The sequence below is a fragment of the Chlorocebus sabaeus genome, chromosome X, assembly GCF_047675955.1.
Source record: "Chlorocebus sabaeus isolate Y175 chromosome X, mChlSab1.0.hap1, whole genome shotgun sequence".
Lineage (NCBI taxonomy): Eukaryota > Metazoa > Chordata > Mammalia > Primates > Cercopithecidae > Chlorocebus > Chlorocebus sabaeus.
Window position 1 is genome coordinate 14,075,593 of NC_132933.1, and position 72,089 is coordinate 14,147,681.

Below are 72,089 nucleotides of genomic sequence, written 5' to 3' on the forward strand. Positions count from 1 at the left end.
TACTTTTCTCACTATTGTATCTTGAAAGTAGATAACTTGTTTTGATTTTGCAGGCTTACAGATGAGTTTGGACTTTGTTTTTTTGGGTTTTTTTTGTTTGTTTGTTTTGACAGTCTTGCTCTGTCGCCAGGCTGGAGTGCAGTGGCTCAATCTCGACTCACTGCAACCTCTGCCTCCTGGGTTCAAGCGATTATCCTGCCTCAGCCTCACTAGAAGCTGGAACTACAGGTACTCGCCACCACACCCAGCTAATTTTTGTATTTTTAGTAGGACGGGGTTTCACCATGTTGGCAAGAATGGTCTCTATCACTTGACCTCATGATGCACCCGCTTTGGCCTCCCAAAGTGCCGGGATTACAGGGTGAGCCACTGCACCCAGGCAACTTTGTACTTTTTTTTTTTTTTTTATACTTTAAGTTCTAGGGTACATGTGCATAACGTGCAGGTTTGTTACATATGTATACATGTGCCATGTTGGTGTGCTGCACCCATCAACTCGTCAGCACCCATCAACTCGTCATTTACATCAGGTATAACTCCCAATGCAATCCCTCCCCCCTCCCCATGATAGGCCCCTGTGTGTGATGTTCCCCTTCCCGAGTCCAAGTGATCTCATTGTTCAGTTCCCAACTATGAGTGAGAACATGTGGTGCTTGGTTTTCTGTTCTTGTGGTAGTTTGCTAAGAATGATGGTTTCCAGCTGCATCCATGTCCCTACAAAGGACACAAACTCATCCTTTTTTATGGCGGCATAGTATTCCATGGTGTATATGTGCCACATTTTCTTAATCCAATCTGTCACTGATGGACATTTGGGTTGATTCCAAGTCTTTGCTATTGTGAATAGTGCTGCAATAAACATACGTGTGCATGTGTCTTTATAGCAGCATGATTTATAATCCTTTGGGTATATACCCAGTAATGGGATGGCTGGGTCATATGGTACATCTAGTTCTAGCTCCTTGAGGAATCGCCATACTGTTTTCCATAATGGTTGAACTAATTTACAATCCCACCAACAGTGTAAAAGTGTTCCTATTTCTCCACATCCTCTCCAGCACCTGTTGTTTCCTGACTTTTTAATGATTGCCATTCTAACTGGTGTGAGATGGTATCTCATTGTGGTTTTGATTTGCATTTCTCTGATGGCCAGTGATGATGAGCATTTTTTCATGTGTCTGTTGGCTGTATGAATGTCTTCTTTTGAGAAATGTCTGTTCATATCCTTTGCCCACTTTTTGATGGGGTTGTTTGTTTTTTTCTTGTAAATTTGTTTGAGTTCTTTGTAGGTTCTGGATATTAGCCCTTTGTCAGATGAGTAGATTGCAAAAATTTTCTCCCATTCTGTAGGTTGCCTATTCACTCTGATGGTAGTTTCTTTTGCTGTGCAGAAGCTCTTTAGTTTAATGAGATCCCATTTGTCAATTTTGGCTTTTGCTGCCGTTGCTTTTGGTGTTTTAGACATGAAGTCTTTGCCCATGCCTATGTCCTGAATGGTACTACCTAGGTTTTCCTCTAGGGTTTTTATGGTATTAGGTCTAACATTTAAGTCTCTAATCCATCTTGAATTAATTTTTGTATAAGGAGTAAGGAAAGGATCCAGTTTCATCTTTCTACTTTGGACTTTTAAATTTGTACTGGAACATGTTAAGACGTTGGGACTATGAGGATGGAATGAATGCATGTGTATGTGAGAAGGAAATGAATTTTGGAAGGTTAGGGGTAGAATGCCATGATTTGAATGTTTGTACCCTCTGAAACTCATATTGAAACTTAATCCTCAATGTATGAGTGTCAAGAGCTAGGGTCTCTAAGAGGTAGTTGGGTGAGGATGGATTTATTTATTCATGGATTAATGGACTGTCATGAAGCAGGTTAGTTATTATAAGAGTGCTCTGTAGTTATCCTTGAACAGGTCCTTCACATACCTTGTAAGTTGTACTCCTAGGTATTTTATTCTCTTTGTAGGAATTGTGGATAGGAGTTCATTCATGATTTGGCTCTCTACTTGTCTATTGTTGGTGTATAGGAATGCTTCTTCAATGGAGAAACCTAACAAACCCTACATTTATTCAGGTGGTCAAAGTTAATTTCAACTCTTGAAATCGTGTTATAAGAATGGCAATTAAATCCTCTAGTCTTGCTTCCCAAAACCAATAATTTCAGTCTAATCATAAAGCAATCAGACAAATTAAAATTGAGAGGCATTGTACAAAATACTCAGTGTACTTCTGAAAACTATCAAGTTCATAAACCAAAGTAAGTCTGAGAAATGGTCACAGACCAGTTAAAAATAAAGAGACATGAAAATTAAATGGACAATGTGATTCCGGATTAGATCCTTGAACAGAGAATCATATTAGACAAAAACTAAAAAACAATTGAATAAAATATGAAATTGACTTAATAGTAATGTGTCAATATTGGGTTGTTAATTATAAAAAAATGTGTCATACTAATAGAGGTGTTAACAACATGGGGAACTGGGTCCATGTATATGGAAACTCTGTATTATCTTTGTAAATTTTCTATAAATCTAAAACTATCCTAAAGCAAAAGCTTTAGATAAAAATAGTAAATAGAAGCAGGAGAATTAGGGAAGAAAACCTGAATTCAAACTAATATTTTGATAGGGTAGTTAGTTTCCTTTACTTCATTTTTCCTTCTCTGTCTTCTAGCCTGGACTTAAAGGCATATAAAATTGAAGAATTGCACATGATACAGAGACAGAAAGTATTTTAAGGCAATTTATGTTTTCATTTTTTCTAGAAAAACCTTTGTATTTGAAGAAATAGGATAGGAGATTCCTAAAAGACAAAGAGAACATGAGAAATTCCTTTCTTCTTCAAGGTCGGCCTCCAGGCAAGCCAGCCCCATTCCTGAAGGCGTAATCTTCCAATGAGAGTACGAGCACCAGCTGGTCAGGCATCTAAAACTCTGAGTGGGGAACATCCTTGCCTCTGACAGAAGACCTTTGTTCCAAAAAGTGTGGGAGAAAATTTCTCTGTTATTTTTCTCTTTATATCCTCTCACTATTTTGCCAGGGAGGCAGACCAATTCAAAGGAGGTGGATGGCATAGTAGAATGTACTAGAAGCCCAATTTCCAGTGAGAGTAGCAGAAAGAGAGTCAGAGAATGTAGAGGAGTGTGGTAGTCAGTTTGGGCTGCCATAATGAAAATGCCAAATGTGAATATTAGGTTTCAACCTATGTATTTTGATCGAGGAGGTGCACAAACCAAAAAGCCAAGGTGAGAATGAGATTGTATCAAATATAATTGACGTTATTGGATCAATCCAATCTTGTCATGCAGAATTTTTTTTTTTTTTTTGAGAAGGAGTCTTATGCTCACTACAACCTGCGCTTCCCGGGTTCAAGAGGTTCTTGTGCCTCAGCTTCCTGAGTAGCTGCAATTACAGGTGCGTGCCACCATGCCTGACTGATTTTTTTTTTTTTTTAATATTTTTGGTAGAGACGAGTTTCACCATGTTGAACAGGCTGGTCTTGAACTCCTGACCTCTGGTGATCCACCCACCTCAGCCTCGCAAAGTTCTGGGATTACAGGCATGAGCCACCGCACTCGGCCAGGAATCTTAACAGAAAAAGGACACCATAGCTTAGATAACTGAAATAAGAGTAATTTATAACCAAGGTATCAGATTAACTTCTTTCCCTTAGCAACATGCTTTCTATGTTCATCCCTGTCTTTCCGTGGCTGGTAGACCTTTTCTTTTTTTTTTGAGACGGAGTCTTGCTCTGTAGCCCGGACTGGAGTGCAGTGGCCGGATCTCGGCTCACTGCAAGCTCCGCCTCCCGGGTTCTCGCCATTCTCCTGCCTCAGCCTCCGGAGTAGCTGGGACTACAGGCGCCCGCCACCTCGCCCGGCTAGTTTTTTGTATTTTTAGTAGAGACGGGGTTTCACCGTGTTAGCCAGGATGGTCTCGATCTCCTGACCTCATGATCCGCCCGTCTCGGCCTCCCAAAGTGCTGGGATTACAGGCTTGAGCCACCGCGCCCGGCCTAGACCTTTTCTTTTTATGGCTACATAGTAATCCATTGTATAGGTGTATCACAGTTTGTTTATACTGTTGGTGGGAATGCACATCGGTAAAAAAGCGCTATGGAGAACAGCCTGGAGACTATTCCAAAAATGAAAACAAAACTACCATACTATCCAGTAACCCCACTCCTCAGTATTTACCCAAGATGAAGGAAATCAGTACACTGAAGAGATGCCTGCACAAGCATGTTTGCTGCAGCACGATTAACAACAGCCAAGATTAGGAAGCAACCAAACTGACCATCAGCAGATGAATGGATGAAGAAATTGTTTTACGTATACACAATGGAGTACTATTCAGCCACAAAAAAACATTGAGACCCTGTCTTTTGCATCAACATGGATGGCACTGGAGGTCATTATGATAAGTGAAATAAGTCAGGCACAGAAAGACAAACTTCACCTGTTCTTGCTTACTTGTGGAAGCTAAAAATCAAAACAATGGAATTCATGGAGACAGAGTGTAGAAGGATGGTTACCTGAGGCTGAGAAATGTAGAGGGGTGCTGGGGGAGAAGTGACGATGGCTAATGTTTACAAAAAACTGTTAGAGAGAATCAATAAGACCTAGTATTTGCTATCACAACAGGGTAACCATAGTCAAAATGATTTAATTGTACTTTTTGAAATAACTAAAAGAGTCTAATTGGATTGTTTGTAACACAAAGGATAAATGTCTATGCTTGTGGATAACTCATTTCCCTGATGTGATTATTACACATAGCAAGCCTACATCGAAATACTTCATGTAACCCATAAGCATATGCAAGTACTATGTAAATGATTATTTACTCAGAGAATAGTGTTGATATTTACCAGGATAAATATCACCTGACATTTATCCACCTTGATGTCCACTCGGATGATGTTCCTTTTGTTGGTGACCTGTTCCTCCTCTCTAGCTGCCTTTAGTATTTTTTCTTTCATCTTGACATTGGAGAATATGATGATTATGTGACTTGGGGATGGTTGTCTTGTATAGTATCTCACAGAGATTCTCTAGATTTCCTGAATTTGAATGCTGACCATCCAACACGGGTGGAGTAATTTTTGTGAATGATACCCTCAAATTTGTTTTCCAAGTTGCTTGTTCTTTCTCCCTGTCTTTTAGGGATGCCAATGTGTTGCAGGACTGGTCTCACTACATGATCTCAAATTTCTTGGAGGTTTGAGGCATTATTTTTTATTCTTTTTTCTATATATTTTTTTCTGACTGAATTGATTCGGAGAACTGGTTTCAAGCTCAGAGATTTTTCCTCTGCTGGGTCTATTATGTTGTAAATACTTTTACTTGCATTATGAAATTCCTTTAGTGAGTTTTTTGGCCTTATCTGTTCACTTGGTTCCTTCTTAAAATGGTGATTTCATCTTTCAGCTTTTCTATCATTTTATTGGATTCCTCAGATTCCTTGGATTTGATTTTGACTTTCTCCTGAATCTCGATGATCTGTGTCCCTATCCAGATTCTAAACTCTCTGTCTCTCGTTGCAGCCATTTCACCCTGCTTTAGAACCATTGCTGCAGAACTAGTGTGGTAGTGAGGAGGGAAGAAGAGGCTCTGGTTTCTGGAGTTGCTAGAGTTCTTGTGCTGGTTCTTTCTTATCTGTGTGGGCTGATGTTCCTTTGCTATTTGAAGTTACTATGCTTTGAATGGGTTTTTTATTCTTTTATACTCCTTGATGCCCTTGAGGGTTTCACAGTGGTGGGTTGTCAAGTGACTTCATTTATGGAAGATGTTAGGGGGCAAAAGCTCAGGGCCGCACTCATGGGCTGTGTGTTCCACCTTTGGGGACTGGTACCAGGCCCACATCATTGTTCTCTGTCCCTGTGATGTAAAGCAGCCGCTCTGCTAGAGACACCGAGGTGTTCCTTGTCCACCGACCACAACACTCTGCTGGGAGTTGCTGTCTAAAGTGCTTCACTGGGGCAGCAGCAGCAGAGTCTATGCTCAAATGCGCACACCACCAGCAAGAGCGGAATGGCCCAGCTTCTCAAGAGATGAAAATATATAAGTTTCCAAGGTATAAAATCAACATAGAAAAACTGAACTTTATTTTCTTGCAGCAACAATGCATATGAAAATAAAGAAAATATAACCTCTAACCTATTATTCCAAACATTAAGTACCTTAAGAAATTTAACCAAAAAAAAAAAAAAAATTACAGAAAAACCATTAATATGCTATTTAAAAATATTAATGAAGACCCACAGGAAACTAAAATAAAATAAATCCATGGCAATGAAGTTTCAATAATTTTCCTTAAAACCGAATTGATAGATTAATTGTAATCCCAAATCACAACAAACAAATGCCTTTGGACATGAAGGTATCTATGAATCACCTGATTCTAAAATATAAAGACGTGCAAACAGCCAAGCATAGTCAATACACTCTTGAAAAAGAGCAGTTCATCAAACAGATAGTAAGAATTACAAAGAAGCTATTATAATGAAGAGTTTGAGATTTGGATGCAGGGATTAGAAATAGACCAATGGAACTGAATGGAAATTCCTGAAAAACAAAACCAACAAAACACATATAAATGCAAGCTTAATTGATTTAAAAATGTTGCAGCTTTAGAGCTGGAGACTGTCTTGTTGAAATAAGTATCAGTGGAACAACTGAATATCCACATAAAAAACTCTAATGTAAGTGGAACACTTTTTCATATTATACAAAAAATGCAATTACAGGGAAATTCAAAACCTACTTTAAAAATGTTTATATAAAAACTTCAAAAACACAAAAATGCACAGAATAATAAATAAGTCTTTGTATAGATTATCTTTTAGTGAGATGACAGTATGAGTAAGTTAGAGCATCAGTAAGGCTGGAGGTGCAAGAAATGAAAGAGGCTGGGGTCAATGGTCACTTCAGTAACAAGAGGAGCGAGATGATATGAGTCAAAGAGGAACAGAGGAAATGGCACATCCTCACTCCCCTTTGTCTCAACCATAGAAGGCCTAGCTGCTTTCATAAGCCTTTGCTTTTTGAGAGTAGAAGTCAGATCTCAATAGTAGCTGGGGGAAGGCTACCTGAGATAATGATGGATTTATTCCCCCTCTTACTTGACTTATTCACCTGCTGCCCTCTGGAACTCTGGTGATTCAAGAAACATAACCTGAGCAGTTCTATTCCAGACAGTCATGATGGAGGCTGCTGTGCTGATGACAGACACCCTGACCAGGTCCACAAACACTTTACTAACTTAGTGGCAGTGCCAGGTTGCTCACAGGATAGGGGAATAGAGGCCTATCTGCCTCTCCACATGGATAACAGCTCCACATACTTCTTTTCAGCTGCTCTTACTCCTGACAGGACTCTCAGGAGGATTCATGAGCCCTGAGATTCCAAACAACGTGATTGTGGCTTTGCCGGAGATTACCCTGAGAAATGGGGTGCTCTGCACCCACTATGGTCAGGATCAACTCAGCTGTTCATGAGCTGACCTCCTTCCTTAGCTTCGTCTCCATGTCCCAGGGGCAGTGGGCCTCTGCTCATAGCCAGGATTGGTGGATCAAACTTCAGCGCTCAAGGTGGAAACCCACAGACAAGGAAGCTCTTCTCCCAGACTGGGAGGGACCTGGTGGGTAAATTCCAGCTCTGGCCCCCATGTCCTTGGAAATTATCTTCATGGAGCTTTTCTTCTGAGGTCCCAAGAAGGGAGCATTTCTTATGGACGGTAAAAAGAAAATGGCAGCCTATCCTTTTACCTCCTGGTATTGGAAATAATTCTCCTGTCCAGAAGAGAGAGGGACTAATGTTCTTGGAATTGAATCAGTGGGGAGTGTCAGAGGCCTTTTAAAGGAGTGAACACAACCCTTCTTCAAACATGCCCCAAATGACTCACCTTCAGTTCCTATTTCTCAGTTAGATTCAGCCTTCCGTGAAGATGCTGCCACTGCCAGTGGAGGTTTACCATAGGTGCCAAGAATGTAGAATTGTTGGACGCCAGGTTGGATGGGGGTGAGTCCCCAGATTTCAAGGAATAAGAAACATTTGTGCGTGTGTCAGAGTGATTACAAAATACACATGAAGGCTGTCAAAAAATGGAAAAACCAAAGTACGTCTTCATTTGATATTTGTTACCATCAAAGGTGGCACAATTTTTACTTTGGTGCTTGATATCTCCCTTTATCTTATCACAAATCTAATCCAACAACAACTTTTGTTCCTTCGACCTCTAAAATCCATTCCAAATTCTTCCACTTTTTCTATCTCCAGTACTACTGCTGTGTGTGATGTTAACATTATCTCCCACCCAGACTAGGTTAAAGACTTCTTTGTTGTTGCTACTTAAAAAAAAGAAACCCAATCCATGGCATGGTTGCAGCTAGAGACAATTATTCTTAGGAAACTAATGCAGTAACAGAAAACCAAATACTACATGTTCTCACTTATAAGTGGGACCTAGAGAGGAGAACACATGGACACACAGAGGGGAGCAACACACACTGGGGCCTTTCAGAGGGTGAAGAGTGGGAGGAGGGAGAGGATCAGGAAAAATAACAAATGGGTACTAGGCTTAATAGATGGGTGATGAAACAGTCTGTACAAGAAACTCCCATGACATAATTTACTTGTGTAACAAACCTGCACTTCTATCCCTGAATGTAAGACAAAAGTTAAAAAATTTCACAAATACACATCAAATGTAACTATTATGTGAAGTTATATGTATTTTGGCAAATGCATGGAGGCCCATATGTACCACCCGAGTATCATAATGACCAGTTTCATCAACCTGAAATTCTCCCGTGCATCCCATTTGAGGTCAGTCACTGCACTTCTGCAAAGGCCCTGGCAACTACGCTCTGCTTTCAGTTCCTACAGTTTTAGCTTTCACCATGTCATAGGAAGAGGTGCAGAAAATACTGATTTAACAGTGCACCTGTATCACTTTTCATCACAACCAGCAAGAAATGAGAATTCCTGTTGTTCCATATCCGCTCTTACATTTGATATTTTTAGATTGTTGGATTTTAGTAATTGTAATAAGTGGGTATTGGAATCTTCTCTGGTTTTTGTTTGCACTTCCCTAATGACAAATGACATTACATGCCTCTTTCCAATATGTATATCCTCTTTGATAAAGTGTTTGTTCAAATTATTTGCATGTTTTAAAAAGCTAATAGGTTTCATTTTTAGAGCATTGCTAATCCAAAAATACAGAGAGAAAACTTTATCAAAATTACAGAGTTCCCACAGACTACACCATCCTCCCTGCCCTGCCTCACGCACGCACACACACACACACAAACACACACACACAGTGTCTCCTATTATTTACAAATTGTATTATTATAGCATGTTTGCTACAACTGATGAATCTGTATTGACACCTATTTATTAAGTCAACTCCACAGTTTACATGAGGACTCCCTCAACATTGGGAATGCTATTGTTATTGTACAGAAATAAATTGGCATCCTCGGGAGAAGTCCCCGAAGTAAAGCAGATCTCTATGTGCTGTCATGGAAAGATGCTGGATACATTTTAATAAGTGAGTATCACGGCATGTCAGGGTTGCAATAGCAAAGTACCATAACCTGGATGACAAAACAACAGAAATTCATTGTCTCACAGTTTTGGGATCTGGTAGCCCAAGAGCAAAGTGTACACAAGATTGATTCCTTATGAGGGCTGTGATTGCGGGATGTTTTCCAGGCTTCTCTCCGTGCCTTGTACCTAGCTGTCTTCCCTCCGTGTCTACTCACATTGACATCTCTCTACTCATATCTCTACGCCGAAATATCCCCTTTCAATAGTGACTTCCATTAAGGCCAGCATTAATAACCTCAATTTAACTTGATTGCCTTTGAATTAATCCTATCTCGAAATCAATGCCACATGTGAATTTCAATGTAGCATTTTGTGGAAGAGGCAATTGAACCTATAATAGTGGCAAAGGTAAGTGGCAAAGCTATATGTATATCATTATATCATTACACACGTGTGTGTATGTACATATATGTGTATATATAAAATGGCACATGTATCTTTAGGAAAGCCAAAATCAAAAATCATATTTTAAAATTTGCACGGCCACATTGTTACTTGTGGAAACTTCTGAGTAGGAGGCTGAGCTCTGGAGGAAGTTTGTAAAGAAAACAATGCCATTTCTATGTATTTTTAGAATTTTTTGCAACAAAAATGCATGTACTATTTACTTTTAAGTAAAATATTGAAATAACCCTAAGAAAAGGAAGAGGAGCACTCCTGTAGTCACATTAACAGTAACCTGATGGAAGAGAAAAAAGTCCCTGAAAGTTAAATGGCTTAACACGAGTTTATTTTTGTGCAAATAAATTCTGATTGAAGTTGGCAGGGTGTTGTGGCTGAATTGTGTCCCTCTTTCCAAGTTCGTATACCCAAGTCTCAAGCTCCAGGACTGCAGAGTATCACTGTATGTGGAGATAGACCCTTTGAAGAGGCAACTAATGTAAACTGAGATCTTATGGTGAGGATCATATTCAATATGACTGGTATCCTCATAAGAGGAGCACATTAAGACACAGACACACAGACCAAGGAACAACCATGGAAGAAATCACTGAGACAGTGGCCATGAGCAAGCCACGGAGAGGCCAGGGAAGAAATCAAACTGGCCAACACCTTGATCTTAGATATTTAGCCTCCAGAAATGTGAGAAAATACAATTCTATTGTTAAAGTCACCCAGTTTGTGGTATTCTGTGATGGTATAATAAGCTAATCCACAGCAGGTCCTGGCTTTCACCTAAGCCAGGAATCCAAGCTGCTTTCACCTTGTAGCTCCACATCACAACAGATGTTAAGTACTGAACAGAAACGGAAGCATGGGAAAGATGCACTGGCTTCTGTCTAACTACAAATGAACCAGCCAGGAAGGCAAGCTAGATAAGACAGAGACGGGCACTTGTAGTCTCTTCCATACGTTATTACGGTGCTCAATGAAAAGCAATTATTATAATTGATGACAGTAAGTCTCTTCATTGCTTGGGATTGTTTCTGGGAATGTCTGCATAGCCTTGAAATCTTCCAGCTTTTTCTTGCACCTACGAGGTGACTGGTGGTTTCAAATACAGGATTACATGTAGTTTTAAAACAATTCTGTAAGTCTTCGCAGGGAGGGTCAACATTAATCCCTCAATATCACTTGGCACTGTCCTTTAATAACCTATACAATTTATTTAGGCTGAGAATTCTCTCATATTTTTGGTGTATGAAAAATAACCTACCCTTTGAGCCTCTGCTACCCTGCATATGACGGAACATTCCTGAACAGCTATACACGTGCCTGTGGTTCACTGCAAGCCAGGATTTTCCTGTGGAGCACGTACACACACAAGACACAGTGAAAGGATGCTTAACTATTGCTTATTTCTCATCAGAGCTGGCATGTCGCCCAAAGTACCCGCGTCACCTTCTAGGCAGTCTTCAAGATTTTGTTACGGTTTTATTTCTTTACCAATTCACCTTCTAGTAGATCATTTAGAAAGCAATGTCTATAGCCTTTCCTCATCCACAAAGTTTATGAAGGAAATATTGGAATGTGATCATTTACAAAAGCTTATTCATCTCTGTTTGTGTTCAGTGCCCTGTTTCAAATAATGCATCTCATTAAAATCATACTACAAGTATCAAATATTACGAAGATTTCAAATAGGTTATATCTGACCTTAGGATTACATCCCACAAACCCATATGTTATGTGGAAAATCAGATTTTACTCTGCAGCCTATTTGGAAATACACTGAGAGTGTGTTGAAGATGCCCAGCCTAGGTATGGAAATGTCACTATCCAAAGTGAATATTCACATCGAAGGGCCTTTATCATGGAGGAGCCACAGGGAGGGATGGATCACTCAGGGAACTTCTCCAGGGACAAACAGTGGTCTATGTCAGGGAAAGGGCAGATGTCTCTGGGCTCTTGCACTGAGGGCTGGGCACAGGTTTCAGAGTGCGAGACCACAGTGAGAAGTTAGTCAGCAGGCCAGCTTCCAGAGTTGCACAAGAGAGCGCACAGGGGAGACCAACTGGAGGGTGTTGTAATGTGGGAAAGGCCTGGGGCTGGACAAAAGCACTGGCACCCAGAGTCAGCTCTCAAGAAACTTAGGGCTCATAACAGGAAGAATTTAGCTAAAGAAAGCCCAAACGATCCCTGAATGGTATTGATTCCCATTGTCACCTTTCTTCTCTAGGCCCATCTAAATACTTTGTCACAGGTTTCTTCTTTATGTTACCTGGAAGACATTAGGAAGTATGAAGAGAAGTGACTTAACAGGAAGAAGAGTATGCTCAGGCTGAGAGGAGCAGGGACAGTGTGGGTCTAGATGATTTCAGAACTCAAGCCCCAGCCCAGTCACTTTCTAATCATGTGATCATCATGGGATCTTGGGGAATTTGTCATGAGCTATAACCTCAGCTTCCTCGTCTGTAAAACGGGTTTGATAATCCCTGTGCTGTAGAATTGCTAGAATGTATGTAATGTGAGTAAAACACCTGGCACACAGCTTGGCATGTCTTGGAATTTTAATAAATGGCAGTTGTCATCAATATGATTATAACCCCAAAGTCTACCACTGTCTTTTGAGAAAAATTCTTATTTATCCAAAACCTCAGAGAACATCTAGCTGAATATGTCATGGAATATGAACGGAAACAAAAGTTTTACTTCATAGACATAACTCAGGACATTTTCTTTCTAAAACGATATACTGTATCATTCAAGTAAGGAGAGGCTTACACAGTTGAATGCAACTCAATGACTATAGATTTTGAGTTAAGGACCAACTCCTTTTCGCCTTCCCCACTGATCATCCATCCAAATCACGAGTTTTATTTAAGCTCCACTAAAAATCTACACATTTCTTAGCCTTGTCCTCATTACTTTCAAAATAACTCCACTAAAACTCCTGTCAATGGAATGGGCTTGGGCTCTCCCAGGCCAGGCAGATGAGTGTCAGCCCGGAGGCTTCTGAGCACCACATCAAGGAATTCTCACCACATTTCTCAGGAAACCCTTGCAGATGATGGGGATCAACCACCTAGTCCTTGCACTGTGTTCAAGCTCCCCAGTGACACAGCCACAGGACACCTTCCATGACTTCCCCATGTGGAGACTCCTCTCTGCTTCATCCTCCACCCAGAGCCAACTGCTCAAGTAGTTTTCCATTCCAGGCTTTTCTCTCACCTTCTGAGAGTCTGGGCCCTGCCACCACCCGGCTTCAGAACAATCAGCTCCCACAGAAGCACCTGCAGTTTCCCAAAGCCCAAAACTGCCTTAGCTCAGGGCCTTTTTACTCAAAGCCTCCATCTGGAGTCTCACCTCCCCACTCGTTTTGAAACTTACTCTTTAGATTGTAGAGAAAATCTTACCACATTCCTGATATGGCGTCTGTAGCTACACTCTACTGTTTTAGGGGTAGGGATAAGTCTTGCTTTTAATAGTAACTTCACTACTAACGGTAACTTCTATAAGCAAATGCGGATATAATGGTCATCAAATAAACGAGTCACAGGCACTTTTATTTATTACAATTTACTTTCTGCTACTTTCTTACATAAGCCAAGCAAACCAGGTATGTATCTTTAGTTTCAAGAACAACAAACTAAAGGGCCTGAGTAAAGCAAATATTAACAAGCCTTTACTTTGTTCCACTATTTAAGTGCAGAGTTCCTTCACAGTTTCAAGACAATTCCTACAGCAATACCACATTCACCTGTGACACATCACAAAATGAGGCAGAAGGTTTTCCCAATGTGGTGTGTTTGTGTGTGTTTTTGTTTTTACAAAATATCAAACTGTTACTCTTAAACCAGATAAACAGCAATACACGTGTGACTAATATTCGTAAACTAAGATTCTGAAGCTATTTAAACCTGTAATTAATAGGAAAAGCATTTGAAAAATACGCAAAAGGAAAACAGGTAAATCCCTTAACCACCCATATGGAACAGAAGTGCAAACAGCACTGTGTTCTCCCCAGCTTCAGCCAGGCCCTCCACCACTTAGAAACTCGACTGCCCTCTTCAAACTCAGAGGGAAGAATCCACCTGACTTCACTCAGAAGAGAAGCTGGGGGACACGACACTGGAGCTTGCACTGTCTGTGGCAGTGGAGTCATCTGTGGTGTCAATTAGGGCCTGGGCTCTCTCTTCCACATCTTTCAAAGCATCCTTGTACGAGGGTGGGAAGGAAATAGGGACGGTATTGTTGAGCATGGCCAAAAACTCTACTACTTTCCTCTTACTGGTTTCTGAATGAGCTCTTGGACCCCACAGGAATTCGTAACGTGGAGGAGCAGTGTTGGGCACCTCCCGGTACTCTAGGTAATGTTCCTGCACCCAAACTTTAGTGAGGAGCTCCCTGGGCTCCCCAAAGATAAAGTGCTCCCTCCCAGCACGCACCCCTATTCCACTCAGCACATCCCAGATGACCTCCTCAGAGGCACAAGTGCCCTTCATGAAGATGATACTCAGAACAAGAAACAAGAGGTGGTTCTGGGGCACGCCCTGCTCATCACTCACACTCCCCTCACAGCTGAGTGCTAATGTATTTACAAAGACGTAGGAGTCTTCAGGGTCTACCTCTGTCAGGGAAATGCCAAAAAGAATCTCTATGAACTCACGGGCTTTCCTGAAGATCATAGGAAAGTAGCCCGTGTACCTGTTGATGACATTCGTCACCATCTCTGCCTTTGTGACAGGCTGCTTCGCTTGATATTTGAGGAGAAGAAACCGCACCAACTCGTCCACCTTTTCATCCAGTGTATAAGTGAACAAGGGCTCGCTCTCTATCAAGGACTCACTGTCTGTCAAGGACTCGCTCTCTAGCAAGGTGTCTGAGGTGCTTGTATCTTCATCTACTGGGCTGCTGGACTCTTCACTGAATGGGCTCAAGGAAATGGAGGAGGAGGAGGAGCTCACAGAACTCTGGAGAGGAGACTGGGCAGGCCCCTCAGGAGGACTCTGAGGACTCTCAGGGGAACTCTGGGAAAGACTCAATGAAGTGGAGGAGGAGGAGGAGCTCACAGGTCGCTGGAGAGGAGGCTGCGCAGGCCCCTGAGGAGGACTCTCAGGACTCTCAGGAGAACTCTGGGAAAGACTCAATGAAGTGGATGAGAACGAGCTGACAGGTCTCTGGAGTGGAGACTGGTCAGGCCCCTCAGGCAGACTCTGAGGACTCCCATGGGGACTCTGCAGAAGACTCGCTAAAGTGTAGAAGAAGGAGCTGAGAGGTCTCTGGAGAGGAGACTGAGCGGGCCCCTCAGGGGGTCTCTGAGGTCTCTCCGGGAAATTCTGGGGAAGACTCAGTGAAGTGGAGGAGGAGCAGATAATCACAGGACTCTGGAGAGAAGACTGGAAGTCCTCCCCCTGAGGAGGACTGTGAGGAAAGCGGAGAGGAGACAAGGAGACCTCCCACTCAGGAGGACTCTGAGGTGTCTGGAGAGGAGACTGGGGATCCTTCCCATCAGGAGGACACGGAGGAATCTGGAGAGGAGACAGGGAGGCCTCCCTCACAGGAGGACTATGAGGATACTGGAGAGAAGACAGGGAGGCCTCCCTCACAGGAGGACTATGAGGATACTGGAGAGAAGACAGGGAGTCCTCCCCCTCAGGAGGACATTGAGGAATGTAGAGAGGAGACAGGGAATCCTCCCCCTCAGGAGGACTCTGAGGTCTCTGGACAGGAGACTGGGAGTCCGTCCCCTCAGGAAGGCTCTGAGGACTATAGAGGGGAGACTGGGCAGGCCCCTCAGGAGGGCTCTGAGGACTCTCAGGGAAACTCTGGGGAAGACTCAACGAAGTGGAGGAGGAGCAGATGGTTACAGGACTCTGGAGAGAAGACTGGAAGTCCTCCCCCTGAGGAGGACTATGAGGAAAATGGAGAGGAGACAGGGAGTCCTCCCACTCAAGAGGGCTCTGAGGAATCTGAAGGGGAGACTGAAAGTCCTCCCCCTGAGGAGGACTATGAGGAAAGTGGAGAGGAGACAGCGAGTCCTCCCACTCAGCAGGAATCTGGAAAGGAGACTGGAAGTCCTCCCCATCAGGAGGACACGTATGAGTCTGGAGAGGAGTCACAGAGTCCTCTGACTCAGGAGGACCCTGAAGAATCTGGAGAGGAGAAAGGGTGTTCTCCCCCTCAGGAGGACTCTGCGGAATATGGAGATGAGACAGGGAGTCCTCCCCCTCAGGAGGACTCTGAGGACTATGGAAAAGAGACTGGGAGTTATCACCCTCAGTAGGGCTCTGAGGAATCTGGAGAGGAGACTGGGGAAAACCCTCAAAAGTACTTTGAGAACTCTCAGGGGAACTCTGGAAAAGACTCAGTAAAGTGGAGGGGAAGGAGGAGCTCACAGGAATCTGGAGAGGAGACTGGGGAAAACCTTCAAAAGGACTTTGAGTACTCTCAGGGGAACTGTGGAACAGACTCAATAAAGTGGAGGAGATGGAGGAGCTCGCAGGATTCTGAAGAGGAGACTGAACGTCCTCCCACTCAGGAGAACTCTGAGGTGTCTGGAGAGGAGACTGGGGATCCTTCCCATCAGGAGGACACGGAGGAATCTGGAGAGGAGACAGGGAGGCCTCCCTCACAGGAGGACTATGAGGATACTGGAGAGAAGACAGGGAGTCCTCCCCCTCAGGAGGACATTGAGGAATGTAGAGAGGAGACAGGGAATCCTCCCCCTCAGGAGGACTCTGAGGTCTCTGGACAGGAGACTGGGAGTCCGTCCCCTCAGGAAGGCTCTGAGGACTATAGAGGGGAGACTGGGCAGGCCCCTCAGGAGGGCTCTGAGGACTCTCAGGGAAACTCTGGGGAAGACTCAACGAAGTGGAGGAGGAGCAGATGGTTACAGGACTCTGGAGAGAAGACTGGAAGTCCTCCCCCTGAGGAGGACTATGAGGAAAATGGAGAGGAGACAGGGAGTCCTCCCACTCAGGAGGGCTCTGAGGAATCCGAAGGGGAGACTGAAAGTCCTCCCCCTGAGGAGGACTATGAGGAAAGTGGAGAGGAGACAGCGAGTCCTCCCACTCAGCAGGAATCTGGAAAGGAGACTGGAAGTCCTCCCCATCAGGAGGACACGTATGAGTCTGGAGAGGAGTCACAGAGTCCTCTGACTCAGGAGGACCCTGAAGAATCTGGAGAGGAGAAAGGGTGTTCTCCCCCTCAGGAGGACTCTGAGGAATATGGAGATGAGACAGGGAGTCCTCCCCCTCAGGAGGACTCTGAGGACTATGGAAAAGAGACTGGGAGTTACCACCCTCAGTAGGGCTCTGAGGAATCTGGAGAGGAGACTGGGGAAAACCCTCAAAAGTACTTTGAGAACTCTCAGGGGAACTCTGGAAAAGACTCAGTAAAGTGGAGGGGAAGGAGGAGCTCACAGGAATCTGGAGAGGAGACTGGGGAAAACCTTCAAAAGGACTTTGAGTACTCTCAGGGGAACTGTGGAACAGACTCAATAAAGTGGAGGAGATGGAGGAGCTCGCAGGATTCTGAAGAGGAGACTGGACGTCCTCCCACTCAGGAGGACTCTGAGGAGTCTGGAGAGGAGACTGGGGATCCTTCCCATCAGGAGGACACGGAGGAATCTGGAGAGGAGACAGGGAGGCCTCCCTCACAGGACTATGAGGATACTGGAGAGAAGACAGGGAGGCCTCCCTCACAGGAGGACTATGAGGATACTGGAGAGAAGACAGGGAGTCCTCCCCCTCAGAAGGACATTGAGGAATGTAGAGAGGAGACAGGGAATCCTCCCCCTCAGGAGGACTCTGAGGTCTCTGGACAGGAGACTGGGAGTCCGTCCCCTCAGGAAGGCTCTGAGGACCATAGAGGGGAGACTGGGTAGGCCCCTCAGGAGGGCTCTGAGGACTCTCAGGGAAACTCTGGGGAAGACTCAACGAAGTGGAGGAGGAGCAGATGGTTACAGGACTCTGGAGAGAAGACTGGAAGTCCTCCCCCTGAGGAGGACTATGAGGAAAATGGAGAGGAGACAGGGAGTCCTCCCACTCAAGAGGGCTCTGAGGAATCTGAAGGGGAGACTGAAAGTCCTCCCCCTGAGGAGGACTATGAGGAAAGTGGAGAGGAGACAGCGAGTCCTCCCACTCAGCAGGAATCTGGAAAGGAGACTGGAAGTCCTCCCCATCAGGAGGACACGTATGAGTCTGGAGAGGAGTCACAGAGTCCTCTGACTCAGGAGGACCCTGAAGAATCTGGAGAGGAGAAAGGGTGTTCTCCCCCTCAGGAGGACTCTGAGGAATATGGAGATGAGACAGGGAGTCCTCCCCCTCAGGAGGACTCTGAGGACTATGGAAAAGAGACTGGGAGTTATCACCCTCAGTAGGGCTCTGAGGAATCTGGAGAGGAGACTGGGGAAAACCCTCAAAAGTACTTTGAGAACTCTCAGGGGAACTCTGGAAAAGACTCAGTAAAGTGGAGGGGAAGGAGGAGCTCACAGGAATCTGGAGAGGAGACTGGGGAAAACCTTCAAAAGGACTTTGAGTACTCTCAGGGGAACTGTGGAACAGACTCAATAAAGTGGAGGAGATGGAGGAGCTCGCAGGATTCTGAAGAGGAGACTGGACGTCCTCCCACTCAGGAGGACTCTGAGGAGTCTGGAGAGGAGACTGGGGATCCTTCCTGTCAGTAGGACACGGAGGAATCTGGAGAGGAGACAGGGAGGCCTCCCTCACAGGAGGACTATGAGGAAACTGTAGAGAAGGCAGGGAGTCCTCCCCGTCAGGAGGACTCTGAGGAATGTAGAGAGGAGACAGGGAATCCTCTCCCTCAGGCGGACTCTGAGGATTCTGGAGAGGAGACTGGGAGTCGGTTCCCTCAGGAGGGCTCTGAGGAATATAGAGAGGAGACTGGGCAGGCCCCTCAGGAGGACTCCGAGGACTCTCAGGGAAACTCTGGGGAAGACTCAATGAAGTGGAGGAGGAGCAGATGCTCACAGTACTCTGGAGAGAAGACTGGAAGTCCTCCCCCTGAGGAGGACTGTGAGGAAAGCGGAGAGGAGACAAGGAGACCTCCCACTCAGGAGGACTCTGAGGAGTCTGGAGAGGAGACTGGGGATCTTTCCCGTCAGTAGTACACGGATGAATCTGGAGAGGGGACAGGGACGCCTCCCTCACAGGAGGACTATGAGGATACTGGAGAGAAGACAGGGAGTCCTCCCCTTCAGGAGGACTCTGAGGAATGTAGAGAGGAGACAGGGAATCCTCCCCCTCAGGAGGACTCTGAGGTCTCTGGAGAGGAGACTGGGAGTCCGTCCCCTCAGGAAGGCTCTGAGGACTACAAAGAGGAGACTGCGCAGGCCCCTCAGGAGGACTCTGAGGGCTCTCAGGGAAACTCTGGGGAAGACTCAGTGAAGTGGAGGAGGAGCAGATGGTTACAGGACTCTGGAGAGAAGACTGGAAGTCCTCCCCCTGAGGAGGACTATGAGGAAAGAGGAGAGGAGACAGGGAGTCCTCCCCATCAGGAGGACTCTGAGGACTATGGAGAGGAGACTGGGAGTTGTCTCCATCAGGAGGACTCTGAGGAATCTGGAGAGGAGACTGGACAAAACCCTCAAAAGTACTTTGAGAACTCTCAGGGGAACTCTGGAAAAGACTCAGTAAAGTGGAGGAGAAGGAAGGGCTCACAGGAATCTGGAGAGGAGAATGGGGAAAACCCTCAAAAGGACTTTGAGTACTCTCAGGGGAACTGTGGAATAGACTCAATAAAGTGGAGGAGATGGAGGAGCTCGCAGGATTCTGGAGAGGAGACTGGATGTCCTCACCCTCAGGAGGGCTCTGAGAAATCTGGAGAGGAGACAGGGAGTCCTCCCCATCAGGAGGACTCTGAGGCTTCTGGAGAGGAGACTGGGAGTCGTCGCCCTCAGGAGAACTCTCAGGAATCTGGAGAGGAGACTGGGAGTCCTCCCCATCAGGAGGACACATATGAATCTGGAGACGAGACAGAGAGTCCTCCCACTCAGGAGGATTCTGAGGAATCTGGACAGGAGAAAGGGCGTTCTCTCCCTCAGGAGGACTCTGGAAAGGAGCCTCGGAGTCCTCCCCCTCAGGAGAACTCTGAGGACTATGGAGAGGAGACTGGGAGTTGTCTCCCTCAGGAGGACTCTGAGGAATCTGGAGAGGAGACTCGGAAAAACCCTCAAATGTACTTTGAGAACTCTCAGGGGAACTCTGGAAAAGACTCAGTAAAGGGGAGGAGGAGGAGGAGCTCAGAGGAATCTGGAGAGGAGACTGGGGAAAACCCTCAAAAGTACTTTGAGTACTGTCAGGGGAACTCTGGAACACACTCAATAAAGCGGAGGGGAAGGAGGAGGTCACAGGAATCTGGGGAGGAGACTGGGGAAAACCCTCAAAAGTACTTTGAGTACTCTCAGCGGAACTCTGGAAAACACACAATAAAGTGGAGGAGGAGGAGGAGGTCACAGGAATCTGGAGAGGAGACTGGGGAAAACCCTCAAAAGTACTTTGAGTACTCTCAGCGGAACTCTGGAAAACACTCAATAAAGTGGAGGTGAAGGAGGAGGTCACATGAATCTGGGGAGGAGACTGGGGAAAATCCTCAAAAGTACTTTGAGTACTCTCAGTGGAACTCTGGAAAACACTCAATAAAGTGGAGGTGAAGGAGGAGGTCACATGAATCTGGGGAGGAGACTGGGGAAAACCCTCAAAAGTACTTTGAGTACTCTCAGCGGAACTCTGGAAAACACACAATAAAGTGGAGGAGGAGGAGGAGGTCACAGGAATCTGGGGAGGAGACTGGGGAAAACCCTCAAAAGTACTTTGAGTACTCTCAGCGGAACTCTGGAAAACACTCAATAAAGTGGAGGTGAAGGAGGAGGTCACAGGAATCTGGAGAGGAGACTGGGGAAAACCCTCAAAAGGACTTTGAGAACTCTCAGGGGAACTCTGGAAAACACTCAATAAAGTGGAGGTGAAGGAGGAGGTCACAGGAATCTGGGGAGGAGACTGGGGAAAACCCTCAAAAGGACTTTGAGAACTCTCAGGGGAACTCTGGAAAACACTCAATAAAGTGGAGGTGAAGGAGGAGGTCACAGGCATCTGGGGAGGAGATTGGGGAAAACCCTCAAAAGGACTCTGAGTACTCTCAGGGGAACTCTGGAAACGACTCAGTAAAGTGGAGGAGAACAAGGAGCTCGCAGGATTCTGGAGAGGAGACTGGACGTCCTCACCCTCAGGAGGGCTCTGAGAAATCTGGAGAGGAGACAAGGAGTCCTCGCCCTCAGGAGGACTCTGAGGATTCTGGAGAGGAGACTGGGAGTCCTTCCCCTCAGGAGGACTCTGCAGAAGACTCGGGGAGTCCTCCACCTCAGGACGACTCTGACGACTCTCAGCGGAACTCTGGAGAAGACTCGGCATCCCAGCAGCAGGCATCTCCTTGTCCCCTGGAGAACGTAGAATCAGAGAAGAGGATGAAGATGAGAAGGAAGAGGAGGAGGAGGAGGAGGGGAATAAAAAATGGAGAGAGGAAGAGAAAATGGAGGAGGCTTCCTCCCCTTCCTCATGTGGGGGATCCTCTGCATCTACCAACTCCAGTATGAAATTTGGCTTCTGGAAGCCTTGCTCAAAGCTGGGGCATGGAAGGTTTGGAGAGAGAGGCACCATGAATATTGTTCAGGAGCAGCATGGTAAACGTGTGAGCACGAATGGGTATGATAGGATCCCACAGGACTGAGGGAGAGAGGGACAGTGCCAGTGGCCTCAGCTGAGAAACTCACCCATGATGGCTCTGACAAAGGCCGGCTGACAGCTCTTCTCTTACGGTGTGCTCTAGGGCCTCACAGGTCGCCTGTCTTCCTAGGAGGTTTGTCTCCTGGGAACCTGTAGGAGGATGTGAGAAAGCACCTCAGGGCACAGCTAGCAGGCAGAGTCTGAGGCACCAGGAATGACAGTGGGTGGCTACGGGCTGGGTGCTGCCAGGTCTGCCCTGTTTCTGGGGGTAGGGCCTTTGGTACAGAGTCAGGCTGTGCACTCACCTTGACTCCTGGCAGCGCCTGGGCCTCCTCTGCTGTGGTGCTTTTAGGATGTATGTGTCCCTCACACCCAGGTCTTCAACTCCTGGTTCCTGGAGCACCTGCAAGAGGAAGTGAGGGAGACCCTCCAGCTATGACGTCAGCTGCGGCTGGCCAGACTCCCAGAGTCCCACAGTTCTGAGGTTCGTGGCCCCCTCAGCATTCAGTTAGCATTGTCACATGTTCTCAGACAGGGCCAGGCCCCCAGCACTCTGCTGGCCTGAGGCAAAACCTCAGGGCAAACTCCACAGCGCTGAGAGCAGTGGGACGTAATGAGGTGGCAGCCACCTCCCAGCACTCTACCACGGGGGTGATCCGGGTGGCCTCACTTCTGATGCACATGTGACCCCTCAGTCCTCACTCTTGTCCCCAGCAGGGTCTGGGAGTCTTCCCTCTGCCGGCTGGAGGCAGCTCCCCGTGCTGACTTGCCAGGGGACCCCCAGACCAAGGCCTCCCCTTCCCCGTCCCCTACACCCGTCACCCAGCAAAGAGAGGGTGGCCGCTCAGCCTGAGCCGACTGGGAAGCTCTACGAGGGCTGATTTGAGGAGCGGGGTGGGAATCTCCGGGAAACCATCCTCTGAGGTGGGGGTTCCCCCGGTCCTCCTCAATGTCTTCCTATTTATTCCCCAGAGGGCCGGCATCTCCTCCCTTCCTCTGCCGTGAGGACCCGTCCCTCAGCCCTCGGCTACCATCTTCCTTTCCGCGAACTACAAGTCCCACGACAGGGGTACAGCAAGCCGGGCCGGCTTCTCTCTGTGGTGGGGGGGGGGGTCCCTCAGTTCTCCCTCGGGGTCCTCACCTTGAAGACTGGATAGGTTTAAGACTCTTCCCTCTGCTGACCTGAGACGAGCCTCGTCACAAAATACCTCAGGTTCTTCAGCCTCCCAAGATGGATGCCGGAAAGTACATCCGGGAACCCTGCGGGGGATGATCAGGACTGACAGCAGGGCTAGCGTGGGGCGGGGCCTCCTCTCAGAGGAGCAACCACCCCCCACTTGTCAACCTCCTTTCCATCCCTTCCTTCCCACCTCCAGGATGTGCTCCTGCCCTTCCTGCTCACTCCCTGAGCCTTGCCGGACTCTTCCCTCCCACCTCCCCAGTCCTTGACACTCACACCCCACCTTTTCCCAGGGCTGACAGCAGGGAGTGGCAGGGTGCAGCCTGTGCCTCCCCTCGGTGTTGGGAGGTCGCTGTCCTTCGACAGAGTTCTCTTCTTGTTGAGTGGCCAGCCCTGGGACAGCTCCCTCTGTTTAACTGAAGATGCCCTCCTTAGAGATAATCTCCCCTCTAGCTGACTCCCAAAGTGGAAGTCAGAAAGTTGTAAATCTGGGGACCCTGATGGGCTCCTCCAGAGCTGGCAGCAGGAACAGTGACAGGACAGAGGGCACTACCAGTCATGGATGTTCCCTTCCTGCCCTCCTGAGAGGCTGTACCTGGACTCTTGAAATGGCCTAGGCTCCCTGCCTCTGTGCATCTGAGTCTTTCACCTCCGAATAAGCCCCTCCCATCCCTGAGACCTGCAAGGTGCAAGAGAGGTCGAATCACATCCCTCCACAGGGGGTATGGCCTCCCAGGCCCCAGGTAGGGCTCCTCTGCCCTCCGTCTGAAATAGCGTGGGAAGGACCCTCAGTCTTCCTCAACCTATTATTACTGACACGGCCTCCATTCCCTCCCTCTTCTCTCCAGAGACTGTTTTTCAAATCAAGGTTCCCATTTCCATGAAACCCCCAAGAGGGACTGGAGCACCCTTGCATCTCTCCCTACTGGGCCTGCCCAAGGCCTCCTAGGAGTGAAAACTTGTTTTTGGGGGTCCTCCTGTGTCCGTAGTGGGGTAGCTCACCACTCCGTCCTCTGTATCAGCCTGAGGATGCCGGGAAGGCCCCTGTCATGATCTTCCACTCTCATGATCTGAACTGAGACTCACCTGAGCACAGCCTTGTCCTCTTTCTCCCCCCTAAGATGTCAGGGGACACCCCTGTGGGTCACCATGCCTCTGGGCCTCCCGGGGATGACAACAGGTGGGGAGCTGGTTTCTGTGGATCCTCCTCTTTGTGGGCAAGAAGTCTCTGCAGTTTTCCCTCAGAGGCCTCATCTGACTACTGGCTGCTCCTGGGTCTTCTATCCTTCCCAAGATGACAGTATGACACAGGGAAAAAATTAATGTGACTACCCTGAAGAAAACTGTAAAACACTACGTCACCATGGTGATTAAATTAACATCATCAATGACAAATTGTGTTGGTAGTATGTGCCTTCGGTATGATATGATAAGAATGGCACTTGTTTTCAAAATCAAGTGAAGTCTCAGTGAACTGGCACAGCCAAAGGGCATTTAAAGAGACATGATGAAAAAATGTAATGGAGTATCCGCAGGGGATCCTGGGACAGAAAATAGATTTTCAAGACAAGGAAATACATGTGAATTAAGTATGTTTGTTAATAAAGAAAGGATGTTTGTATAGGAATAGTACCAGCTCTTTTTTAATAACCATGTGTTAACTTACTCGCCTCTGAGATAATCCCGTCTCCAAATAATGCCACATGTTAATTTCAACATAAGACTTTAGTGGGGATGCAATTGAATCTGTAATAGTGGAAAGGGAATTGGCAGATCTATATGTATATTGTTACCCATGTGTAGTTATAAACACAGACATAAGCTCGTATATGCATAAATTTTATTTTAAAAAACACGTCTTTCTCAAAATTCTAAATCAGCTTTTAAATGTAAACACCACATGGTTAATTGTGGAAACTTCTGACTAGGGGGCTGAATTTCGGAGGAACTTTCCAAAGGGGAGAATTGTGATTTCTACCTCCTTTTAAAATATTTGCAATAAAAATATATGCAGTATTTATTTGTAAGGAAAGTATTGAAATAAGCCTAAGAAGAGGATGATGAGCAGTCTAGGAGGCAGATAAAGTCACAGTAAGCTCATGGAACAACAACAAAACAGCCTTGATTTTTACATGACTTAACACAACAAGTTAATTTTTTGTACAGAAATTCTGATTTTAGTTGGCAGGGTGTTATGGGCTGAATTTTGACTCTCCCCCAAAGTTCATCTATCCAAGTCTTCAAACCCAGTATCCCAGAACGTGACTGTATTTGAAGATAGAAACTTTGAAGAGGTAATTAAGGTAAAATGAGGTCTTAAGGTCAGGTTCATATTTAATATGACAGGTGTCCTCATAAGAAGTGCAGATTATGATACAGACACAGAGACCGAGGAAAAATCATGTAAGAATTCAGTGAGAAAGTGGCCATGAGCAAGCCACAGAGAGGCCGGGGAAGAAATCAAACCGGTTAACATCTTGATCTCAGATATTGACCTTCCAGAAATGTGAGAAAATACATGGGTATTGTTGAAGTCACCCAGTCTGTGGTTCTGTGTTATGGTATAAGAAACTAACCGACAGCGGGTCCTGGCTTTCACCTCAGCCAAGAATCCAAGCTGCTTTCACCTTGTAGCTCCATGTCACAACAGATGTTAAGCGCTGAACAGAAACGAAAGCATGGGAGGGGTGCACTGGCTTCTGTCTAACTACAAATGAACCAGCCAGGAAGGTGAGCTAGACAAGATGGAGACGGGTGCTTGTCGTCTCTCCCATATGTTATTATGGTGCTTAATGAAAAGCAACTATTATAATTGATGACAGGAAGTCTCTTCATAGCTTGGAATTGTTTCTGGGAATGTCCGCATAGCCTTGAAATCTTCCAACTTTTTCTTGCACCTACGAGGTCACTGGTGGTTTCAAATACAGGATTACATCCAGTTTTAAAACAATTCTGTAAGTCTTGGCAGGGAGGGTCAACCTTATTCCCTCAATAGCACTTGGCACGGTCCTTTTTTTTTTTTTTTTTTTGAGACAGAGTCTCGCTTTGTTGCCCAGGCTGGAGTGCAGTGGCCGGATCTCAGCTCACTGCAAGCTCTGCCTCTCGGGTTCACGCCATTCTCCTGCCTCAGCCTCCCGAGTAGTTGGGACTACAGGTGCCCACCACCACGCCCGGCTAATTTTTTGTATTTTTTAGTAGAGACGGAGTTTCACCGTGTTAGCCAGGATGGTCTCGATTTCCTGACCTCGTGATCCATCCGTCTCGGCCTTCCAAAGTGCTGGGATTACAAGCTTGAGCCACCGCACCCGGCCGGCACTGTCCTTTTAATAACCTATATAATTTCTTCAGGCTGAGAATTCTCTCATATTTTTGGTGTATGGTAAATAATCTACCCTTTGAGCCTCTGCTACCCTGCATATGACAGAACATTCCTGAACAGCTATACATGTGCCTGTGGCTCACTGCAAGCCAGGATTTTCCTGTGGAGCAGGTACACACACAAGAGATAGTGGAAGGATGTTTAACTATTGTTTATTTCTCATCAGAGCTGGCATGTCCCCCAAAGTACCCTTGTCAACTCCTAGACAGTCTTCAAGATTTTGTTATTGTTTTTGCTTTTTTTGGAAATTTGCCTTCTTATAGATCATTTACAATGTGATGTCTATAGCCTTTCCTCATCCACAAAGTTTATGAAGGAAATATTGGCATGTGATCATCTACAAAAGCTTATTCATCTCTGTTTGTGTCCAGTGCCCTGTTTCAAATAATGCATCTCATTAAAATCATACTACAAGTATCAAATATTAGGAAGATTTCAAATAAGCTATATCTGACCTTAGGATTACATCCCTAAAACCCATATATTATGTGACAAGTCAGATTTCACTCTGCAGCCTATTTGGTAATACGTTGATCATGTGTTGAAGATGCCCAGCCTAGGTATGGAAATGTCACTATCCAAAGTGAATAGTCACATCGAAAGGCCTTTATCACAGAGGAACCAGGAAGAGGGATGGATGAGTCAGGGAACTTCTGCAGGGAGTAGGAATGGTCTATCTCAGGGGAAGGCCAGGTGCTTCTAGGCTCTTGCGCTGAGAGTTGAGCAGCCACCTCCAGGCACTCTACACCAGGAGAAACAGGGGCTAGTCTCATATCTATTCTGGTGCACATGTGACTCCTCAGTCCTCACACTTCAGAAAGTGAGACCGTAATGAGAAGTTAGTCAGGAGGCCGGGTTCCAGAGTTGCGCAAGAGAGCACACAAGGGAGATCAAAAGGAGGGGCAGGGGCTGTAATGGGAAAAATTGCTGGGGATGGACAAATCTGCCAGCACCTGGACATTCAGCTCTCAAGAAACCTAGGGCTTAGAACAAGAGGACTTTAGGTAAAGAAAGCCAATAATGTTCCCTGAAGTGTATTTTATTCCCATTTGACCTTCCATCTTGCTGCCTAACTTAATACCTTAGCCACACAGTTCATCTTTATTTCACCTGAGAGCCATTAAGAAGTGTGAAAAGAAGTGATTTAACAGGCAAAGGCCTTCCTCAGGCTGGGAGGAGTGGGGACAGTGTGGGCCTAAATGAATTCAGACCAGGGCTCATGTCACAACCTTGTCATATTCTAGCTATGTGGTCTTGGGAATTTATCAAGCATTATGAGCCTCAGGTTCTTCATTTGCAAAATGAGTTTGATAAGCCCTGTCTTGTAGAATTGCTGGAATGTACGTAATGTGAATAACACACCTGCCACAGTGCCTGGCACATATTGGAATTTTCATAAATGGCAGTTATCAATGATTACCACACCAAAGGTTACTATCTTTTGTGAAATGTTCAGCTCTTAGTTTTGTATCCCAAACATCTGAGAATATGTAAGTGAATGTGTCATGGAATACCAGCTTAACCAAAACTTTGGCTTCATAAATAAAACTCAGTACATTTTTTTTCTGAAAGGGTATATTGTATAATTTGGAAAAGGCAAGGCATCTTCAGCTGGAATGCAACTCAAAGATGCTAGAATTTGAGTCAAACACCAACTCCTTTATACCTTCCCCATTGCTCATCCTTCCAAACCACTATTTTTATTTATCCTCCAGTAAAAATCTAGCCCTTGCTTACAGTTGCCCACATTACAACTGAAAAAACCTAATTAAATGTCTTTCAATAGAGTAGGCTCTGGTTCTCCCAAGCCAGACAATTAAGTGCCAGCCTAGAGGCTTCTGAGCAACACTTCAAGGGATTATCGCCCTATGTCTCAGGAAACCCTTGCAGATGATGGTTATCAATCACCTAGTTCTTGCACTGTGTTCAAGCTCACCAGTTAGAGAGCTGCAAGACACCTTCTATTAATTCCCCGTGTGGAGACTCCTCTCTGCCTCATCCTCCACCATAAGGAACTACTCAGAGCAGTTTTCCATTCCAGGTTTTTCTATCACCTTCTGAGAGTCTGGGCCCTGCCACCACCCAGCTTCATAACAATCAGCTCCCACAGAAGCACCAGAAGTTTCCCGAAGGGCAAAACTGTCATAGCTCTGGGCCTTTTTACTTGAAGGCTCTATCTGGAGTTTCACCTCCCCACTCGTTTTTAAACTAGTTTTTATGATTCTATAGAGGATCTTACCACGCTCCTGATACGGCTTCTGAACCTAGACTCTAACATTTTATGGGTGGAGATAAGTCTTGGTTTTTATAGTATCCTCACGACTAAGAGCATGCTCCACAAGCAACTGCTCAAAGAATGTTTAGCAAATAGTCACTGAGGCTTTTATTCATTAAGATTTCATTTCTGCTACTTTCTTGAATAAGCCAAGCAAAGCCAGGTATATATCCTTAATTTGGAGGCACAACAGAGTAACATGATAAGGATATGCAAATATCAACCATACTTTATTCTGTTCCACCATTTAACTGCAGAGTTATTTCAAATTTTAAAGAAAATTCTTATCCGAACACCACATTATATTGTTTCAGTTCACAAAATAAGACAGATTTTCCCTTTGTTTCTTATGAAATATCAAACTCTCTCTTAAATCAGACAAACAGCAATACAAGTGTGAATAATATTCATAAACTAAGATTCTGAAGTGAATTAAACCAATTGGAAGGAGAAGCATTTGTAAAATATACCCCCCCACACAAAAAAATGTTAAACTCTTAAGTCACTCATAGGAAACAGAAACACGAAAAACACTGTGGTCCCTCCACCTCCACTCTGGACCCCCACTGCCTAGAACCTCGTCTGCCATCTTCAAACACAGAGGGGAAATCTGCTTCAGACATCACTCAGGACAGACGTTGGTGGACGTGACACTGGGGCTTGCACTGGCCGTGGCAGTAGCATCATCTGTGGTGTCAATTATGGCCTGGGCTCTGTCTTCCACATCTTTCAAAGCATCCATGTACCCGGATGGAAACGAACTAGGGATGATACTGGATAGCTTGGCTAAAAACTCTAGGACTTTTCTCTTGCTGGCCTCTGAATGGGCTCTTGGACCCCACAAGAATTCATAACGTGGAGGAGCACTGTTGGGCACCTCCCGGTACTCCAGAAACTTTCTCTGCACCCAATCTATAGTGAGCAGCTTTCTAGGATTCCCATATATAAAGTGCTCCCTCCCAGCACACACCCCTATTGCACTCAACACTTCCCAGAGGACCTCCTCAGGGACACAGCTGCCCTTTATGGAGATCATACTGAGAATAAGAATCAGGAGACAGTTCTGGGGCATGCCCTGGTCATCAATCAGGCTCCCCTCATAGGTGAGGCCTAATCGGTCTTCAAAGAAATAGGAGTGGTTGTCGGGGTCCATCTCAGTCAGGGCAATGCCAAAAATTAGCTCTATGAGCTCACGGGCTTTCCCGAAGATCATAGGAAAATAGTCGTTATACTGCTTGATGGCAGTCGCCAGCATCTCTGCCTTTGGGACAGGCTCTTTTGTTTGATATTTGAGGAGAAGAAACTGCATCAACTCAGCCACCTTTTCATCCAGGGCATACCTGGGCAAGGATTCACTTTCTGGCAAGGCCTGCCAGGTAGCTGTATCCTCCTCTTCTTCACTGCTGGACTCCTCATCCAATCGGGTCCACAGAAGAGGGGATGAGCAGGAGTTTAGAGGACTCTGGGGAGGACTCTGTGGAGGACCCTGGGGAGAGATCTTGGGAGGACCCTGGGGAGGAATCTCAGGAGGACTCTGGGGAAGAGGTGGCATCCCAGCAGCAGGCATATCCTCATCTTCTGGAGCACCCAGAATCAGAGTAGAGGGTGAGGATGAGGAAGAGGAAGAGGAGGAGGGGAATGAAAAGTGGAAAGAGGAAGGGGAAGTGGAGGAGGCATCCTCCTCTTCCTCATCTATGGAATCCTGTGCATCTACCAAGTCCTGTATCACACTGGGGTTCGGGAAGTCCGCCTCAAAGCTGAGGCCTGGAAGGGTTGGAAAGAGAGGCATGAGACCTGTTGTTCAGGAGCAGCAGGTAAACGTGTGAGCAGGGATGGGGATGACAGGATCCCACAGGCCTGAGGAAGAGAGTGACAGTGTGAGTGGCTTCAGCTGAGAAACTCATCTATGATGGCTCTGACAAAGAGCGGCTTACAGCTCTTCTTCTCTTAGGGTGGTGCTCTAGGGCCTGACAGGTCTCCTGTCTTCCTAAGAGGTTTATTCCCTCAGAATCTGTAGGAGGATGGGAGAAAGCACCTCGGGATACAGATGCCAGGCAGAACCACAGGCTCCGGGACTGACAGTAGGTGGGTAGGGCCGGGTGCTGTGGGGTCTCCCCTGTTTGCGGGGGTAGGGCCCTTGGTACACAGTCAGGGTGTGCACTCACTTTGACTCCTGGCACTGCCTGGGCCTCCTCTGCGGTGCTGGTTTTAGGAAGTGGGCCTCAGACCCAGGTCTTCAACTGCTGGTTCCTGGAGCACCTGCAAGAGGAAGTGAGGGAGCCTCTCAGGCTAAAGAGTGCAAGCAGAGCCTTGGGCCTCCCAGGGCTGACACCTGGGGCTGGCCAGACACCCAGAGCCCCACAGTTCTGGACTGCATGGTCCCATCAGAATTGAATGAGCATCCTTACCTTTTCTCAGACAGGGCCATGTCCCTACCACTCTTCTGGCCTGAGCCCAAACTTCAGAGCAAACTCCACATCCTTGAGAGCAGTGGGAGGTGGTGAGGTGGCAGCCGCCTCCCAGCACTCTACCACGGGGGCAGTGGGGGTGGCCTCACATCTGTTCTGATGCACATGTGACCCCTCAGTCCTCTCTCTTATCCCCAGCAGGGCCTGGGAATCTTCCCTCTGCCAACTGGAGGCAGCTCTCCCTGATGACTTGCCATGGGACCCCCAGACCAAGGCCTCCTCCTCCCCTACACCCCTCACCCAGCAGGAAGGCAAATAAGTACCAGCCTAGAGACTCCGGCGGCCGCTCAGCCTGAGCTGGCAGGGAGCTCTACCAGGGCTGATTCTCGAGGAGCAGGGTGGGAATCTATGGGAATCTGTCCTCTGAGGTGGGGGTTCCCCCAGTCCTCCTCAAAGTCTTCCTATTTATTCCCTAGAGGGCCAGCACCTCCTCCCTTCTTCTGTTGTGAGGATGCCACGGTCAGCCCCCAGCGGCCATCTTCCTGTCAGCGGCCTGCAAGTCCTACGGTAGGGCAGGGCAGACCGGGGCTGCTTCTCTCCTTGGTGAGAGGTCCCTCAGTTCTTCCTTAGGCCCTTTACCTTGAGGATTGGCCAGGTCTAAGACTTCCCTCTGCTAACCTGAGTCCAGACTCCTCACAAAATGCCTCAGGTCCTTCAGACTCCCACAATGCAAGTCGGGAAAACATGCCAGAACCCTGCCAAGGTTGACCAGGGTTGACAGGAGGGGCAGCGTGGGGCGGGGCCTCCTCTCTATGGAAAAACCACCCCCAACCTCTCCATCTCCTTCCACCTTTTCCTGACCACTTCCCCACACTCCACTTCTTCCCGCCCTCCTCAGCGCCCCTCCCAACCCTTTGTGCTGATCTTCCTACCCCCTCCCACCCCTTCCTGCCACCTCCCAGTCCTCTTTCACCACTTTCTCCCCTCCTCCCTGTCCCATCCCACACTTTCCCACCCTCCTCCCATTCCTCTTTCACCACTTCCTCTGCTTCTCCCTGCCCCCTCCCACTCCTTACCACCCTCCTCCCTGCCCTCTTCCACCCCTTTCCACCCTCCTCCCTGTCTCCTCCCACCCCTTCCCGCCCTCCTCCCTGACCCCTCTCTCCCCATAATGCCCACTTCCCCGCCCCTTCCCACCCTTTCCTGTTCACCTTCCACCCCCTTTCGCCTTTTATTGCCCACATTCCAACCACTCCAACACCTTCCTGCCCACCTTCCCACTCCCTCCCACCTTTTCCTACCGACCTCCCAACTTCCTCCCACCCCTGGGGCCTACCAACCTGCCCCTTCCACTCCTTCCTGCCTACCTCCCCACTCCCACCTATTCCTGTCCACTTCCCAGCCCTTCGCCCACCTCTCCCTGCCCACCTCTCTGTTTCTGCCTCTCCACGTCTTTTGTCCAGAGGTGACAGCAAGGAGTGGCTGGGCGACACCTGGGCCTCCCCTCCATGTTGGGAGGTCACTGTCCTTCCATAGAGTTCCCTTCTTGCTTGTTGGCCAGCCCCAGGCCTCCTTTCTCTGCTTAACTGAAGCTGCCCGGTGTCTGAAATGAGGTGAGAAGGCCCCTCTGTCTTCCTCAAGGTTTTACTCCTTCCAGGGCCTGCACTCCCCCCTTCTCCTGTCCAGACAGCAACAGTTGTTCTGTCATCCTCTAAAATCCATTCCAAAACCTTCTACTTTAAGTACTGCTGTGTGTGAAGTTAATATAATCTCTCTCCTAAGCTATGTCAAAGGCTCCCTTCATTTTGCTTCTTTTCCTATCCTTGTCCCAGAAAAATCCATTGTCTTTTCAGCAGCCTATGTGTGATCTTTTTTAAAAAATTATTTTTTAAATCTTATTAATATAATGTTATTAATTTTTATTATAATTTTTATTAATTTTAAAAATACACTCATCAGATTTAACTATTATGTGAAACTGTATGTATTTTGGCAAATGCATGGAGTTCCATATCTGCCAACCAAGTGTCACACTGACCAGTTCCATCACCCGAAAAATCCCCTGTCCATCTCTTTTGAGGTCAGTCAAGGCACTTCTCCAAAGATTCTAGCACCTATGCTCTGTTTCCAGTTCATACAGTTTTAACTTTCACAATACGTCATATGAGTAGGTTCACAAAACATGGATTTAAAAGTGTGGCTGTATCATTTTTTATCTCAATTAGTAAGAAATGAGAATTCCTTTTGTTGCATAGCCCCTCTTACATTTAGTATTTGATTTTCAGATTTCAGCCATTCTAATAAGCCTGTGTTTGAATCTCCTTTGGTTTTTGTTTGCATCTTCCTAATGACAAATGACGTTGGTCATCTTTTTTCATACGCCTTTTTCTGATTGGTATATTCTCTTCAGCAAAGTGTCTGTTCAAATCATTTGTGCCTTTTTAAAAACTAACGGACATCATTTTCAGAGCATTGCTAATCCAAAAATACAAAGAGAAAACTTCATCAAAGTTACAGAGTTCCTACATACCTCTGCCCACCTATTCCTGCCCTGCCCTATGCACACGCACACACACACACTGTGTCTCCTATTATTTATATTTTGTATTATTATGGCATGTTTGCAACAATTGATGGACCTGTATTGATATTTCATTATTAGGTCAAGTCCACAGTTTACATCAGGAATCACTCGACGTTGGGGATGCTATAGGTTTTGATAAGTGTGTAATGGTGAATATTCATCATTACAGTATCACACAGACTTGTTACACCATTCTAAATCTCCTGTGTGCTCCACCTATCAATCCCCCTTGCCCCAACCCTAACCTCTCAGCCTCTGGAAACCACTGATATTTTTAGTGTATTCATAGTTACCTGTTTCTGAATATTGTATGATTGGAATAATACATTATGTGGCCTTTTAAAATTTTCTTCTTTCACTTAGCCTTATGCTTTTATGATTCCTCCAGGTCCGTCCTACCAACAATGACTGAAAGTTCCTGTTGCTCAACATACGGGTCAACATTTGATGTTTTAGTGTTTTGGATGTCAGCCATTCTCCTGGGTGCAGAGTGCTATCTACTAGGTGGTTTAATTTGCAATTCTCAAATGACATATAAAATTGAAATATGCTCATTTTAAATTCCTATATATTCATTGTTTGTGTACCTGTTTATAGTTTTTGTCCACTTTAAATTGGGTTTTCTATTTTCTTATGATTGGGTTTCAGCGTTTTGTGCGTATTTAAATATATATCTTTTATCAGATATGTGTTTCACAAAACATTTATCCCAGTCTCTGGCTTGTCTTTTCCTGATCTTAACAGTGACTTTTCAGAGTAAAAGTTTTTAGTTTTAATTAAGTCCAATTTATCTCTTTTTTCTTAGGTAGCTGGTACTTTTAGTGTTGCATCTGAAAAAGTCATCATCAAAACCAAGGTTACCCAGGGTTTGCACCCATAAGTTTAACCAAATTTTGGTGTTACATCTAAAAAAGTCATCACCAAACCCAAAGTCACCTAGGGTTTGCCCCCATAAGTTTGGCCAACATTTAAAACTCTGATAAAATATGTTTGTGAATAAATGAATCATTTCCCCATAGACAATTATGGGGAATAATAATAATTTCCTCTGTTAATGTGAGAGAATTAATTGGTGAAATATTTTAGGAAAAAAGTCAGTAACATTTAAAAAATGTAAAATATTCATACTGACTCAGTTTCCTCATTAAAATGCATTCCTTATAAGTAATTATATGTACTTGTCCCAGAATTTATGCTCAGAGATATTGATTGTATTTACAAGAATTATAGCCACAAAAGATAAACAAATATTTGTTCATCAGAAGATCTGTTCAATTCGTTATTGCACAGAAATAAATTAGAATTCTAGGAAGTAGTCCCCAAAGTAAGATGGATCTATTAACATTTGTGCTGTCATGGAAAGATCTTGATCCATTTCAATACGTGATTATACTGGCATGTTAGGGATGTCATAGCAATGTACCACAGCTGGGATGACATAAACAACAGAAATATATTGTCTCACAGTTTTGGAGTCTGGTAGTCGAAAAGCAAGGTGTATACAAGGTTGATTCCTTCTGAGGGCTGTGATGAAAAGTTGTATTCCAGGCCTCTCTCCTTGCCTTGTAGATGGCTGTCTTCAGTCCATATCTGTTCACATTATCATCCTTCTACTCATATCTCTATGCCCAAATTTCCCCTTTTTAAAATGACTCCCATCATATTTGATTAGGGCCAGTATTAATAACCTCGTTTTAACTTGATTGCCTCTGAAATAATCCTATCTCTAAATAATGTCACATTTTTAATTTCAAGGTAGAATTTTAGGGGAATGCAATTGAACCTGTCATAGTGGCAAAGGCAAGTGGCATACTTAGATATATATCATTACTCATGTTTAGTTATATTTATACACACACATATATGCATATATATTTTTATATATGTATATATAGGCATATATATACACACATATACATTACCACATCTATCTTTTAAAAACTTGAAATTAGCTTTTAAAATGTACACACCACATTGTGGAAAGTTCCGAGTAGGGGGCTGATTTTTGGAGGAAATTTGCAGAGAAGAGAATTGTGATTTCTATGTATTTTTATTATTTTTTTGCAACAATAATATATGCAGTATTTATTGGTAAGAAAAGCATTAAAGTAAGCCTAATACAAGGAAGAGGAGCAGTGTAGTAGTCAGATAAAGTAATAGTGAGCTAATGGAATGAAAACATCTCCTGAAATTTAAGTGGTTTAACACAACAAGTTTATTTTTGTGCATATAAATTCTGATTTTAGTTGGCAGGGTATTATGAGCTGAATTATACCCCTTCCTCCAAATGCACACATACAAAGTCACTGCATTTGGAGATAGAGCTTTTGAAGAGGTAATTAAGGGGAAATGAGATTTTATGGTTAGGATCTTACTCAATATGACTGGTGTCTTCACAAGAAGAGGAGATTAGGATACAGACACACAGAGAAAGGGACAAACATGTAAAAAGTCAGTGAGAAGGTGGCAATCTGCAAGCCAAAGAGAGCCTGCAGAAGAATTCAAACCAGCCAACATCTTGATCTTGGATTTTTTAGTCTCCAGAAATGTGAATAAATACATTTCTATTGTTTAATCACACATCTGCACACCTCTTCACCAAATTTCTTTGTCACCAATTTTCCAATCGTGCTTCTTCCAAGTCCCTGACCCTCCAGCCAAACCACTGGCTACAGCCCATGCATAAGTATACCAGAGCAAAGTGCAAAACCAGGTACACTGTTTGAAGTTCTGTCCACTTGGAAGTCCCTTCACCACTGTCCTTCAGGGATGTCCTAGAAAGGGGCTGTAGTGCTGCAGCTGTCCACTTTGGGGCGGTGTCTGCATATCGTGCAGAACCATCAGTGAACCAGGCTCTAGTTTTCTCTTCCTCCATCAACTCCATCATAGGGAACTCCCCACAGGACCATCAGTGCAGGTTGAGGAAGAGAAGGCAGGGTGGCAGGGCTGGAGACCACGGGCATTTGTGTCACTTCCTCATGTAACTTACTTGTGTCTTCAGGACCTGCTCAAGCCCAATAGCATATATACCATTTCCATTTGATGATGGAATGCTGCTGTGCATGACCCACTTTATGGCTAGATGGGACAGAAAGCACCCAGTTCATGACAGGCAGTTCAGGTTGCATGGTGATTTGATGGCCTATAGTCAAATATTCAGTTTCCCCAAAACCCAGTAACAGGCCAAGAGCTGTCTCTCAAAAGGAGAGTCGTTGTCTGCAGAAGATGACAGGGCCTTGCTCCAAAATCCTAGAGGCCCCTGCTGTGATTCACCAATGGGGGCCTGCCAAAGGCTTCAAACAGCATCCCTATCTGCCACTGACACCTCAAGCACCATTGGTTCTGCTGGGTCATACAGCCCAAGTGGCAGAGCAGCTTGCACAGCAGCCTGGACCTGTTGCAGAGCCTTCTCCTGTTCTGAACCTCACTCAAAACCGGCAGCCTTTCAGGTCACTCGGTAAATGAACCGGAGTAACACACCCAAATGAGGAATGTGTTGCCTCCATAATCCAAATAGGCCCAATAGGCATCATGCCTGTTTCTTGGAGGGGTCTCATGCAGCAACTTATCCTTCACCTTGTAAGGAATATCTCAACTGCCCCCACACCACTGCACCCCTAGAAATTTGACTGAGGTAGAAGGTCCCTGAATTTTGGTCAGATTATTTCCCATCCTCTGGCATGCAAATGTCTCATCAATAAGTCCAGTGTGTTTGCTACTTCTCACTCAATGGATCCAATCAGCATAATGCCATCAATGTAATCGACCAGTGTGATATGTTGTGTAAGGAAAAATTGATCAAGGTCTCTCCTAATAAGATTATGACACAAAGCAGGAGAGTGGATGTACCCCTGAGGTAGGACAGTAAAGGTATATTGCTGGCCTTGACAGCTGAAGGCAAATTGCGTCTGGTGGGCCTTATGGACAGGAATGGAGAAAAAGGCATTTGCCAAATCAATGGCTGCATCCCAGGTATCAGGAGACGTGTTAATTTGCTCAAGAAATGAAACTTCATCTGGTATAGCAGCTGCAGTTGGAATCACCACTTGGGTAAGCTTACAGTAATCCAGTCATTCTCCAAGATCCATCTGTCTTCTGCACAGGTCAAATGGGAGAGTGGAACGCGGAAGTGGTGGGAATCACCTGCATATTTCAGTTCCTTGATGGTGGCACTAATCTCCACAATCCCTCTAGGGATGTGATATTGTTTTTGATTTATTATTTTTCTAGGTAGAGGCAGCTCTAATGTCTTCCATTTGGCCTTTCCCTTCCCTTCATAATAACACTTCATAATAGCCTTTCCCTTCATAATAGCCCTCACCCTACTAGTCAGGGAGCCAATGTGGGGGTTCTGCACGCTACTAAGTATGTCTATGCCAATTATGCATTCTGGCACTGGGAAAATGGCCACAGGATGAGTCCGGGGACCCACTGGACCGAATGTAAGTCGAACCTGAGCTAAATTTTTATTAATTATCTGGCCTCCAAAAGCCCCTACTTTAACTGGAGGACCAAATTGTCATTTTGGGTCCCCTGGAATCAATGTCAGCTCAGAGCCAGTGTCAGTAGTCCCGAAATATCTAATTATTTTCCTTTTCCCAATGCACAGTTACCCTGGTAAAAGGCCAGAGGTTGGGGAAGGATGGGAGAAAGATTAACAGCATAAATTGTTGATAGTATAGTGGAGTCCCTCCTCAAGGGGACCCAGCTTCCCCTTCATTCAGGAGGTTCTGGGTCTGCAAACTGGCTCAAGTCTAGAAATTGAGGGGCTGTTATTCTCTGTTTTTATAATTTGAATTAGTTTTTTGTCCACTTAACATGGAAGTTTTCTGCTTATATAAATTAAGTAGGAATGCAGTAGGCTTCCTATCAATTTCAGTTCTAGAAATACTGTGATTAATTAGCCAATGCCAGAGCTCTACAGGAGTCAAACTATTCTGATTGCTGCTTTGCCTCTATTGTCCATTATGGTGGCTATGCCCATCTTGCCTTCGATGGTCGAGTGCTGCCACTTGGCCCCTGCACCTCAGGATCCAATTATTCCCATTGTATTTAAATTTTATAGTTGAGTAACTGCAATTCCCACTCTTAGATCTGGCATACAGAGAAGAGCAATCCCTACAGATCTCTTCAAAGATGTAAGTGCTGCCCTCACAAATCTGTTTCACAAAGCATTGGTCAAGGGTATATCTTCTGGACTCTCCCAGCTGGGATGAGTAGGTCTAAAATGACTAATCCACTCCAGCATCACAGTTTCCCTAAGCATTTGGATCCCTTCCTCTACATTAAACCAAGGCAAGAAATCAGGCATTTCCAGATTACTTAGTGGGTCATTTTTAAATCCACGTTTCAGCTAACTAAGCAAGGATACTATTAGAACTTTTTTTTTTTTTTTTCCTGAGGCAGAGTCTCACTCTGTCACCCAGGCTGGAGTGCAGTGGTGTGATCTCAGCTCACTGCAACCTCTGCCTCCTGGGTTCAAGCAATTCTGTACCTCGGCCTCCCGAGTAGCTGGGATTACATGTGCCCACCACCATGCCCAGCTAATTTTTGTATTTTTAGTAGAGACGGGGTTTCACCATCTTGGCCAGGCTGGTCTTGAACTCCTGACCTCATGATCCACCCACCTCAGTCTTCTAAAGTGCTGGGACTACAGGCATGAGGCACGGTGCCTGGCCTTAGAACCTTTTTTAACTCCCCAAGCTGCAACATTAAATGCAGAATTCCTACTTAGTGGGCCCAAATCAATAAATTCAGTCTGATTAAACTCTGTGTTCCTTCCACCATTATCTCACACCCTTAATAGCCATTCCCATGCCTGTTCTCTAGATTTCTGTTTATATAATTAAAAAACGTAAGCAGTTCTTTTCGAGTGTAGTGCGCCCCCTCGTGGGTCACACTCTGAACTTCACTTCTAGGGGCCTGCCAGGACTTTAGCCTAGTCATAGGTCTAGAAACAAACAGGGGTGTTGGGGGTGGGTCCTGAGGAGAAGCAACATTATCTTGACTGGTAACTGCCTCAGAGGAGGCCATCACTGTTGCCTCAGGAAGCACAGGGTTTATCTCCTCAGACAAAGGTGGAAATTTCAGCTCTTTCTCTACAGGAGATAAGACTCCTACTCAGGGCAACCTCAGTAGATTTGAGGCTCAGTATCTGCTTCTGAAGCCAGGAGCTGGAATCCCTAAGTTTATCATTTTCTTTCAACCCTTTGTCCAGTGAATTTAGGAGCAACCAACCAACTTCATTATGTTCCTTGATTCCCCACATATGGTCAAAGGTATTAAGTATAGGGTTACTAAACTTTTTTCTCATGAGCGGTCAATTAGGAGTGTCAAATGCATTTATTTTGTATAATTCTCTAAACAGTTCACACCAAAGCCTATCAGTGTTCTCCACACCATTAGAATTAGAGTCCTTAGCATTTTGGGGTCTAATCACGTTAAGCATCCAACTCCAGAAACCCCAAAACCAATGAAAGACCTCCATCCTTAATATTCTGTTTCTCTAGAACCACTCCTGATACAAAAATCTGTATTACGCAGGGTTCTCTAGAGGGACAGAACTAATAGGATAAATGTATATATATAAAGGGGAGTGTATTATGGAGTTTATTAACTCCCATGATTGCGAGGTCCCACAATAGGCCATCTGCAAGCTGAGGAGCAAGGAAGCCAGGCCAAGTCCCAGTGCTGAAGAACGTGGAGTCTGATGTTGGAGGGCAGGAAGCGCCCAGCACAGGAAAAAGATGTAGGCTGGGAGGCTAAGCCAGTCTAGCCTTTTCACATTCTTCTGCCTGCTTTTTATTCTGGTCCTACTGGCAGCTGATCAGATGGTGCCCACACAGATCAAAGGTGGGTCTGCCTTTCCCAGCCCACTGACTCAAATGTTAATCTCCTTTGGCAACGCCCTCACAGACACACCCAGGATCAATACTTTGCATCTTTCAATCCAATCAAGTTGACACCCAGTATTAACCATCACACAATATAATCTCTTTAGACTGAGAATTCTCTCACTCCTTTTGGTATATGGTAAATATCCTACCATGAGAGACTTGCCTATGGCACACTGCAAACCAAGATTTTCCTGTAGGGCAGGTACACAGAAAAGAGACAATGGAAGGATGGTTAACCATGATTTTCTTTTCTCACCAGAGCTAGCCTGTCTGTCAAGGAACCCTTGTCACCTCCTAAGCAGTATTCAGGATTTTGTTATTGCTCTGTTTTTAGAAATTCTGCTCCTTGTCATTTATTTACAAAGTGATTTCCAAAATTGTATCTCATATACCAAGTTTATGAAGGAAGCTTTGCTTTTTGACCACCTAGTATAGCTCATTAATCTGTGTATCTCTTCAGTGGCCTGCTTCAAACGATGCTACCACAAATACCATATATTAAAATCCTAATACAAATATCAAATATTAGGATGATCTCAAAAACTCTATCTCTTACCCTAGGATTACATGCCTAGAGCCAGTATATTATGTGGCAAATCAGATTCTACTCACCACCCTATGTGGGAGTATTTTGAGAGCGTGTTGAAGATGCCCAGGATAGATAGGGAATTGTCACTATCCAAACTGAAAATGTACATCGAATTGCTGTTATCGCACAGGAGCCGGGGGTATGGATGGATCAGTCAGGGAACTTCTGTGGGGATGAGGAGGCGTCTGTGTCAGGGGAAGGACTGCTGATTCTGGGCTGTTACACTGGAAGCAGGGCACAGCCTTCACAGAGAGATTGTAGGGACGAGCTGGTCAGCAGGACAGGTTCCAGCGTTGCTCAGGAGAGCACACAGGAGAGACAAGAAGGAGGGTGCTGTAAAGTGGGAAAGTGCTGAGGCTGGACAGAACTGCTGGCACCTGGACAGAGTCAGCTCTCAAGAAACCTAGGGCTCACAATAGGAGTTCCTTAGGTAAATAAAGTCCACAACGATCCCCACATTGCATTTATTCTCATTGTCACCTTACTTCTCTAGTCCTATCTGAATATCTTGGCCACAGGGTTCATCTTTATGTCACCTGAGAAATGTTAAGAATTATGAAGAGAAGTAGCTTAACAGGCAAAGACCTTCCTGAGGCTGGGAGGAGTGGAGACAGTAGGTGCCTAGATCAATTCACAGCAGGTTTCATGTTCCAGCCCTGTCACATTCTAGCCATGTGAACTTGGAGGAATTCATTAAGCACTATGAGACTCAGGTTCTTCATCTGGGTAAAATGGGTTGGATAAGTCCTTTATTGTAGATGTTCTGGAATGTACGTAATGTGAATAAAACACCTGTCACAGTGACTGGCATGTATTGGAATTTTAATAATGGCAGTCGTTATCAATAGAATTAAAACTTCAAAGTCTACCACTGTCTTTTATGAAAAATTTAGCTCTTGTTTTTGTTATCTGAAACATCTCAGAGAAGATGTAGGTGAATATGTCATGAAATACCAACTCAACAAAAATTTCAGCTTCATAGATACAACTCAGTACATTTTCTTTCTGAAATAATTTATTATATAACATGGGTAAGGGGAGAATTTCCCAGGTGGAATGCAGCTCAAAGATCCTAGAATTTGAATCAAAGATCAACTCCTTTTCGCCTTTCCCTTTGCTCACACATCCAAATCACTATTTCTATTTATCCTTCACTAAAAATCTAGCCCTTGCTTACAGTTGCCCACATTACATTCAAAATAACCTAATTAAATGTCCTTTCAATGGAATGGGCTCTGGCTCTCCCAGGCTAGGAAAATGAATGCCAGCCTAGAAGCTTCTGGGCAGCATTTCAAGGAGTTATCGCCTTATTTCTCAGGAAACCCTTGCAAATGATGGGTATCAATCACCTAGTCTTTGCACTGTGTTCAAGCTCACCAGTTTGAAAGCTGCAAGACACCTTCCATTAATTCACCACGTGGAAACTCCTCTCTGCCTCATCCTCCACCAGAAGGAACTGCTCAGAGCAGTTTTCCATTGCAGGCTCTTCTCTCACCTTCTGAGAGTCTGGCCCCTGGCACCACCCAGCTTCATAACAATCAGCTCCCACAGAAGCATCTGCAGTTTCCTGAATCCCCAAAGTACCTTAGCTCAGGGACTTTATACCTGAAGACTCCATCTGGAGTCTCACCTCCCCACTCTTTGTAAACTTATGATTGTAGAGAGCATCTTACCACCTTCTTGACATGGCTTCTGCTCCTAGATTCTACTGTTTTATAGGTAAGGCGTAACTCTTGCTTTTCACTGTATCCCCACTACTATGAGTTCCCTCCGCAAGCAGAAGCTCATAGTATGTTAGGCAGACAAAGCAGTCAGAGATGCTTTTATTTATTAACATTTAATTTCTGCTACTTTCTTGAATGAGCTAAGAAAAGTCAGGTCTATTTCTTTAATTTTCAAGAACAACAGACTAAGCAGGATAAGCAAATGTAACTATTCACCATCCTTTATTTTGTTCCACTATTTAACTGCTGAGTTCTTACACATTTTCAAGAAAATTCCTAGTGCAATACCATGTTATCCTGTTACAGATCACAAAATAATAGACAAACTTTTTCCAAATTTTTTTTACAAAATATCAGACTGTTACTCTTAAACTAGATAAACAGCAATACATATGTGACTAATATTTATAAAATAATATTCTGAAGCTAATTCAACCTACTGTTAAAAGGAAAATCATTCAAAAAGTACACAAAAGGAAAAGAGGTAAATCGCCATCTCTCCCATATGGAACAGAAATGCGAAGAACACTGTGTTGTTCCCTCAAGCCCACCTGGGCCCTCCACTACCTAGTACCTCAACTGCCCTCTTCAAACACAGAGGTAAGAAACTGCCCTAGACTTCACTCAAGACAGGAGAAGTTTTTGGAGATGCCACGGAACCTTGCACTGGCCATGGCAGTAGCATCATTTTTGGTGTCAATTATGGCCTGGGCTCTGTCTTCCACATCTTTCAAAGCATCCTTGGAGGACAAACTAGGGACAGTATTGTTTTGCATGGCCAAAATCTTTCTTCTTGCTAGTTTCTGAATGGGCTCTACTTTCTTCTTGCTAGTTTCTGAATGGGCTCTAGGACCCCACAGGAATTCATAACATAGAAGAGCACTACTGGGCACATGCCGGTACTCCAGGTAATGTCCTTGCACTCAAACTTTAGTGGCGGGCTCCCTGGGCTCCCCACAGATGAAGTCCACCCTCTGAGCATACACCCCTATTGTATTCAGCACTTCCCAGATGAACGCCTCAGACGCACGGGTGCCCTTAATGAAGATCACACTCAGAATAAGAATCAGGAGGTGGTTCTGGGGCATGCCCTGCTCATCACTCACACTCCCCTCACAGCTGAGCTCTAATGTGGTTACAAAGACGTAGGAGTCGTCAGGGTCCACCTCTCTCAGGGAAATGCCAAAAAGAATCTCTATGAACTCACGGGCTTTCCTGAAGATCATAGGAAAGTAGCCCGTGTACCTGTTGATGACATTCGTCAGCATCTCTGCCTTTGTGACAGGCTGTTTGTTTGATATCTGAGGAGAAGAAACTGTACCACCTCGTCCACCTTTTCATCCAGTGTATAAATGAACAAGGACTCACTATCTGTCAGGCTGTGCCAGGTACTTGTATCTTCATCTTCTTGGCTGCTGGGCTCTTCATTGAATGGGCTCCATAAAGTGGAGGAGGAGCAGAAGGACAGGGAACACTGGAGAGGACCCTGGGGAGGACTCTCAGGAGGATTCTGGGGAAGAGGCAGCATCCCAGCAGACAGCTTCTCCTTCTCCTCATGAGCACCAAGAATCAGAGTAGAGGATGAGGAGGAGGAGAAAAAAGAAGAGAAGGAAGAGGTAGGGAATAATAAGTAGAAAGAGGAAGAGGAAATGGAGTAGGCTTTCTCCTCTTCCTCATCTGTGGAATCCTGTACATCTACCAAGTTCTCTATCACAATTCGGTTCTGGAAGTCTTCCTCAAAGTTGCGGCTAGGAACATTTCAAAACAAAAGTATAATGTCTTCCTCAGGAGCAGAAGGTAAATGTGTGAGCAGGGATGTGGATGATGGGATCCAATAGGCCTGAGGGGGAGAGGAACACTGCAATTGGCCTCAGGTGTGAAACTCACCCATGATGGCTCTGACAAAGGCCGGCTTACAGCTCTTCTTCTCTTACGGTGTGCTCTAGGGCCTCACTGGTGGCCTGTCTTCCTAGGGGGTTTGCCTCCTGGGGACCTGTAGGAGGATGTGAGAAAGCACCTCAGGGCACAGCTGGCAGGCAGAGCCTGAGGCACCAGGAATGGCAGTAGTTGGCAATGGCCAGGTGCTGCCGGGTCTGCTCTGTTTGCGGGGGTAGGGCCCTTGGTACACAGTCAGGGTGTGCACTCACTTTGACTCCTGGCACTGCCTGGGCCTCCTCTGCGGTGCTGGTTTTAGGAAGTGGGCCTCAGACCCAGGTCTTCAACTGCTGGTTCCTGGAGCACCTGCAAGAGGAAGTGAGGGGGCCTCTCAGGCTAAAGAGTGCAAGCAGAGCCTTGGGCCTCCCAGGGCTGACAGCTGGGGCTGGCCAGATACCCAGAGCCCCACAGTTCTGGACTGCATGGTCCCATCAGAATTGAATGAGCATCCTCACCTTTTCTCAGACAGGGCCATGTCCCTACCACTCTTCTGGCCTGAGCCCAAACTTCAGAGCAAACTCCACATCCCTGAGAGCAGTGGGAGGTGGTGAGGTGGCAGCCGCCTCCCAGCACTCTACCACGGGGGCAGTCGGGGTGGCCTCACGTCTGTTCTGATGCACATGTGACCCCTCAGTCCTCTCTCTTATCCCCAGCAGGGCCTGGGAATCTTCCCTCTGCCAACCGGAAGTCGCTCCCTGTGCTGACTTGCCATGGGACCCTCAGACCAAGGCCTTCCCTTTCCCTACGCCCCTCGCCCACCAATGAGAGGGCTGTCACTCAGCCTGAGCTGACTGGGGAACTTTACGAGGGCTGATATGGAGGAGCAGGGTGGGAATCTCTGGATCTGTCCTCTGAGGTGGCAGTTCCCCTTGTCTTCCTCAAAGTCTTCCTATTTATTCCCTAGAAGGCCGGCACCTCCTCCCTTCTTCTGTCATGAGGACGTGTCCCTCAGCCCTTCGTTGCCCTCTTCCTGTCTGTGGCCTACAATCTCACAGCAGGTGCAGGGCAGGCAAGAGCTGCCTCTTTCTGTGGTGGGAGGTCCCTCAGTTCTCCCTTAGCGCCCTTACCTTGAGGATTGGCCAGTTCTAAGAGTCTTCTGTCTGCTGATCTCAATTGAGCCTTCTCACAAAATGCCTCAAATACTTCAGACTCCCAGGATGCAAGTCGGGAAAGCACATCCTGCAACCCTGCCAGAACTGACCAGGGATGACAGCAGGGGCAGCGTGGGGCTAGGTCTCCTCTCTATGGAGGAACCACCCCTCACCTCTCTACCTCCTTCCCACACTTTCCTGACCACCCACCGGCCCTTCTCCACCCCTTCCTACCCACCTCCTGGGCCCCCTCCACCCCTTCCTGCCCACCTCTCAGTACCCCTCTACCTTTTCCTGCTCCCTTCAAGCCCCTCATCCATATTTCCCTGCCCACCTCCCCACATCCTTTTCCAGGGCTGACAGCAGGGAGTGGCAGGGTGCAGCCTGCGCCTCCCCTCCATGTTGGGAGGTCACTGTCCTTCCACAGAGTTCTCTTCTCACTGAGTGGCTAGTCCTGGGGTTTCTCCCTCTGCTTAACTGAAGCTGCCCTCCTTGGAGAAAACTTCCCCTCCAGCTGACTCCCAAAATGGAAGTCAGAAAGTTGTCATCTGGGGACCCTGATGGGCTCCTCCAGAGCTGGCAGCAGGCACAGGAACAGGACAGGGAGCACTATGAGTCATGGGTGTTCCCTTCCTGCCTTCCTGAGAGGCTGTGCCTGGACTCTTGAAACGGCCTGGGCTCCCTGCCTCTGTGCATCTGAGTCTTTCACCTCCGAATAAGCCCCTCCCATCCCTGAGACCGGCAAGGTAGAAGAGAGGGAGAATCACATCCCTCCACAGGGGGGTGGGACCTCCTAGGCCCAAGGCAGGACTCTGGTGTCCTTTTTCTGAAATGGTGTGGGCAGGACTCTGTTTTCCTGCAGTTATTATTCCTGACATGGCCTGGGAGCCCTTCCCTTGCTCTCCAGACACTTTGTTCTTCAGATCAAGGTTCCCATTTCCATGAGACGAACCCCAAGACGAAGTGAAAAGCGCTAGCATCCCTGACTGAGGGCCCTGCCCAAGGCCTCCCAGGGTGAAAACAGGGACTGGATTTGTGTGCCCTTCTGTTTCTTGGGAGGGATGCCTCATCGGTCCTTCCTCTGTGTCATCGTAGGGATGCCTGGAAGGGCCTGAGTCCCTTCCCCTCTCATGATCTGAAGTGAGACTCACCTGAGCACAGCCTTCTCCTCTTTCTGTCCTCTGAGATGTCAGGGAGATGCCACAGTGGGCCACCATGCCCCAGGGCCTCCCAGGACTGGCAGCAGTAGTGGAGCTGGATTCTATGGATCCTCCTCTTTGTGGGCAGGGAGTCTCTGCAGTTCTCTCACAGGCCTCATGTGACTACTGGCTGGTCCTGGGTCTCCCTGTTTTTCTCATGATGACAGTATAACATACGGCAAAAAATAATGTAACTTTACCCTGAATAAAGCTAAAAAGCACCACGATGCCACAGTAATCAAGTTAATATCATCAGTGACAAACTATGTTGGTACTATGTGCTGTCGGTATGATATGATAAGAATGGCACTTCACCTGTCTGTTCATCCTTCCAGGAAATATAACTTACATAAATCCCAATCAAAGTCAATTTTACAAAATGCCTAACCACACGAAACTGTCAAAAGTGTCAATGTTTTCAAAATCGAGAAATGTCTCAATCAACTGGTACAGCCAAAGGGCATCCAAGGAACATGATAACTAATAGCAATGGAGTATCCTCAGGGGATCCTGGGATAGAAAACAGAACTTCGTAAAAAGTAAGAAAATGTGACTGAAGTATGTTCAATAATAAATAAAGAATATTTGTTAAAAACAATGTATAAATACTGGTTCATTAGTTTTAGGAAACCTTACCAAGGTAAGATGTTAATAACAGGAGGAATTGAGTGTGGAACATATGATAACTTTCTTATTATTGTTGTAATTTTCTTATAAATCTAAAATTATTTAAACATAAAGTTTATCAAATATGAAAAATGTTACCAAACTAGATAAAAGGATATGCATGAGACACCTATAACAGATATATCTTTTAAGGAAATGTTGAAAGCCTCTAGTTTGAACTTGAGACCTAACCTAGAGTTTCTGCTACAAGTATTTCTATTACTTCTTATATTAGAGGTAGTAGCAAGTGTAGTAATCCAAAGAGGAATAAATGAAGGAATGAGGATTGGCCAGTTGGAAACAAAGCTTTTGTGATTAATGGATGATTAGACTGTGCACGAAAAGAATCCAAAACAACTAAAGATAATTTATTCAATATATGATAGTATATCAGTTTGCTAGTATAAGGTCAATATTCAAAAGAATATCAACTTCATTTTTTGTCAGGGAAAGAGTATGAAAATGAAAGTAAAGAACATATAGTTTTAACCTATAGTACCAAAATATCAATTATCTTAGGAAAATAATTTCACCAAAAACATTTTAACCAAATAAGACTGGGAGGCAGCTGATGGCTGGTTAAAATATTTTTTGGTTAAAAAAGCTTAACCAAAAAATTTTTACAGACAAAAATATTAAAATGCTGTTGAGGCATATTAACAAAGACCTACCTGAACATAAAATAAAATACATTCATGGGCATGAATATTCAATATTTTAAATATGTTGATTCTTCCCAAAAAGGAATCTACAGATTGATTGCAATCCTAAATCAAATGTGCCAAAGGACTTTGGACCTGAAGGCATGTGAGAATCACCTGATTCTAAAATATAAAGACATGCAAATGGACAAGCATAGTCAATATACACTTGAAAAAGAGTCATTTGTCTACCAGATAGTAAGAATTACAAAGCTGCTATAATGAAGAGTTTGAGATTTGGGTGCAGAGATAGGCCAAAGGAACTGAATGGAGAGTTCTGAAAAACAAAACCAACAAAACATATATAAACATGTGCTAAAACTTGCAGCTTTAGAGCAGGAGAGAGTCTTCTTGAAATAAGTGTCAGTGGAACAACAGAATATCCATACAAAAAACCTAATGTAAGTGGAACTCTTTTTCATATTAAACAGCGAAAACAATTACAGGGAAATTCAAAACCTACCTTAAAAATGTTTATTATAAAAAACCCACAAAAATACACAGACATACTCAGAATAATAAGTCTTTGTATAAATTATCTTTACGCAAGTTCGCAGTATAAGTAAATTAGAGCGTCAGTAAGCCTGGATTTGAAAGCACTGAAAGAGGCTGGAGTCTTTGGTCACTTCAGTACCAGGGGGAAGTAAGATAATAAGAGTCAAAGAGGAGCACAGGAAATAGCATCTACTTCTGCCTCCTTGTTTCAGCCATAAAAGGCCTGACTGCTTTCATGAACCTTTGCTTCCTGAGAGCAAGACTTGAAATCTCAACAGTGGCTGGGGGAAGGCCACTTGGGACAATGTTGTATTAATTCCCTCTCCTACTTGGCCAGTGCTTCTGCTTACCTCTGGAACTCTGTGGATCCAAGAAATACAACGTGAACAGTTCTACTCCAGAAAGTCATGAACAGGGGATGTTGTGTTGATGACAGAAACCTGACCACGTCTAAAAACAGTTTACTGACTTAGAGGCAGTACCAGTTTGCCCAAATGTGATGGGAATAGAGGTTTATTTTTCTCTCCATATAGATAGGAGACTCACATACTTCCTTTCAGCTGTTCTTACTCCTGACAGGACCCTCAGCAGGATTCAGGAACCCTGAGATTCCAAAAAAGGTTGACTTGTGGCTTTGCCAGAGACTTCCCTGAGGGTTGGGGCCCATTTTATTGACTATGGTCAGGATCAACTCAGTCGTTTATGAGCTGACTTCCTTCTTCAGCTTTGGCTCAGGGTCCCAGGGGCAGTGGGCCTCTGCTCATAGTCAGGATTGGTGGATCAAACCTCAGCGTTCAAGGTGGAAACCCACAGACAAGGAAGCTCTTCTCCCAGACTGGGAGGCAGCTGGTGGGTAAATTCCAGCTCTGGCTCCCATGTCCTTGGGAATTATCCTCATGGAGCTTTTCTTCCGAGGTCCCAAGAAGGAAGCATTTCTTATGGATGGTAAAAAGAAAATGGCAGCCCATCCTTTTACCTCCTGGTATTGGAAATAAATCTCCTGTCCAGAAGAGAGAGGGACTAACATTCTTGGGATTGAATCAATGGGGAGTGTCAGGGACCTTTTAAAGGAGTGAACACAACCATTTTCCTAACATGCCTCAAATGACTCACCTTCGGTTCCTTATTCTCACTTAGATTCAGCCTTCAAAGAACATGCTGCCTCTGTCACTAAAGATTTACCATAGTTGCCATGAATATAGATTTTTTTGCACACAGGTTTGGGGGAGGGGAGGGCATTCCCTGATTTCAAGGAAGAAGGAGTGTTTGTGTGTGGTTCAGAGAGGTTATAAAATACACGTGAGGGCTGACAACTTATTAAAAAATAATAGCTCAATGTGACTTTTTTGCTATAGGTGGCACATTTTTTGATATACTTGATGCCTCCCTTTCTCTCAATTTTTATCAAATCCAAGAGCAGCATCTGTTACCCCAACCTCTAAAACCCATGTGAAGTCCCTCCACTTCAATTGATCTCCATTACTATCTCTGTGGCTCATCTCTCACCTAGACTAAGACAAACCCTTTTTTGCTGGTGCCTCTCCTTTAACATTTAATCCTGTAAAATCCATTCTTTTCTCGGCATTCTTTTGAAAACCCAGTGCATGGCCGATTTTTAAAACTTTGTATACATCAGCGTTCACTATAATGAACATTTTTATTTATCATAGAAAATATAGTCTTACATCTACCACTAAAATGTCATAGAGATCCCTTCTTTTAGCCAAAAATTTCTCTTGCTTCACCTTGATAGTCAACCACCACCCTCTACCCAAATCCCAGCAACAATAGTGTGTTTAGCGCGTTTTCTTTAGCTACTTTTTTTAAAATCATTTCCAGATTTAAAATGCATAGAATCATACAATCCTGTTTCTATAGTGACTCTATTTTTTTTCAAATTAAAATCAGCAATGACTAAGAGTACCTGTTCTTCAGCCTCCTGTTGAGTGTTTAAAATTTTCAGTTGTTTTGATTTTAGCCACTCTAAAAGATGTGTAGTGGTATCTTGTTTTACTTTGTAATTCCCTAGTGACATATGATGCTAATCATCTTTTTACATTATTATTTGCAATGTGTATATATTCTTTGGTGTAGTGTATATCTATTCAGATCTTTTGTCCATTTTTATTAGATTGCTTTCTTATTATTGAGTTGAGGGTTCTGAATATATTTTTGATACACATCTTTAGTCAGATTTTTTTTGCAAAACTTTTATCCTTGTTTCTCATTTTTCCTTTCATTCTCTTAACAGAATTTTTTCATTTTTATGAAGCCAAACTTACCAATTTTTTCTTTCATGGATGCTCCTTTTGGGTTGTATCTAAAAAGTTTTCTCAAACCATAGTCACTTAGGTTTTCTCCTATGGTATCTTCTATGTGTTTCATAGGTTTTTAAAATTTTATTTTCATAGTTAGGCCTGTGATTGAATTTATGTTAGCTTTTATGAAGAGTTTAAGGTCTGTGCCTAGCTTCATTTTCTCCATGTGGATGTCTATTTGTTCTGGTATAATTGACTGAAAAGATTATTCTTAATTGAAATGCCTCTGATTCCTTGTCAAAAGTTGGTTGACTGTATTTCTGTAGGTCTATTTCTGGGCTGTGTATTGCATTTTCTTGACCTTTTTGTCTATTGTTTCTTTAATATCACACTGTCTCAATTACTGTAACTTTATAGTAAGACCTGAAGTTGGGAAGTGTTAGTCTTCCAACTTTCTTCTTCTTTAATATTGTGTTGGCTAATCTTAGTCTTCTACATTTCCACATAAAACATATTTTAGTCCTTAAAATAAGTTTGGTGATATCCACAAAATAACTCGCTAGGATTTTGATTGGGATTGTAGGCAATAGATCAAGTTAGAATTGACATCTTGACAATAATGAGTTTTTCTATCCTTGAAAATTGAATATCCCTTCATTACATTCATCAGAGTCTTATAGTTTTCTTTATACAGACCTTGTGCCTACTGTGTTAGGTTTGTAAAACAATTTTTAAAAGATAATGAAGTTGGAGGAATCACACAACCCAATTATGTTATTTACTGTTGATAGAGCAGAAGCACTGTCATCTGGGACAAACACCACCACTTTAAGTTCCAGCTCCCTTTCTAGCCTCATGCATTTCAAGGAAATCACTTCTCTTTTAACAACAAGCAGCCAGAAAGAGCAGACAGTAAAACACAGATAAAACAGCTTGGGTATGGGTGTTGGGGTGGTGGTGGAGGTGGTGGGAGTATCTTAGGTAACTGCCAAACTTCACCCTCATACAATGGGACCCAGTAAAACAGTGGGCCTTAATAAGCACATTCCTTTCCCTTCAGGTGCACTAAGACTGGGAAGCTAAAAGCAGACTCAGGAAATATGCCTGCAGCTGCAGGAAGAGGTATGGGAACAGATACAAAACTGTCCCTCCCAGATAAGCACAACAAAGAAACACAAAAGCAGTCCAAGCCTCTGATAAACTCTCCTGCCCTAAATCCTTAAAAATTCTTAGTCTGTAAGAAAGAGTGCCTCTCACCTAACTTGGCTAGAAGCTCCTCTCAGGTTTGTTTTCCCTAAAATAAACGTGCCTTGTCTGTCAAGCCACCTTTTGTTTCTTTCCTTTTTCTTTAATTCTTACATTTGGTCCCAAAACCTGGGATGGGTGTTGGGGGTAAAGGCTCTCTTGCAACCCAAGAAGTAGTGGGCAATGGCAGCTCATCCTGAGTTAACTCCTGGATCCTGAGGGTCTCTAGCCACCCACTCCATCTTTTCTGTCACTTCACTTTTCAGGTGATTTGCATGAGGAGGACAATTAACCTGAAACGGACTGTGAGACTTAGACTGGGGCTACTCCCCAGTGGACCCTCAAAACTCTCAGGTCTCAAGAATCCACCACCAACCACCTGCAATGGGTATTTCACTCCCTAACCCTTGCTCCCTCTTCCTTCTTCCTCCCTCTTTCTTTTTCTCTCTCTCTCTCTCTCATGTGGCTCCAGTCTGGGAGGCCCTTTACCAATTCCAACCCGAACATCCAACATCCGACACTAATTCAGCCATCTGACAAAATTTGCCTTCTCCTGGCTTTCTCCTGGTATCGGAGAAAGTCTGGCCTGCCGTCCTGGTCCTCAGAGGACCAGTGGGACTAAGCTAGAGGAAATCTTGGGGATGTGCAGTTTCTTCTCAGATTAACTGTCCTCTTTTGGAAAGAGGATTCTGAGTCTCTGTCTTCTGTCTGGGGATGCCTCGAACAAAACAGATACCCTCGGCCTCCTCTTACCAGTTCACGTGGGTCACAAACAACCCCACATTCCTATGTCCTCCCCTCTGGCCTGTCGTCTTGGCAACCTCACCAAACTTGGCTTACGGGGACCCTACAGTCCAAGCATTTAATTTTCTACTGTAACATGGCTTGGCCCCAGTACAGATTAGATAATGACAGTCAATGGCCCAAAAATGAAACCTTTAACTTTCAAACTCTCAGGGATCTTACCAACTTTATAACGAGGAATGGCAAATGGCAAGAGGTTGTCTATTTTCAGGCATTTTTCTACCTTAAATCCCTACCCTCACTATGTCAAGCTTTCACCCCTCATAAAATCTTTCTTCTTAATAAAAACCCTCCCCAGGTCTCTCCTTCCTCTGAAACCCCTTCCTCCAAAATTCCTTTCAACCCTGCAGATGAACTCCTTCTGTATTCTCAATCCCCTGCACCACTCACTGCCCGTGCGAACCCTCTACCCCAGCAGCCCATCCTATCCCCAAGACTTTAGCCCCTAATCTTGCCCCTCCTACTTCTCCACCTGTTACCGGTTCAAAAACTACTCCTGCCAGTCAAACAACCTCTGCTATTCTCCCTCTCTGGGGAGTGGCTAGAGTTAGAGGCATTGCTCACGTTCATGTCCCTTTCTCCATGTCTAATCTGTCACAAATCAAACAGCATCTGGATTCTTTCTCTGAAAACCCCTCTCCTTTTCACAGGGAATTCCTGCACATAACCTAATCCTTTAATTTAACTTGGCATAACATTTATATAATTCTAACCTCTGCCTGTTAAAAAAGAGTGCTCAGCTTAATTAAAATGGATATCCAAGCTATAATTATATTCAAAAGACCTTTATTTTTTTCTCTTCACAAATCTTGTTTTCCTGGAAAAGGTTTTCCCTCAGTCATCTGAACTACTTTTCTCCACTCTGTCTTGCCTCACTCCTGGTGCATGCATAAGAAACCCTAAAATGACTTCTGGTGACCTGGGACTCCTTGAGAAAACAGAAAAGGCACCACAAATCTCGTTTTGAAAAAAATCTGTTTTCCTTATGGAATCTCTGGAATTAGACGTAAATAAGTACCTCTCGAAATCTGTCTTTGTCTTCCATCTATGTTTGTTTATTAGGCCCTGGAAACTGTATTCCTAGCTCTGTTCTTAAAGGGCCTCACCTGAAGGCCAATAATCCAATTGGGAAATTACCAAATAAAAAATCTTTTTTTTTTTTTTATGTCATAAATATATTTATTAACCAAATTCATTTCTGACAGTGAAAAATAATTTACAGATTGCTTTGAATTTGTGGAGAAAATAAATTAGAACTGTGACCAAATGTGTATTTCTTGTAAACTAGTTTTCCTTTAACATACTATTTTTATTAAAAGGTTATCTAATCCTAACTAAATAATTATAACCAAGTCCAACAACCTCAGCAATAAAGTTTTCCTGAGATTAAAAAGAACCAGTTCTTTAAATTCAACCTTCTTTTGCTTCACACTTCAAAACTTTTTTTTTTTTTGATTTATTCAAGTTTAATTCAATCAAATTATGAAGCTATGGGTAGATTGCAATATCATTCAAGGGATTAAGCCACTAAATTCAATTTGGGCTTTAAATAGATTATCTAGATCAGTGTTTCTTTTTTTTTTTTTTTCCTTTTTTTATTTTATTTTTTTTAATTTATTTATTATTATTAAACTTAGATGTACCATATGACCCAGCCATCCCATTACTGGGTATATACCCAAAGGATTATAAATCATGCTGCTATAAAGACACATGCACACGTATGTTTATTGCAGCACTATTCACAATAGCAAAGACTTGGAATCAACCCAAATGTCCATCAGTGACAGATTGGATTAAGAAAATGTGGCACATATACACCATGGAATACTATGCAGCCATAAAAAAGGATGAGTTTGTGTCCTTTGTAGGGACATGGATGCAGCTGGAAACCATCATTCTCAGCAAACTATCACAAGAACAGAAAACCAAACACCGCATGTTCTCACTCATAGGCGGGAACTGAACAATGAGATCACTTGGACTCGGGAAGGGGAACATCACACACCGGGGCCTATCATGGGGAGGGGGGAGGGGGGAGGGATTGCATTGGGAGTTATACCTGATGTAAATGACGAGTTGATGGGTACAGCACACCAACATGGCACAAGTATACATATGTAGCAAACCTGCACGTTGTGCACATGTACCCTACAACTTAAAGTTTAATAATAAAAAATCTTATAACTACTGGATCTTGTTCTGTTGTCTGTATGGTTATATATGTGTTATATGTGCAAGGTCTATTTAAAAAAAACTCTAATTAATTGGCCTAAGAAAAATAAGTGCTTAAATCAAACATCTTTAAGGCAAAAATAAAAGTTGTGGTATCTTTCAGTTCATCTAATTTTCATATTTAAAAACAAAAACAGTCTTAGGAATTATTGGTAAAATACTAATGTCTTCAAGGTGTAAAAATGTGGTCTACATTATGCCGGTCAGATACTAGGGTTGTTAAATGTTTTAAGGTTGTAACCTGCTTCTTTAGCCTTTAAAAGCTGTCAACTTGCCTGTGTCACAATTGGTAAGGCCAGAAAGGTATGGAAGTAACCATGCCCCAACTATGCTGGGAAAACGTCCAACTTCATCTGCATCTAGCACATAATTTTAAAACCTTCACAGGTTATACATTAAAGTTAAAAATTGCTAAAAGTTACCATTATAACATATAATTAAAGCTACTAAACATGTATTTGCATTTAAGGTGTATAAAAACAGTAAAAAAGTGTTTTTAGTTAAAAATTATAAGAAGGCATAAAAATATACATTTTTCTTAAGAATAAAAGAATTGTCTTAAAATTAAATAAAATAAAGCGAATGGTTTCAGCAAATTATAAAAACATTGTAGAAATTAATCCCACAAAAAAAAAAAAACCGTGTAAAAACATTAGCTAAACTCAAAAGGGTATTATATGGGTTTTTTTTTCTATAAATTAAACACTAAAATTAAAGCACCAAAGTTTTCTTAAAATGCGAATCTACTCTTTAGCAAAACTTGTCAAGGGCTTTAAAAGGTATATAAAAACCTCACTTCATGGTCAAACTGGTTAGAATTAAATAGGATTGTCTATAAGGTTTCACTAAAATTCGGGTTAACATTACTAGCAAACTAATGCAAGGGTAAAATTTAACTTTCTCTCTTAAACAGGATTTTAATGTAATAGAAAAGGCTAATAAATGGGTTTTGCTTTCCCAAATTTTTGGCTCATTATTTTGGCAAAACAAAACAAAATAAACAAATCCTCAAAAACCAACTTAGGGTAACCTAAAATTCTATTTCATAATATCAAGTGTTTTAAATTTCAAACGTATTTAATACGCTTCCCAAAATCAAACCTTAGTGTCAAGGTTGTCTTTCCTAACCCCTGACTTTTGGGTGCTGCACAGGGCCTCTGAAGCATCTGGAAAACAGGTAAACAGAATTTTTGAACATGCTTAGGTACATAAAATGGCAAAAATGATGTCTAATAGGTTATATTTTAGGGAATAATATTATTATATTAATATATGTTCCAAAACTGTATGGTATGTCTAAAGTTCTCATGTCCAAATATATGCTATTAATCACAATGAAAGCTGTTATGTTAGGTTATTGTAAATCACAGAAATAACCAAATTTCTTTGTCAACTGTGTTTCTAATTGTACCCAAACTAGACATTTTGTTATTTACAGACAATTGTTATTTTGTTTTAATTCTCTTCAAAACATGATTTATAATCAAGCTGTATCACTTTCACAAGTGCTCTCAAATGCAGGTTTCTCACAACAACAACAAAATATACAGAACTCATGAAAAGCAAAATGTTTATAAATATCAAGCAAAACAAAAGTTAATAAAATGGACTAAACTAATAAAACACAAAAACAAGTTTTTACCTTTTGCTTAAAACACTGCTAATCCTTATTTTATTTTTCAAAGTCAAGAAAACTTGTCTTAAGCTAGCTAAAGCCTTTAACAGCTAGGCAAAGTATACTCCTGTAAACTGAATTTAAAGTGTCTTTCTTTCTGCCTAGTCCCTCTAAAATTTAAAAACCAGTTATAAGTATTCTTAAATTACAACCATATAGCTGTTTGCAGAAGCACAAAAAGAACCTGTTTTATTTTGTAACAGAACACAATTTTTAAAAAAAACTGGTTATTTTACCAAGGCTTTAACTGGAATGGTATGCTCTCCTTTAAAAAAATCAAACAACTTATAAAGCCAACAAAACCGTTGAAAAACTGACCTCGTATTTTGTGTACACAGTCCCCGTACAGGGTTTCTAATCTATGGTAAGCAAAAAATGTCACTTTCTAACAGGCCAGGAACGCTAAGTGATCTTAGAACCTCCAGAAAAAAAAAAAAGCTCAACTCATAGGTATTTAATGGTACAAATCCATCCATGGCTGGGCTTGACTTTAAAAAGTCTTATCTCAAATTCCTTCTAAGAAACAAAGTTCCACCAAAGCCAATTTAAAAGGCCTAGTAGCAAATTCTTGCTGCACTGTATATAAATAATTAAGCCAAGTATAATAAAGCAAACCAATCCTACCATAATTTGTCTTTTAATAAAAATGGGAAACTGAAGAAAGAAAATTATGTTTCAAAAACTGTAGCTCACCTATTGTTAAATTCTAGTCTGGCCTAATGTTTTTGGATTTTTATTACTTGCTACAGTTGAAATTATATCCGTTACAGAAATTAACTCCTGCTTACATCACACTCAAATCAAAGCCTAAAAAGTTAAGGAAGCCACCCCTAACAGTCCAGAAAAATGTCCTAAATATTAATGTAAATAAATAAAAAATCTTAAGCTGAAAATCATAAAGAATAAGTAATGGAGTAAAAATTACTCATTTTATTCAATCTCACCCCTAGCTCACCAAATACTTTTTTTTCATTTCTACCTCTCCTTTTAAGCCAAATATTAAAATGTTTTTAATAAAAATTATTTACTATGCCACCCTTTCAGGAATTGCTTTACTCACTCTACTATTTGCAGTAGGACTATCTATTACAACACTCTCAAGGTAAAATATCAGACAGAGAATCTCAGTTACTGTAACATTTTGCTCAATTATTATCCTCACAGCAGCAGTAATAGTTACTAACAAAAAATAATGCATAGGCCTTTCCAGGTTTATTTTAGAGAAATACACCCGAGAGGGGCTTTTGGCCGAGTTAGCTTAGAGGCCTTTTTTTAAAAAAAATCTTTATTTATTTATTTATTTGTTTGTTTGTTTGTTTATTTTGTTACAGACTAAGAGTTTTTAAGGATTTAAGGCGGGAGAGTTCATCAGCGGTTTGGACTGCCTCTGTGTTTCTTTGTTGTGCTTATCTGGGAGGGAGAGTTTTGGGTCTGTTCCCATACATCTTCCTGCTGCTGCAGGCATACTCCCTGAGTCTGCTTTTAACTTCCCTATCTTAGTGTACCTGAAATTAACGCCCACTGTTTTACTGGGGCTCATTGTATGAGGGTGAAGTTAATAAACGTGTCTTCAGCTGTCAAGCCACCTTTCCTGTTTCTTTCCTCTTTCTTTGATTCTTACAACTATAAGGCTACAGTAATAACAAAGAAAGTATGGCATTGGTTAAAGGATAGATTTTTTTTAATGGAACAGAAGAGATAATCCAGAAGAAGGCCCCAATAAGGTCCATGGAGTGTTTACAAATATCTCAAGACAACTGAATTGAGAAATACTAGTGGTGTTTTTTTTTTTTTTTTTTTTTCTGAAAACCTTTCTTTTGTTTATATTTTACTTCATTACTTTCTCTCTTCTTCATGTAACCCCCCTTGGCTATTGTCCTTCACTCAAAGGCACCCACTCTTGCTTGTTTTATGAATGTCTATTTCACTATTCGTATATTTATTTACACATATGTGAAAGTACGTAATATTATTGTGTGTGTGTGTGTGTTAAATGTACAGAAGTAGTATTTGGTCAGAAATCTTGCTTCATTTCTTTTTTTAAAGGTAAGAATTATTTGAGCTTTATTTTCATTGCAGCATGTAGATTTGGTTTATTTATCACACACATGGATAAACTCCTTTTTTATGTGTATACTGTATTTTGCTTATGAAATCTCCTAGTGGTTACTTTTTATTTTGAAATTATGCTCAATTAATATTCAATTACATGTTTCATTGTGCATTTATATGAGTTTCTGCGGGCCTATATCTAGGAAGGAAATTACAAAGTTGTAGAGTACAAGCGCTGTAGGCTTGATTGCTTTCCGAAGAGGCTGCACGAGCTTGCATTTCTATTAGCAGTGTAAGAGTATTTTCATTTTTGTACATTGTCATCAGCACTTGATATTGTTTGTTTTTGTACTTTTTGCCAATTAAATGTGTGTAAAGTGGTATTTTAATCAATGCTATGACTACAACTGGACATCTATATGCAAAAATATAAAATAAAATTTACCTGAATCACACACTTAATATAAAAATTATTTTAACATGGATTATAGCTCCATGGATTATAATTAAATTAAAAGCTACAAAACTTATGAGAAAACATAGGAGAAAATCTTTTGAACTGGACTTAGGCAAAGAGATGTAATACCTGAAACTAAATCATGATTTGTTTAAGAAAATGATATATTAGATTTCCTCAATTTTAAAAATATTTTCTTCCCAGGGCTAAGAGTGGAGACAGACTGGATTTTGCGAGGTCCCCTGTGTACTTCTCAATTCCTCAAGGTAATCATATTTACTCTTGATCAGGGTCTTCGCCCCCGCCCTTCTGCTGACTTGAGGCTGTCTTCTTCAGGCCAAGGATATCATTTCCATGAAAGACTCTAAAAGGATATCAGGGGATGGAGAAGGTTTTTGCTACCTGATATCCATGCATGGGACCTCTCAGGATTCACACGAAGGGCAGGTTCTTTGAGGCTCAGTCCATCTATAGAGGAAGGTTGCTACCTTTGTCCCTTCTCTGGATTCTCACCTTAATGCATGCTGGAGCTGGAAATCCTCTCTCTGCTGACTTGAGTCTAAGGTGAGGAAGCCTCACCTCCCTCAGGTCCCAGAAATAAAGTCTATGGACATCACAACTGGGGAAACCTGCCTTGGGCCACCCAGGGCTAACAGTACAGGGAGGGCAGGGCTAAAGCTCCCTATATCTGTGGCAGGAGGTCCCCTCAGTCTTTCCTTAGAGTCCTTACCTTGAAGTATGTGGGGGTAGAGGACAAGACTATCCATTCGCTGATCTGAAGTTCCACCCCTCAGAAAAAGCCTCACCTCCCTCAGATGCCCAAGAGGAAAGTCAGAAAAATCCTTATCTGTGGACTTTTTCTGGGGCTACTCAGGTCAAATAGCAGGGGCAGGACTAGGCTGGGGCAACCTCTACCTGTGATGGAAGGTCTACTCTATCCTTCTTTAGTGTCTTTCCCTTGATGAGTGAATGCAATCAGAAAAAAAAAAAAAAATATGTCAAATTAAAAACTATAAAATTTTATAAGAAAACATAGGGTAAATCTTAAGACCAGGAATTAGGAAAAGAAGTCTCAAAAATAAAACCAAAATTCAAAAAGAAACAACATATCAGACGTCCTCAATAATTTAAAAAATTAGTTTTGAGAAAGACAATGTTGAGAGCAGAAGAAGTCAAATGACAGGTTGGAAAAAATCTTTACAAGTTATGTATCCAAAAAGCACCTGTATCCAGAATATAGAAAGGGCTATCAAAATCCAAAAATTAAGATACAACAAAAAAAGAGAATTTTAGAGTAATATCCCTGATGAACATTGATGCAAAAATCCTTGATAAAATACTGGCAAACCGAATCCAAAAAACTTATCCACCATGATCAAGTGGGCTTCATCCCTGGGATGCAAGGCTGGTTCAACATATGCAAATCAATAAACGTAATCCAACATATAAACAGAACCAAAGACAAAAACCACATGATTATCTCAGTAGATGCAGAAAAGGCCTTTGACAAAATTCAATAGCTCTTCATGCTAAAAACTCTCAATAAATTCGGTATTGATGGAACGTATCTCAAAATAATAAGAGCTATTTATGACAAACCCACAGCCAGTATCATACTGAATGGGCAAAAACTGGAAGCATTCCCTTTGAAAACTGGCACAAGACAGGGATGCCTTCTCTCACCACTCCTATTCAACATAGTGTTGGAAGTTCTGGCCAGGGCAATCAGGCAAGAGAAAGAAATAAAGGGTATTCAATTAGGAAAAGAAGAAGTCAAATTGTCCCTGTTTGCAGATGACATGATTGTATATTTAGAAAACCCCATCGTCTCAGCCCAAAATCTCCTTAAGCTGATAAGCAACTTCAGCAAAGTCTCAGGATGCAAAATCAATGTGAAAAATCACAAGCGTTCTCATACACCAGTAACAGACAAACAGAGAACCAAATCATGAATGAACTCCCATTCACAATAGCTTCAAAGAGAGTAAAATACCTAGGAATCCAACTTACAATGGATGTAAAGGACCTCTTCAAGGAGAACTACAAACCACTGCTCAGTGAAATAAAAGAGGACACAAACAAATGGAAGAACATACCATGCTCATGGGTAGGAAGAATCAATACTGTGAAAAAGGCCATACTGCCCAAGGTAATTTATAGATTCAATGTCATCCCCATTAAGCTACCAATGACTTTCTTCACAGAATTGGAAAAAACTGCTTTAAAGTTCATATGGAACCAAAAAAGAGCCCGCATTGCCAAGACAATCCTAAGCCAAAAGAACAAAGCTGGAGGCATCACACCACCTGACTTCAAACTATACTACAAGGCTACAGTAACCAAAACACCATGGTACTGGTACCAAAACAGAGATATAGACCAATGGAACAAAACAGAGCCCTTAGAAATAATACCACACATCTACAGCCATCTGATCTTTGACAAACCTGACAAAAACAAGAAATGGGGAAAGGATTCCCAATTTAATAAATGGTGCTGGGAAAATTGGCTAGCCATAAGTAGAAAGTTGAAACTGGATCCTTTCCTTACTCCTTATACGAAAATTAATTCAAGATAGATTACAGATTTAAATGTTAGACTTAAAACCATAAAAACCCTAGAAGAAAACCCAAGTAATACCATTCAGGACATAGGCATGTGCAAGGACTTCATGTCTAAAACACCAAAAGCAATGGCAACAAAAGCCAAAATTGACAAATGGGATCTAATTAAACTAAAGAGCTTCTGCAGAGCAAAAGAAACTACCATCAGAGTGAATAGGCAACCTACAGAACGGGAAAAAATTTTTGCAATCTACTCATCTGACAAAGGGCTAATATCCAGAACCTACAAAGAACTCAAACAAATTTACAAGAAAAAAACAAACAACCCCATTAAAAAGTGGGCAAAGGATATGAACAGACACTTCTCAAAAGAAGACATTCATGCAGCCAACAGACACATGAAAAAATGCTCATCATCACTCTCCATCAGAGAAACGCAAAACAAAACCACGATGAGATACCATCTCACACCAGTTAGAATGGCAATCATTAAAAAATCGGGAAACAACAGGTGCTAGAGAGGATGTGGAGAAATAGGAACACTTTTACACTGTTGGTGGGACTGTAAACTAGTTCAACCATTGTGGAAAACAATGTGGCGATTCCTCAAGGATCTAGAACTAGAAATACCATTTGACCCAGCCATCCCATTACTGGGGATATACCCAAAGGATTATAAGTCATGCTGCTATAAAGACACATGCACACGTATGTTTATTGTGGCACTATTCACAATAGCAAAGACTTAGAATCAACCGAAATGTCCATCAGTGACAGACTGGATTAAGAAAATGTGGCACACATACACCATGGAATACTATGCAGCCATAAAAAAGGATGAGTTCATGTCCTTTGTAGGGACATGGATGTAGCTGGAAACCATCATTCTCAGCAAACTACCACAAGAACAGAAAACCAAATACCACATGTTCTCACTCATAGGTGGGAATTGAACAATGAGATCACCTGGACACAGGAAGGGGAACATCACACACCAGGTCCTATTGTGGGGAGGGGAGGGGGGAGAGATATTATTAGGAGACATACCTAATGTAAATGACAAGTTAATGGGTTCAGCACACCAACATGGCACATGTATATATATGTAACAAACCTGCATGTTGTGCACATGTACCCTAGAACTTAAAGTATAATTAAAAAAAAAAATCCAAAAATTAGAAAACATTTTTAAAATGGGCAAAATACATCAATAGACTCTTTTCTAGATTGACATACAAATGTTAAATAAGCACATGAAAAATTATCCTACATCATTAGATTTTAGAGAAAAACAAAGTAAAATCAAGGTAGATGCATTATATTTTTAAGGACTGCTGAAAAATATACTGACATTACTAACTGCTAGCAAGAATGAAGAACATCTTGAACATTATTCTGTTTCCTGTGTGAGTGTAAAATTGTGCAGTCACTATCTGGAAATTTCTTTTATTTCCCCGACTTCTTTTAAAAAAAAAAAGAAACATTTATTTTAAGTTCAGGGGTACATGTGCAGGTTTGTTACATGGGTAAACTTGTGTCATGGGGGTTTGCTGTACAGATTATTTCATCACCCAGGTATTAAACCTAGTACCCATTAGTTATTTTTCCTGATCCTCTCCTTGCTCCCACCCTCCAACCTCCCATAGGCTTCAGTGTGCGTTGTTCCTCTGTGTGCATCCATGTGTTCTCATAATTTAGCTCCTACTTATAAGCGAGAACATGCAGTATTTTGTTTTCTGTTCCTGCGTTAGTTTCCTAAGAATAATCGCCTATAGCTCCATCCATGTTCCTGCAAAGAACATGATCTCATTATAAACATACACTTACCATATGACTCAGAAATATCATTACTGGGTGAAATAAATTTAGAAACCTTATGTTCACACAAAAACCTGTACATTAATTTTTATTATTTTATTTATTTATTTATTTATTTATTTATTTATTTATTTATTTATTTTGTAGAGATGAGGGCTCACTATGTTGCCTAGGCTGGGCTTAAACTCCTGGGCTCAAGAGATCCTCCTGCTTCAGCTTCCCAGAGTACTGGGATTATAAGCATGAGTCACCGTGCCCGGGCCAAAACCCTATATGTGAATGTTTCTAGTAGCTCCATCCATACTTCCAAAAGCTGAAAAATATGAAATGTCTTTCTGTAAGTGAAAGGATTAACAAATTGAGGTGCATGGACACAATGGAATTCTATAGACCAACAAGGAGGAATAAACTATTGACATGCACAGCAATTTGGGTTGAATCCCCTATGCCTCACCTTTGTAGTCAACTAACAGCCTCCTCCAAGTCTGTAGTAATGGTGATCTGTTTTTTGTATCTTTTTACCTTTTTCAGAATATCTATAAATCAGATAATACAATGCTTTCATCGAACGAGCTCTCTATATATTTTTCCAACCAGCAATAAATGAGAGTGGTTCCTTTTGTTTCACATTATCTCTTATATCTGATATTTTAGGATTTTTTAGCCACTCTAATTAGTTTGTAGTAGAGTCTTATTGTGGTTTAATTTGCACTTCTCTAATGATAAATTATGCTGAGCATCTTTTCATATATTTTTGTGATCTGTATATCTTTTTTATTGAAGTGTATTTGCAAATAGCTTGCATATTTTTAAATTAATAGGCTTTATGTTTTAGAATATTATTATGTTTTACCAAAAAAAATTGATAAGAAAATACAGAGTTCTCACATATCCACTAACCTCCCCAAAGTTTTCCGTATTGTTTACATCTTGTAATGTGGTACACGTGCTGCAACTGATGAATGTATGTTAATATATTATTATTAACTAAAATTTACAATTTAGCTAGGGTTCATTCTTTGTTTCACATTCTGTGGATATTGACAAATACATAATGTCATGTATCCACTCTTACAGTATCATATAGAATAGTTTCACCCTCCCAAAATGCCCCTGCATCCCATCTAGTCATCCCTCTTCCTTGTTCCAACAAACCTCCAACAACAACTTATCCTTGCATTGTCTCTATAGTCTTGCTTGTTCTAGAATATCATAGATTTGGTATGATATACTCTATAGGATTTTTTTTCACACTTTAAAAACCTTTATAAATAATTTTTATAAATAAACAAAATAGATAAGGTAGTAGTGAAACCCCGTATATCCATTACTCAGATACTGCAATTTCAAGATTTTTAAAATTCATTTTTAATTTTTTTGCTATAAAATATATGTACATATTTATGGGGTACATGTGAAATTTGGTTACATGTAGAGAGTGTGTAATAAAGAAGCATGGGTATTTGGGATATCTATCACCCAAGTTTTTATCATTTCTATGTGCTGGTGCATTTCTGCTCTCTCTTCTAGCTATTTTAAAAATTATAATACATTGCTGTTACTACAATCACTCTACTCTGCAACCAACATTAGAAACTCTTAATTCTACCTAACTGTATGTTTGTGCCCATTAACCAACCTCTCTTCACCACCCCAACCCCTGCTGAAACCATTCATTCACACTCCCTAGTCTCTGGTATCCATCATTCCACTTTTTACCTCCATGTCATCAACACTTTATCTCACACATATGAGTACGAACATATGATATTTGTCTTTCTATGCCTGGTTTACGTCATTTAACATAAAGACCTGGAGTTCCATCCATGTTGCTGCAAATAAAAATTCTTTCTTTTTTATGGCTGAATAATATTCCATTGTGGATATATACCACATTTTCCTTATCCATTCATCCCTTGGTGGACATTTGGGTAGAATCTATAACTTTGCTATTGTGAATGGTGCTTCAATAAACATGAATATGCAGATATTCCTTTGACATATTGATTTCTTTCCCTTTGGATAAATAGCCAGTAGTGGATTTGCTGGATCATATGATAGCTCTTTTTTCAGTTTTCTGAGAAATATCAATACTGTTTTCCATTGCATTTGTTCTGATTCACATTCTCACAACAGTGTATAAGAGTTTCCTTTTTCCCACATCCTCACCAGCATCTGTTATTTTTTTGTCTTTTAATAATAGGCATTCTACCTATGGTAAGATAATATCTCATTGTGGTTTTGATTTATATTTACCTGATGCTTAGAGATATTAAGCATTTTCCCATACTTGTTGGCCATTAGTATGTCTTTTTTGGAGAAATGTGTATTCTTGTCATTTGTCTACTTTTTCATGGGATTTTAAAAAATTGTTGCATTGTTCGAGTTCCTGATACATAGTCCCTTGTTGGATAAATCATTTACAAATATTTTCTTCCTTTCAAGATGTTGTCTCTTCACTTTGTTTATTGGTTCCTTTGCTGAGCAGAAACTTTTTAGTGTAATATAGTTCCATTTGCCTATTTTTATTTTTGTTGCATTTGCTTTTGAAATCTTAGCCATACAATCTTTGCCTGCACCAATGTTCTGAAGAGCTTTCCTTATACTCTTCCAGTGGTTTTATATTTTCCAGTTTTATCTTTAAGTAAAATCTTGAGTTGTCTTATCTCAAGTTGATTTTTGTATATGGTAAAAAGTAGGAGTCCAGTTTCATTCTTCTGCATCTGTTTATCCACATATTCCAGCACTATTATTGAAGAGGCTGCCCTTTCCCCAGTGTATGTTCTTGATGGTTTTTTTGAAGATCAGATGGTTGTAAATACATTGATTTGTTTTTGGGTTTTTCATTTCATTCCATCGTGTCTACTTTTTATGTCAATGCCATGCTGTTTTTTTTTTTGTTTTTTGTTTTTGCAAGTTAAAATAAATTTTATTACCCACAAATTAGAAAGGTTTGATTATACATATTGGTAAGAGTATTTGAAAACAGATAACCTCGTTGTAATTTGATGTCCCTTCTTGAAGAGCAACTTAAGTGATACGTATTAAGTTTGATCATTACCAAAAGAGATTGTCATTGTCAATCTTGCTATAACCAATCATTGTTAATCTCATAGGACTCCATTTTTAAAAAATATATTATAGATTCCACTTACCTGAGCATGTTGTATGGCCACCAAGACAAAGTAAGAATATTAACACTTAAAAAAGAGGAAATAGTTGCTGGGTAGGCAATCAAAAGTGTCTGCCTTAAGTATGTACTACTGTTATCCCCAATCAACAAATTAAAAAAATAAAACCTGAGAAATCGGTAAAGTCACTTTGTATGTGGTCATACTTCTTGGAAGGGACCATGAGATATTTCTTGAAAAGTTATAGTAAATGCCTGGGAATAATCTAAATGTGTTATGAATATAGAAGGCCTAACTGAATAAATTACAGACATTGGCACAATGTGATACCTTGCAGTTACTTTTTTAAACATGGCAGATCTATATATAACTATACACAAAAACCTATAGTATGTATCTAAGGTTAAAAAGTAAGAGTAGCAAGGTACAGGAAAGCATATATGGGTGTGGACAAACAGGTAGACCCAGGCGGATGCAAAGGCTTGCATGGGATCTATTTCTCTATTTCTGGATAGATAAAGAAGTAACTATTAGCAGAATTTGCTCCAGGAAATGACTAGGGTCTTGGAAAATCTTACTTTCTGATGGACAGTCTTTTATAATATTTCATTTTTTTTACTATATGCATTACTTTATCAATTAAAATATCTAGTTAATTTTAAAACTACGTTTGATATTAGAAGTGATATTTTTCTGAATCTAGAGTGATTCATAAATTTGCTGAAGATCTTGAAAAGTTGATTTTTCATTTTAATTCTTTACACTTGTTTGGAAAGCATAAGGGAGCACATGTTTTCAAGTGAAAATTTGAAATGAAATGAAGATCATTTGAAAAGCAAGCAAAGTCTGCTGCTTTCATTTCTTTCTTTTTTTTTTTCTATACTTTAAGTTCTAGGGTACATGTGCATAACGTGCAGGTTTGTTACATATGTATACTTGTGCCATGTTGCTGTGCTGCACCCATCAACTCGTCAGCACCCATCAACTCGTCATTTACATCAGGTATAACTCCCAATGCAGTCCCTCTCCCCTCCCCCCTCCCCATGATAGGCCCCTGTGTGTGATGTTCCCCTTCCCGAGTCCAAGTGATCTCATTGTTCAGTTCCCACCTATGAGTGAGAACATGCGGTGTTTGGTTTTCTGTTCTTCTGATAGTTTGCTAAGAATGATGCAGAGTGAACAGGCAACCTACAGAATGGGAGAAAATTTTTGCAATCTACTCATCTGACAAAGGGCTAATATCCAGAACCTACAAAGAACTCAAACAAATTTACAAGAAAAAAACAAACAACCCCATTAAAAAGTGGGCAAAGGATATGAACAGACATTTCTCAAAAGAAGACATTCATACAGCCAACAGACACATGAAAAAATGCTCATCATCACTGGCCATCAGAGAAATGCAAATCAAAACCACAATGAGATACCATCTCACACCAGTTACAATGGCGATCATTAAAAAGTCAGGACACAACAGGTGCAGGAGAGGATGTGGAGAAATAGGAACACTTTTACACTGTTGGTGGGATTGTAAACTAGTTCAACCATTATGGAAAACAGTATGGCGATTCCTCAAGGAGCTAGAACTAGATGTACCATATGACCCAGCCATCCCATTACTGGGTATATACCCAAAGGATTATAAATCATGCTGCTATAAAGACACATGCACACGCATGTTTATTGTGGCACTATTCACAATAGCAAAGACTTGGAATCAACCCAAATGTCCATCAGTGACAGACTGGATTAAGAAAATGTGGCACATATACACCATGGAATACTATGCATCCATAAAAAAGGATGAGTTTGTGTCCTTTGTAGGGACATGCATGCTGTTTTTGTTACCAGAGCTTATACAATATTTTGAAGTCAGGCAGTGTTATGCCTCCAGCTTTTCTCTTTTTGCTGAGGATTGCTTTGGTTATTGTGACTCTTTTTTGGTTCCATACAAATTTTCATTTTTTTTTTAAATCTGTGAAAAATGGCATTGATATTTTGATGGAAATTGCACTAACTCTGTAGATTTCTTTGGAAGGTATGGTTATTTTAATTATATTAATTCTTCTGGTACATGAGCATGGGATGTCTTTCAATTTGTTTGTGTCCTTCACAATTATTTTCGACATGTTTTGTAGAGATCTTTTTTCTTGTAAAGATCTTTTACCTCCATTTTAATGATATAATTTTAATACCCTTTCAATTCAGTGTATCTAGCATCCTAGGATGGTCTTAGACATACCAGAATCAACAGACATCTTTGCTCATCATGTCTGTCCAGGGCATCAAATCCACCTGGCCAGATCAGTTCCATACATTCCTTCTTTAAATGTAAAGTTTCAAAATTATCTTTGTACTTTTACAAATAAAGACATTTTAATTATGGTGAAATATATATAATAACAATTTTACTGTTATAAATGGTCTCCAACTCAATCCAGGTTGCTGTGAATGTTATGCTTTCTAAGCATACAGTTCCGTGGCATTAAGTACATTCACACTGTTATGCAACCATCACCAACATCCATTTCCAGAACTATCTTGTCATTCCAAATTGACACTCTTTATCCATTAAATAACTCCACATTCCTCACCACCACTCCTACAACTTGGCATTTGCCATTCTACTTTCTGTCTGCCTTCATTTGTCTATGCTAGATACCTCACATAAGTGAGATTATAAAGTATTTGCCCTTTTTTGATTAGTTTATTTAATTTAGCATGTCTTCCAGGTTCATTTATGTTGTAGCGTGTGTCAGAATTTCCTTCATATTTAAGGCTGAACAATATTCTGTGGGTTATCTGTACCACATTTTGTTTATTCACTCATCTTTCAGCAGACATTTGGGTTGTTTCCACATTTTTGCTTTGGGGAATAATGTTGCTATGTATGTGGGTGTACACATACCTGTTAGGGTTGCCATTTTCACTTCTTTTAGATATATACTCAGAAGTAGAATTACTGGATCACATGGCAATTTTATGTTTAATTTTTTGTGGCACCATTAAACTTTATTTCACATAAACAATATCGTTTTGTGTTTATAAACATAAGCTGTCTTTCCATTTATTTGAATCAAGGAGAAGCAAAGTGCCAACTATACTTGTTTTGAACTGTCTAGGTTAGTGTCTTCACTGTGGTGGAACTGGATTGGCTTGCCTTTGGATCCTGCTGACACTACCCTGGTAGGGGAATCAGAGCACATCCCACCTCTGCCAACTGGGGGATGGAAGATCAGCTGTCTGCTAGGCTCATCTACACCATCCTTTGGGAAAATTGTTGCCTGCTTCTGCCAGGTAGAGAAGGAAGGCTAACTCCCTGCTAAGCCTTGACAACATTACCTTGACAAGGGAATCTGAATACCAGCAGCTTCAGCAACACAGGGGATGTGAGATCATATCCCCAGTCCTCCCTGATAAAACTAAGTGGTAGGAGGGAAGGGGAGAAGAGGTTATTGGCCTTTGTCTTTTCATGTTTGGCTAGAATAGGACACGTATTGCAAAAAGCTTTTCTGTCATTAGGCCAAGCTGTTCCTTCTCTTTTGGCTTTGGGAAATAGGTTTTCCTTGGAAGATTTTTGTCTTTTTTGTTGACAGTTCTGGATTGGAAATGTCTGCAGTGCCCTATCTGGGATATAGGGGAGGCAATAAGAAAACCCCCAAAACTCACTGTCATGTTGTTCCTTAAGTCCCAAATCCCTCTGTAGTTTACCTTCTTTATTCCACCTTTCAGAGTCACTTGATGCTTGTTTGAAATGTTTTGGGCAAGGTTTTTAAGTTGTAAGGTGGAGGATATGAGATAAATGGGGCTATGCCATTTCGGTAGCATCAGAAGTGTTTTGGAATATATTTTTTTAAAATACAGATAACAGACAAAAGATTAATATCTGTAACATCCAAGGTCTCCTACTGATGCTAATAAAAACCAATTCAATAGATAAAAATGTATTGAGAGGATATATAGGATATTCACAAAAAAGTAAATCTAAAATGTCTACAAGCATGTTCAGACTCATTAGTAGTCAGGAATATGCAAGTTAAAGCAATAAGGATATCACTTTACATTCATCAAACAATTAAATAATCAGTAATGCCAGCTCTTGGTGGAAATACAAATCAAAAGGAAACTTTCAAAATAGAATAGATATACAATTCACTAAAATCTTTTTGGAAAGCTATCTGATGATACTTATTAATATAGAAAGATACAACCCTCACTTATTAGCACACTAATTCAGAGGAATCTATCTCATAGGTACAAAATGCTCTAGAATTCCCGAGGATGTCTTGGATGTTAATTTGAAGAAAAAAAAAAAACAAAAAACAAAGTGAATGGTCATTCATTTGGAGGCAGTCATATGACTTGTGATATACCGTACTATAGAATATTATGTAGATATTAAAATAATGAATTAGAGTTACACAAGGTGACTGGAAGAATTTCCACAAGGTAATCTAATCTGAGAAACTACAAATGCAGGAAAATGTATAGGATAATATTTCATTTTTTAAAAATAACCCCCCCAAAAAAACCAGCCACATTCATTATTTGTGAATGAATGTATGTAAGTTGTGTGTTGTTATATATATATACATACACACACACACAAACATACACACACTATATATATAGTTTTATATATGTGGGGGGGGCACAAATAAATATGGAAGAATATGTATTAGGTTTTTAACAAGGGCTTCCATGGTGTGTGTGTGTGTGTATCTCACAAATACACACATACATATTTAGTGATTTGGGTTACCAGGCAGGTACTAAGTTGGAAGAATTGGAAATCAAACAACATAAAGAATAATTTTTAAAAAATGAATATGTGAATATGAGCACAGATAATGCATTTATGTAAAATTATATATGTAAATAAAATAAATTCATAAAAATAAAACAAAATGGATTACTTGTAAGAAATGAGGTTTCAGAGATTGTTGATTATATGAGAAAGGCGCCCATATAAGATAATTCCC

The 72,089-nt window shown here is 42.4% G+C and overlaps 3 protein-coding genes across 3 annotated transcripts; all 3 read right to left on the bottom strand.

The window, feature by feature from the left end:
- Positions 1-13,595: 13,595 nt before the first annotated feature.
- On the bottom strand, positions 13,596-29,322 carry LOC140710902 (uncharacterized). Its single transcript, XM_073013820.1, has 5 exons — positions 29,207-29,322; positions 22,888-23,006; positions 19,791-21,460; positions 19,176-19,577; positions 13,596-19,097 (listed from the first exon to the last, which is right to left on the bottom strand). The coding sequence occupies exons 1-5, from the start codon at positions 29,320-29,322 to the stop codon at positions 14,103-14,105; spliced, it is 7,302 nt and encodes a 2,433-aa protein (XP_072869921.1). The 3' UTR covers positions 13,596-14,102.
- Positions 29,246-47,824, bottom strand: MAGEC3 (MAGE family member C3). The gene is given in 6 exon segments (XM_037989235.2): positions 29,246-29,383; positions 29,386-30,839; positions 44,669-44,774; positions 44,929-45,022; positions 45,784-45,912; positions 46,959-47,824. Coding segments are annotated over 2 exon segments (1,026 nt in total). The 5' UTR covers positions 30,370-30,839; positions 44,669-44,774; positions 44,929-45,022; positions 45,784-45,912; positions 46,959-47,824; the 3' UTR covers positions 29,246-29,341.
- Positions 43,402-44,603, bottom strand: LOC103232688 (melanoma-associated antigen C1-like). The gene is given in 1 exon segment (XM_073013826.1): positions 43,402-44,603. A coding segment is annotated over 1 exon segment (648 nt). The 5' UTR covers positions 44,050-44,603.
- Positions 47,825-72,089: the final 24,265 nt, after the last annotated feature.

Bases quoted from the DNA above. Each gene is read 5' to 3' on its own strand.
- LOC140710902 (XM_073013820.1), bottom strand. From the start codon at position 29,322: ATGGATGCTTTGAAAGATGTGGAAGACAGAGCCCAGGCCATAATTGAC. The intron at 21,461-22,887 runs GTGAGGACCCCG...TACGTTCTCCAG, and splicing joins AAACCTATCCAGTCTTCAAG to GGGACAAGGAGATGCCTGCT. The intron at 19,578-19,790 runs GCGAGCTCCTCC...CAGATTCCTCAG, and splicing joins AGTCTCCTCTCCAGAATCCT to AGTCCTCCTGATGGAGACAA.